Below are 72,089 nucleotides of genomic sequence, written 5' to 3'. Positions count from 1 at the left end.
AGTTCGGCTGGTCTCTGATCAGCGAATAAACCCGTGGACTGACCCTGGAGAGTAGAACTCTGCACTTCGCTACGGGGTCGGTCGCTTTAATCTCCTCTAGATACGCTTCGAAGCAGGCCAGCCAGAGTTCGAAAGCGTTTCCAGCATCAGGCATTTGCGGATCAAGGTCTAATTTGTCTGGTCTCAGAGCCTGTTCCATGTTTTAAAATGTACAGCGAATAAAATTGAAGCACCTTCAATTATTCCAAAAGACTGAGGTTTGGTAAAATACTGAAAGGCTTTTATTCGCTGTACAATACGACCTCCACAGTGAGTGTCTGCCCCCGGACTGAGGGGGCGGGGCAAGGCGAACACCTTTATACAGGACTCTGTGGGAGGAGCCACAGGGGCAGTCAGCAGAGGGGTGTGTCCAGACAGGTAACCGAGTTACAACATATATACATGGTTTACCACACACCCCATTATAGTTGCCAGACTGACTTCAGACTACACAGAAGCAGCTTCTGTGAGGAAAATCCAGTTACAGTTTACTCTGATTTGTTACCTTTCACTTGGCAGCAGTGATGTTCGGGTAGTATGTGCACCATACCTAGTTGTAACTGTTCACACGTATGCTGAGCAAAGGTCGGAGAAGCTCAGTCACCCACATCGATTTGGACTTGTTTGACTGAGGCTGGCCCCAATTTTTTTTTAATCTTAAGACAATCATTGTTTGCTGAGAAGCTGGGTCATCTTTAAATGTCATGCTTGTTCTTGCCCTCCTTGCTTGGATTGTGGATATATCTTTTAATCTTGTTACCTCTGCTGTTTGCACCATAGTGTTTCAATGCTGGAGAATGACTTTTAGTTTATTATGCTTGTAATGCATTTGAATTTAACCACTTACTGCATTTTATTAGCCAGGACAGCTCACAAAGCCTATGCACTCGGTTTGAGAACGGGGGGAGCCTAATCTGATTAACTAGAAAGTAAGAACAAATGCGCACCTAATCCAAGTGCATAATTCCCATGTGTCCATCAGCAAAAGTTAATGCACTTAGATCTCTAACTGGCAGATAAATCTCAGCTCTCTGGTCAAAGGAGTGTAATCAGTTTGACCTACATAACAGGAGACAATCCTCCAATAAATGGTGGAGAATTTCGAAAGGCTTAACCTTTTCTAGCTGGGATTGCAATTAGTCTTTTGTTGTATTTGTAACTGGGGTTTTCATTACTTCATGCTTAGGAAGCATCGCACATTTTCTAATTGTGCTAGGTTGTTTCATTTTAGTAAGGTTTTGATTGGTATCGAGTATATTTTTCTTAATTCAAATCATTTAAAAATTTTAGTTATTTATTTTCATGGTGGTAGTGCGACGGCATCACCAATAATAACTATGAAACAGCTAAGAACATTTAATAAAATAATGCTTTAAGCATCTCATAGAAACATAGAAATTCTACAGCACAATATAGGCTCTTCGGCCCACAATGCTGTGTCAAACATGTAGTTACTTTAGAAGTTACCTAGGGTTACCCATAACCCTCTGTTTTTCTAAGCTCCACGTACCTATCCAGGAATCTCTTAAAAGACCCTTTCGTATCTGCCTCCGCCACTGTTGCCGGCAGCCCATTCCACGCACTCACCACTCTCTGTGTAAAATATGTACCCCTGACATTCCCTCTGTACCTTAAAACTGTGCCCTCTCGCGTTAGCCATTTCAGCCCTGGAAAAAAGCCTCTGACTACCCACACGATCAATGCCTCTCATCATCTTATACACAATAGTTGCCATTGATTCAGAATCAGGCTTATTATCACTGACATGTCATGAATTTTTTTGTTTTTGAGGCAGCAGTGCAATACTTTAAAAATTCTTCATGTTACAATAAAAAAAGTTTTAAAAATTATTATTCCAAAAAGAGAACAAAATAATGTGGTTGTACTCCATGGACTGTTTAAAAATCCCATGGTGCTTAATAAATATCACTCTTACCTGTTAAGTGTCAATACTAGCCTGCGGGTTGAGTGTCATGGTGATACATCCTCGAGGGCTGGAAAGTTGTAGCAAGTGTCAATCTTACCTGTTCAATGAAAGCCGCTCCCCTGTGCTAGCCTGGGAATGGCTTGTCTAAAAAGCATTGCATCTCTTCCACAGGCTTCCACTTGGTGCCATAGTGCCACCTGATGATGTCACGACACCGTAGAGTATAACCTAGCATGCTGAAAGTACCCGGTCTTTTTGCTCTCTGGGCTACCGACAGACTGGGCCTCAACCGGTGCTGTGGGTACAATGGAGGTGTGCTGCAGTGGGAGAGGGCCTTAGCACACACTTCAGATTACTATTTATAACTGAATATTTAGTGTCTGTCTTGTCCTGTAAATAAAAAGTTAACTTATTTACCAGTAGTGAGTGTCTTCTATTCCAACATCACTGAATCCATAAACCTGATTTCACACAACAACTGGCACTGTGAGCAGGGTTTGGTGCTCGAACAGGAAATTAATATGTTTAAAGGCAAGAATAAGAGAGAAAACCCCACCCTCGCCAGCTGCGTGAGAGGTACCGAGTCCAGGGGTGAACCAACAGCAGTAATTGAGATTCTTGCCAATGTACTGGTAGGCTGTGGTACACCAGTAGACTGGTCAGACAAGTGAACTCCTGCAGTGTGAAAATGGGACACCATATCATGTTTGTTCTTAATGAGGTAGAGGAAGGGGAGCCAGAGGGGTGCGTTAAAGCTGCTGTCAGTCATCGGAAATCTACAGTGAGATAATCTCACATAAGGAGGAAGAGGCAGATGGCTTAAGAAATGGAGTGGAAGTGCTAAACCAGTAATGTATTACCATATATTACTATGGAGGAGGTTGCCCCATCAGTGCAGACACAAGCTACAAAGAGGATATGGGTACAGAGATGTCGGCTAGCAAAGGTGCAATAGTTTCAGCCTGTCCGGCGACCGGCCCCTGTTAAGTTCCGAGCCCTGATACTGCAGGAAGGTGACCCTAACACATTGATGGGAAATAGGGATATTTGGTTGGATAGTGAGGATGGGAAGGGAGCCTTGGGATCCCACTTCTAAGTGAATGCCTTTCCCCTTATGCAGCCGCACCTGTAGAGGCCAAGTTGGTGGCCACACTGTCCCAAATCTGGCAAGGGGACAACTGGCCTGTAGACTGCTCTGCCTCGGTGGAACAAGATGAGGAAGGGCAGTAGGCTGCGGAGGACAACACAGTGTGTCTCACTGAGATGCTACCATCAGAGAATTCTCCCCTAAGGAACTGGCGAAGTTGGGAGACTGATACAGGCAGGAGCCAGGGGAGCCTCTGCCCATGTGATTGCTGAGGATTCAGGTTGCAGAGGGGTGAGTGAGTGAGTTTATCCAACAGGGAGATGTCTGTCCTGGGGAGTGCCACTAACTTCCCAGGGGGGTAATGAATTGCTATGGGCAAAACGACAGTGATGGTTAAGGTGAGGTATCCCTCACTTCTTGAGTGGGCTTTGAAGCCTGGGATTAGAGCACAGTGGAGGAAGGTACCAGAGCCCTTCACCAGTGGGCTCTAATCACAGAGATCTATCACAACAGTAACAACCCACCAGAGGATCACAGGTAATCCTTAGCCAAGGTGGGGAATTGAGTTAAAGGGAGTGGTGTTGCTTATTGGGACCAGTGATGGGGGAACTGCAGACACCACCATCAGATTATTGGAAGGATTAGAGTGCATGGGGGAAGGTCCCTGCAGTCAGGTATGCAACAGCCTGGGGGACCCATAAGGAAGTGTTATTGGTGTGTGACGGGGTCCTGAATTACCCCTATGAACTGTGCTTTTGAAAAGGGAGAGAGAGCTATTTAACACCGACATCTTGTTTTTAAGAGAGAGAAAGGCGAAGACTGCTCGCAGCATGTTTACATTTCTACAAGGACACTGCCTGCTTGGAAGTCCTTACAGACAGAGAAGGGAGGAGCTATTTGAGTGACAGTTGGTATTCAGCACAGGGAGATAAATAGAAGGTCAGATGATAGACCTCAGACCCATGGTTTTGGACACTGAATGAGCTTTGTAGTGCCCACAGAAAAAGTGAGTTTTGGAGGATCGTTCAGGTGGATCGATCAGTGGCTCTCACAGTGTAAAAAGGGTGTGACCAGTGGGGAGTTGTTTATGTGTCCAACGCTCGCCTGGGTTGATAATTCCACCACAGAAGAACAGTCCCCTTTGTTGTGGTCTCTAAAAGATTTTGGAGGACAACGGGAAGATCAACGGCGTCAGCTCACCTGAAGACTCAAATGTCTCCCTCTCTCTCTCCATCACTACTCAACTCAGTACCATGAACTGAACTGAACATTACTCATCATCGTAAGACTATCTATTTACCCCTAGACTTGAACAAGCTTGATTTCATATATTTCCACACTTGCATATATATATATATATATATATATATTCATTGCTAACCTGTTTGATTTATCTGCATTTATATTACTGTATTGCGTAGTTACTAATAAATAATATTAGCTACTAGCAATACCAGACTCCAAAGTGTTTTCCATTTCTGCTGGTTCTTTAACCCGTCACGGGGTACATGACAGGTGTTGCCTAGAGCCGGGGTCCTGAAGCAGTTGGTAAATGGGTTTTCACTCTCACCCTTCATGCCATGTGGAGGCAGCACTGCCAGGGAATATGGGTCAGGAGGCCATTAAGGGAGAAGGGTCATTCTCCAAGCCTACCCCCAATAAGGGTCCTTCTGTTCTCCACAAGATTCCTCGCATTCCACTCACAGTTCCCAAAATCTCTTGTTGAAGGTTCTGCAAAAGCCACGAGCAGACTTTCAGTGGTAGCAGAGGTCAGACAGTGGACGGTGCACTCCCATTCCACTCATGTAGGGATGGGTTTAGGGCCTCTGGTGGATTTGCTCCATAGCCCTTTCTCAGCCGGGGGGCCTGAGACCCTGCGTACCCACTGCAGTACATTGGGGAAATGGAATGTACAGATATGGATGGCATTGGTGGACACTGGTGCCAAGCATACCAACCTTCTTGCTAATCCTGATAGGAGACGGAGTCCCAGGGCTACCATTGAGTTGTGAGGGGGCTCACATCTCCCTGCCCAGGAGGCTACCTTGCAGGTGGGCATTGGAACAGGACAGCCCAAAACCAAAAGCATGACTATCTTGGTGGCAGCATCTCCTGAGTGCATTCTTGGGGGTAGATCCCTGCAGACAAGTAGGGGTCACTTTAACTTTGGGTTGGCCTTTGCAAAGGTACAAGTGGGATTGACCAACTAAGAACCTTTAGTAATCTTGCCCAACACCCCCCCCCCCACCCACTGAGGTAGATAGGTAGACACAATCCTGGGAGGCACCAAGGAGACTGGGGATACTGGAGGCCCTGTTGCAGGAGGGGGTGTCATCCACTCTGAAACCTCCCCCTACAATAGCCCTGTGTGGTGGGTGCAGAAAGGGGATGGCACATGGTGCATGTCATTTGACTATAGCCAGTTGAATAACTGTTCTCACTTGCTCCTCACAACACCTGTCCCTGACGTAAAGACCCTTATAGAGGACGTAAGGTGCAGGAAGCATTGGTACACAGTAGTGAACCTGGTCAGTGACTTCTTCTCCAATGCCCTGAGACTGGAGTCACGGGACCAGTTTGCTTTTGCCTGGGAAGGTATACAGTACACCTTTTGCTGCCTCCCACAGGGGTACATCCCCAGTCCTTCCTTGCAGCATGGCATGATTGCCTGAAATCTGCAGGGGATGCAGTTAGACCCCATCGCCTCCATGTCCCAGTACATATAGTAGTTGACGTCCTGCTATAGGGATTCTCGCAAGAGGTAGTGAGGCAGGCCCTGGATAAGATGGTTATTTCTCTGCAGGAATGGGGTTGGCCCATCAACTCTGATAAGATACAGGGTCACAACCAGAATGTCAAATTCCTGGGCATACAATGGCTCCCTGATAATGGGAGACAGCTGAGGCCAAATGCAATATTTTGGGTCCCCACCTCCAAAGAGGAGACACAGCACCTTGTGGGTCAATAGACAATAGACAACAGGTGCAGGAGTAGGCCATTTGGCCCTTCAAGCCAGCACTGCCATTTACTGTGATCATGGCTGATCATCCACAATCAGTATTCAGTTCCTGCCTTATCCCCATAACCTTTGATTGCATTATCTTTAAGAGCTCTATCCATCTCTTTCTAGAAAGCATCCAGAGACTTGGCCTCCATAGCCTTCTGGGGCAGAGCGTTCCATATATCCACCATTCTTTGGGTGAAAAAGTTTTTCCTCAACTCTGTTCTAAATGGCCTACCCCTTATTCTTAAACTGTGGCCTCTGGTTCTGGACTCACCCATCAGCAGGAACATGCTTCCTGCCTCCAGCGTGTCCAATCCCTTAATAATCTTATATGTTTCAATACGATCCCCTCTCAGCCTTCTAAATTCCAGAGTATACAAGCCCAGTCACTCCAATCTTTCAACATATGACAGTCCTGCCATCCCGGGAATTAACCTTGTGAACCTACGCTGCACTCCCTCAATAGCAAGAATGTCCTTCTTCAAATTTGGAGACCAAAACTGCACACAATACTCCAGGTGTGGTCTCACCAGGGTCCTGTACAGCTGCAGAAGGACCTCTTTGCTCTTATACTCAATTCCCCTTGTTATGAAGGCCAGCATGCCATTAGCTATCTTCACTGCCTGCTGTACTTGCATGCTTACTTTCAGTGACTGATATACAAAAACACCTAGATCTCGTTGTACTTCCCCTTTTCCTAACTTGACTCCATTTAGATAATAATCTGCCTTCCTGTTCTTACCACCAAAGTGGATAACCTCACATTTATCCACATTAAACTGCATCTGCCATGCATCTGCCCACTCACCCAGCCTGTCCAAGTCACCCTGCATTCTCATAACATCCTCCTCACATTTCACACTGCCACACAGCTTTGTGTCATCGGCAAATTTGCTAGTGTTACTTTTAATTCCCTCATCTAAATCATTAATATATATTGTAAACAGATGTGATCCCAGCACTGAACCCTACGGTACCCCACTGGTCACCGCCTGCCATTCCGAAAGGGACTCGTTAATCGCTACTCTTTGTTTTCTGTCAGCCAGCCAATTTTCAATCCATGTCAGTACTCTGCCCCCAATACCATGTGCCCTAATTTTGCTCACTAATCTCCTATGTGGGACTTTATCAAAGGCTTTCTGAAAGTCCAGGTACACTATATCCACTGGCTCTCCATTGTCCATTTTTATAGTTACATCCTCAAAAAAATTCCAGAAGATTAGTCAAGCACAATTTCTCCTTCGTAAATCCATGTTGACTCAGACCGATCCTGTTACTGCTATCCAGATGTGTCGTAATTTCATCTTTTATAATTGACTCCAGCATCTTTCCCACCACCGATGTCAGGCCAACTAGTCTATAATTCCCTGTTTTCTCTCTTCCTCCCTTCTTGAAGAGAGGGATAACATTAGCTACCCTCCAATCCACAGGAACTGATCCTGAATCTATAGAACATTGGAAAACGATTACCAATGCGTCCACGATTTCCAAAGCCGCCTCCTTAAGTACCCTGGGATGCAGACCATCAGGTCCCGGGGACTTATCAGCCTTCAGACCCAACAGTCTATCCAACACCATTTCCTGCCTAATATAAATTTCCTTCAGTTCATCCATTACCCTAGGTCCTTTGACCACTATTATATCTGGTAGATTGTTTGTGTCTTCCCTAGTGAAGACAGATCCAAAGTACCTGTGCAACTTGTCTGCCATTTCCTTGTTCCCCGTAATAAATTCATCCGTTTCTGTCTTCAAGGGCCCAACTTTGGTCTTAACTAATTTTTTCCTTTTCACATACCTAAAGAAGCTTTAACTATCCTCCTTTATATTCTTGGCTAGTTTACCTTCGTACCTCATTTTTTCTCCACGTATTGCCTTTTTAGTTACCTTCTGTTGCTCTTTAAAAGTTGCCCAATCCTCCGGCTTCCCACTCATCGTTGCTATGTTATACTTCTTCTCTTTTATTTTTATACTGTCCATTACGTCCCTTGTCAGCCACGGCCTCCCCTTACTGGGGTTTTGGCATCAGAACATCTTCCACCTGATGGTGAGGCTGTGGGCACCCCCCCCAGAAAAAGGCTGCATTCCAATGAGATCCCAAGCAGCAGGTGGCCTTTGAAACCATCAGGTAGGCCATAGAGCAGGCCGTCCCCTCGGCCGTAGATGGAGTGGGGTGCCATCGGAGCTGCTGGGTTGCTGAGTGGAGCCCATGGAAGTAGATGAAGGGACATTGCATTCTTTTGGAGCTTTGGAGAAAACTCTTCTCAAGGTGGCAGCCCAATACATCCTCTTTGAAAGGCAGCCATTGGCCTGCTACTGGGCTCTCTTGTTCACAGAACATCAGACCACCTCTGAATTAGTTGTGCTGCAACCACACTTCCCTGTGATGACCTGACCACTGAACGGAAGCGGGAAGTCTGGTTTAGTGATGCTGGCGGAGCAGTAAACAGTGGTGGAAGGCTGCTGCTCTCTACCCTGTGGCAGGGAGGTTTGCTACCCACGCGGGGGAGGGATCTAACCATCTGGCTGAGATAGTGGATGTGATCCTGCCCACACCTCTTGGGACACAGAGGAGGCCATGCAGAACGCTGCTGTCAATTGGGTAGTGCGGGGAATGGTGACCACGGTGTTTTCCAAGGAGGACACAGCTGCCTGGCAATATGGACACAGCAGAAGATCGGGCATCTAGGTGGTGGGGGTGGGGGGGGGGAAGAAGCAAGAGATTGGGCAGAAGCTGGAGGGGTGGTGTTGACGTTTGAGCTGCTCTATCTGCCAGAAGATTAAGCCCAGGAGGTGGGCAGCAGGTCCCTTGGGGCACGGGGACAGCTCAGGTATGGCAAGTAGATTATGTGAGGCCTCTGTCACACAAAGCATGAAACGATATATGCTCACAATGGCGGATCTATACTCTGGGGTCCTGGCAGCGGTCTGTACAGCAGGAGGTCTGCGCCAGTTGCCATGCATGTAGGGGACCCTCTGGGAGATCGTCAGACAGTGGCTCATATTTTGCAGGAGTGGGCTGCAGAGTCCAGCATTTTGTGGGTGTTTCACATCCCACATTACCCGTGGGCGGCAGGGCTGATCAAGTGTATGAATAGGCTGTTGGAACAGCGTTAATATGTTGATTCCCATTTTGCACCATTCACGGGTGCTGAATGTGCTTTAGCAGATGGTGGACAACCTGAACTCCCAGTCAGTGGGCCCAGGAGTGTCCCTGATATCCTGGCATTCGGCAGTGTCAGATCTAACAAAGCTGCAGTTGGAGGAGGAATCAGGGAAGGTTTGCGTGCAGCACCCACAGGGCCCACCAGAGGGTGGGGGATATGTGTTGTGTGGCATTGCTGAGGGAAAAGCAGATAGTCTGTCTAAATACCTTGCATCCTACCAGTAGGGAGCGAATATGTGTCACCCTCATTACAGAACGGCAAACTGGTAGCTGCTGACGGAAGTGGCGATGATGGTGGTTGGTATGAGATCCTACAACCCATTCCTATAGATGGCATACGAGTATGCGAACCACACCTGGAGGAGTGTTGGATCTTTGTGAGGGCACAAGGGGGTGCCGCTGACACTGATCCCCTTTAATGAAGAGGAACAGGCCTGTCGGAGGAACTAGTCCAGCTTCTCAGGTTTTGGCATTCTGTTGTTTTGGGGGAGGTTGGGAGAGAGTAGTCCATTCCAACCAATCTCACCCCATGGAATAGAAATGGCCTTAAAGAGCTTGAGTCTCAGTAACCCCTGGTAGAGTAAGTGTTTTAAGGGCTGGTACTTCCCTACCTATGAATTGTCTAATCCTAAGGTCCCAACTTGGAGAGCATCCCCCCGCCAACTGGAAGGGAAGGAGAGTTGGTGCAGGCTGTATGATGAGCACAGGTCCAACTAGTCAGAATTTGAGTGGGAGCAGTTTCCTGGGACGACTGTGTTGACACCGAATGGTGCTATAAAGGTGGGCTGGAGAAGGGAGGCACCAGTCTTGTAATTGTTTAGCAGTGCTGCACCAGCATCTCTATCCGGCTGTCCGCTACTTTTGTTTTCTTCCAGACTGTTGCCATTTCACAGCGTTCATTGATGACAAACCCCTTGTGCATGCTATAGCCGAAATATCGAACCCTTGGTAACGTCACCCAGCCTGCATGTCCGAGTTCACAACCAATATACAAAATATCAAGGGGAAAAATAATACTGTAGCCGATTGCCTCTCCTGGCCATCCGTCAAGGCCGTACACATAGGGGTTAATGATACAGGTAGGCAGCTGACCAAGTTACACACCCGGAGGTGCAGGTTTATCAACAGCAGTCACAGGCCTGTGGCAGGCTGATGTTAAGTTCCGGGAAGCTGGGGTTTCTCTCCTGTGCGATGTCTCAACCGGTCTTCCCATCATGTCCGCAAACTGGAGAAGGTCTGTTTTCGACTGCATACATGGCCTCTCGCATCCAGGCTGGAAGGCCTCCCAGAAACTGGTTTCACAAAAGCTTGTTTGACTTGGCCTCAGAAAGGATGTGACTGATTGGACTGCAGCTTGTGTGGAGTGCCAGAAGGCAACAATTAACCATCATGTTCAGGTGCCATTGGCACCTTTTGGGGTCCCTGAGTGATGATTTGACTATGTCAATGTGGACCTTGTTGGTCCTCTTCACCCCCCTCCCCACCCCCACCACTGTTTCATGCATCTCCTTACTTTCGTGGACCGTACCACCAGGTGGCCAGAGGCTGTCCCAACAGCATCGACAATGGTCAGAGATATGGCTTAGGCGTTCATCGACACCTGGCCGTGGTCATTTTGGCACCACATCTGATATTTCCTCTGATCACGGTCCGCAATTCATTTCAGACCTCTGGGCTGCAATGACCCAGAGTCTTGGTGTTAGGATACATCACACCACAGTCCAATGGCCTATGTGAGGGGTTTCATCTCTCCTTAAAGGCTGCTCTGAAGTCTTCCCTGACCTAGAGTGTTGGCATGATCAGCTTCCATTAGTCCTGCTGGGTCTCAGAAATGCTCCAATGGAAGACCTGCAGTCACCTGCGGCTGAGTTGGTATACGGGCAGCCGTCTGAATGCCAGGTAATTTCATTCCTAATGTCATGACCACCTGGTCGACCTCTCAACAGCGTTCCACCCTCCTCAGTAAATTCATTTCCCTTTCACCTTCTCCTACCTCCCATCATGGCGGACAACTTTCTGTTGACCTTCATTCTGCCTCATATGTTTTTGCCCACCATGAAGCAAACCAACCCTTACGATGGCCAATTCTGCATTTTGGAACAGGGAGAAAAACATTTATTATAGATAAGAGGAGTAAACCAGAATGTATTTCAGTAGATTCCCTTAAACCATCCCACAAAAATTTGGAATATTCCCGTAGCATGCCGCTGGTGTCACAACATAACCAGAAGCGTGTCAACACACCTCTGGACGAGCCAGAGGCACCTGCAGTTCCTCCACCCATGGGACACTGAGCTCCAGACAGGCTAACAATGGTGGTTTTGGTGAATTATGCCTGTGTAGGGTAACGTAATTGGGGAAAATGCACATAATTCACAACTACCGACATTGAGTTGGAGTTTTATTTTAAGAGGCTGGTCTGCCATGATGATGTTATTACATAAAAGGTTTTTAGCGCACTTTTGTTGTGTAGGTTTTGGAGTTCAATAAAATGCGTTGCAGGTTTTGTTAAGCATAAAGGGCTTTACTTTCGTTTGCAGAACTCTACACTTTCACTCTGTAACTTTTGACGCCTTTCATAATCAGGAACCCATCAAGCTCCACTTTAAATACTGCATATCCAGTGACTTGGCCTCCACAGCCATCTGTGGCAATGAATTCCACAGAGTCACTATGCTCTGGTTAAAGAAATTCCTCCTCATCTCTGTTCTAATGCACTCTTATCTATAACGCAGTCTGACCAATGCCTTATAAAGCCTTGGTATTACATCCTTGCTTTTATATTCTTTTAACCATATAACCATATAACAATTACAGCAAGGAAACAGGCCATCTCGGCCCTTCTAGTCCGTGCTAAGCTCTTACTCTCACCTAGTCCCATCGACCTGCACTCAGCCCATAACCCTCCATTCCTTTCCGGTCCATATAGCTGTCCAATTTAACTTTAAATGACAACATCGAACCTACCTCAACCACTTCTGCTGGAAGCTCGTTCCACACAGCTACCACTCTCTGAGTAAAGAAGTTCCCCCTCATGATACCCCTAAACTTTTGCCCTTTAACTCTCAACTCATGTCCCTCTTGTTTGAATCTCCCCCACTCTCAATGGAAAAAGCCTATCCAAGTCAACTCTATCAATCCCCCTCATAATTTTAAATACCTCTATCAAGTCATCCCTCAACCTTCTATGTTCCAAAGAATAAAGACCCAACTTGTTCAACCTTTCTCTGTAACTTAGGTGATGAAAACCAGGTAACATTCTAGTAAATCTTCTCTGTACTCTCTATTTTGTTGACATCTTTCCGGTAATTCGGTGACCAGAACTGTACACAATACTCCAAATTTGGCCTCACTAATGCCTTGTACAATTTCAACATTACATCCCAACTCCTATACTCACTGCTCTGATTTATAAAGGCCAGCATACTAAAAGCTTTCTTCACCACCCTATCCATATGAGATTCCACCTTCAGGGAACTATGAACCATTATTCCTAGGTCCCTCTGTTCTACTGCATTCCTCAATGCCCTACCATTTACCATGTATGTCCTATTTTGATTAGTCCTACCAAAATGTAGCACCTCACATTTATCAGCATTAAACTCCGTCTGCCATCTTTCAGCCCACTCTTCTAACTGGCCTAAATCTCTCTGCAAGCTTTGAAAACCTACTTCATTATCCACAACTCCACCTAACTTAGTATCATCTGCATACTTACTCATCCAATTTACCACCCCATCATCCAGATCATTAATATATATGACAAATAACATTTGACCCAGTACAGATCTCTGAGGCTCAACACTAGCCACCGGCCTCCAATCTGACACACAGTTATCCACCACTACTCTCTGGCATCTCCCATCCAGCCACTGCTGAATCCATTTTACTACTTCAATATTAATACCTAAAGATTGAGCCTTCATAACCAACCGTCCATGTGGGACCTTGTCAAAGGTCTTGCTGAAGTCAATATAGACAACATCCACCGCTTTACCCTCGTTAACTTTCCTAGTAACCTCTACAAAAAATTCAATAAGATTTGTCAAACATGACCTTCCACGCACAAATCCATGTTGACTGTTCCTAATCATACCCTGTCTATCCAGATAATCATATATACCATCTCTAAGAATACGTTTCATCAATTTTCCCACGGCTGACGTCAAACTCACAGGCTGATAATTGCTAGGTTTACTCTTAGAACCCTTTTTAAACAATGGAAAAACATGAGCAATATGCCAATCCTCCAGCACCATCCCCATTTCTAATGACATTTGAAATATTTCTGTCAGAGCCCCTGCTATTTCCACACTAACTTCCCTCAATGTCCTAGGGAATATCCTATCAGGAACTTGAGACTTATCCACTTTTATATTCCTTAAAAGCTCCAGTACTTCCTCTTCTTTAATCAACATAGTTTCCATAACTTCCCTACCTGTTTCCATTATCTTACACAATTCAATATCCTTCTCCTTAGTGAACACCGAAGAAAAGAAATTGTTCAGAATCTCTCCCGTCTCTTTTGGTTCCACACATAGCTGTCCACTCTGATTCTCTAAGGGACCAATTTTATCCCTCACTATCCTTTTGCTATTAATATAACGGTCGAAACCCTTGGGATTTATTTTCACCTTACTTGCCAAAGCAACCTCATATCTTCTTTTAGCTTTTCTAATTTCTTTCTTAAGATTCTTTTTATATTCTTTATATTCCTTGAGCACCTCATTTACTCCATGCTGCCTATATTTATTGTAGATATCTCTCTTTTTCCGAACCAAGTTTCCAATATCCCTTGAAAACCATGGCTCTCTCAAACTTTTAACCTTTCCTTTCAACCTAACAGGAACATAAAAATTCTGTACTCTCAAAATTTCACCTTTAAATGACCTCCATTTCTCAATTACATTCTTCCCATAAAACAAATTGTCCCAATCCACTCCTTCTAAATCCTTTCGCATCTCCTCAAAGTTAACCTTTTTCCAATCAAAAATCTCAACCCTGGGTCCAGTCCTATCCTTCTTCTTAATTATATTGGAACTAATTACATTGTAATCACTGGACCCGAAGTACTCCCCAACACAAACCTCCGTCACCTGACCTGTCTCTTTCCCTAACAGGAGATCCAACACTGCCCCTTCTCCAGTTGGTTCCTCTATGTGTTGCTGCAAAAAACTATCCTGCACACATTTTACAAACTCCAAACCATCCAGCCCTTTTACAGTATGGGCTTCCCAGTCTATGTGTGGAAAATTAAAATCTCCCACAATCACAACATTGTGCTTACTACAAATATCTGCTATCTCCTTACAAATTTGCTACTCCAATTCTCGCTCCCCATTTGGTGGTCTATAATACACCCCCATAAATGTTAATACACCTTGTCCATTCCTCAATTCCACCCAAATAGCCTCCCTAGATGAGCCCTCTAATCTATCCTGCCAGAGCACCGCTGTAATATTTTCTCTGACAAGCAATGCAATACCTCCCCCTCTTGTCCCTCCAATTCTAAAGCAAAAGATTGTAAGCAAAAGAAAATCTACAGATGCTAGAAATCCAGCATTTTGGGTGTGGTGTTCGTATATTCTTGTCCTCTCTAAATGAATGCTAACATTGCAGTTGCCTTCCTTAATACCAACTCAACATGCAGGTTAACCTTTGAGGAATCCTCATTAGGACTCTCATGTCAATTTGCTGATTTTGCTCCCTGCTCAGAAAATAGTCTACGCTTTAACTCCTTCTACCAAAGTGCATGGCCATACACTTCCCCACGCTGTATTCCATCTGACACTTCTTTGCCCATTCTTCTAATCTAAGTCCTTCTGCAAACTCTCTGCCCCTCCTGCAATACTGGTATCATCTGCCTACTTGACCACAAGCCCATCGATTCAATCATCCAGATCAGTGACGTATAATGTGAATAAACGTGGGCCCAACATCAGCCCCTGAGGAACAGAACTAGTCACCGCAGTCAGCTTGAAAATGATGATAAGCAGCTTTTGGAACCACTGCTGTCCTTCTGGTGAAGTAACTGCCATGGTGTTGTTTGGTGGAGAGTTACAGGCGACGTGTTGGTAAAGGTACAGTAAAACATTTCCAGCTCAGGATAGTGCGTGAGCTGGACAGAAGCCTGTAGTTGGTGCTGTTTTGATTCCCTTATTCTTCTTGGTGGTCAGAGTTGTGGGTTTGTGAGGTGAGGACCTACAGTATACCATGTGTGCCAAGAGCAGAGGAGATGAACATTTAGGATGGTGGATGTGATGCCAAACAAATGGGCTTTTAGTCTTGGAAGATGTTGAGCTTCTTGAACCAGAGGGCAGCTGTGGTCCAGACTAGTATAAGGTGGTTTATGATATGGTTCCCTCACCCCATGTTTTAATTGTGATCCTAGACAAAAATATCAGCAAGCTATTTCACTGCAAAAGCATCATAACTAATTCAATACTTTTCTACCTATGATTATGGATTTTTCCAGCCTTGGTCAGTGATGCAAATTATAGCTATTCTCTCCTTTTTCTCATGCAAAAAAATTGAGATGAATAGTACTAAGGCACAGAATAATGAGGATTATCTGCCAGGTCTGTGGAGAACAGTCATACGCTGGGTGGTGTACTTAGCAGCTCTGAAAGGTTTGCCTTGTTTCCTCTGTGTTCCAGGTTTGTTCAACAAATGCATAAATGGACAGGGAGTGAAAAATATCACCAAGGAATACTAACAGCCTCAAATTTCACAAATATCTTTGCACTTGTGCTTTCTGTACATTTTGTGCAATTCACTCTTTTTAAAAATAATTCTGAGCTCCCTTCCTATGAGCTGCCCTCAGCCTACTGCTGAATAATGAATATATGGATAATGGGGAGAGGTTGCGGAGGTGGTGTGAGAATGACTACAAGCAATAATTTAGCTGAGTTCAGATGATGTCATAAACCCCAGGAGTAAAGATTGATCTTTAGCAACTGCCAGTGATTAGATAATAGCACTGAAATTGTTTGCTGGTGTCTGTCCTGTTTCTGTTTTCTGTGAGGCATGTACACTTTATAGGTCAGCTTTTGTGCTGGCAAAGACTGTCAATGCAAATGCCAAATGTTAGCATGGAGGCCAGCATCTATGTGCACTATGCCCTTGAAGTGCGATGCTGATTACACAGCATGATGAATTACTCTTGGTTTACAATAAAAAATGATCTGTGATTGATTACTGATAAAATACGGGAACTGCTACACGGGATAGATGCAAATGCACACATTAATTCTGATATAATAGTGAATAAATTCACCATTTATATGAATTGGATGTAACAGCTGTGGACAGACAGTGCTATGTGTTCTTTACTCAATCCAGATTTATGTTTTTACAATTGTACTTCCTTATGATTTCCAAATCTTTCCTGCAAGACACTAATGCAAACTGAGGCACAGTTTGCTAAGCGCCAGCCACCTTTCTGCATTTGTCCTTTATGTGGGAGCCTAGGCATCTTACTTCTGGCAGGGCAATTTGCCCATGGCTAATTGATAGCTAATGAACAATGGAAGAATGTGCTAAGGAACCCGATCTTACCTTCAACTAATGCCCCCGCAAATACTCTCTAGCATTAATCACCAGACAATAATCAGAATTTGGAACAAGGGCATTTTTTAAACAATATTTTTCCTAAGAACTTGCTTATTTGTCTTTTCAGGATCAGATTCCCTGAAGAGCAGTTGGGGAGTTCAAATCCATCTTAGCTTTACCAGAAACTGTTTATTAGGTAACTTGTAAAGGAAGGTTGCTGTGTTCGAGAGCTGACATTTCCTGGTAAAACTCCAGGTCCAGACATTACGTCTTGCTGAGAAAACATCATGGTTACTATTCTGTATACAAAGAATGACAAGAAATATGGTTTATCAGTAGAGAGAAAGGCTACAAAAGGAGGGAACAAAGAACTTTTTTCCCTTCTCACTTCTGCTGGTTTACAAAAATAATGTTGTTTTCGTGGTAGAAGGGATTCCATATATTTTAGTGAGCAGGTTGCAGAGATACAACTTGTATCACAAGAGAAGCAATGGTATTCAGCTTCTGGTTCAGAATACTTATTGATTTTGTCATTTCTAAATATTTCTTAGTAATATATAGAAACTCAAAAACATCCTATTTCAATTAGTTTTAAGCTGTAACATTAATGGCAAAGTCTTGGAATGGCCACATTTAAATTCCACATATTTAATACCAGCATGTAATTATTGCATTGTGGCTAATATAACCATCCTGATTATATTTACATGCCAATTGGATTGTATAACACCACTTTTTCAGCTGTTGTACCAATCAAAAATACATTCTAAGCAAAGCAGATTGTGTGAACCATCATTTCTGGGTGAAAGTATGCCAAGCTCAAAATTGACCTCGGGATAATGGTGAACCATGTGTACAGATGACATATTCCCTGCATCAGATGCACTCTGACTGATGTCAGTTGTTGTGTAATGAAAGAGTCAACCTCTACCAACATACACTGGAGCTCAAAGATTCTCACAGCAATACTTATTTCTGAAGATGCCATTAAGAGACACCTGAAGATCGGTTCCTTTAAAAGAGGCCTGGACAGATAGTGCCCAGTGCCTCTCTTCAGGCAACGATGAATACAGAAAATAAATAAACAAACAAACAAACAAATAAATAAATAAAGGTAAGTATATAACTAGTTAAATTAAAAATGGAAGTACAAAAACAGAAATAATAAAAAAGAACTGAGGTAATGCTCATGGGTTCAATGTCTATTTAGAAATTGAATGCTGAGTGTGTGCTTTTAGGCTTCTGTATCTCCTACCTGAAGGTAATAATGCAAAGAGGGCATGTCCTGGTGATGGGCATCCTTAGTAATGGACACTGCATTCCTGAGGCACCGATCCTTGAAGAGCTCTTGGATACTACAGAGTCTAGTACCCAACATGGTGCTGACTAATTTTACAACGTTCTGTAGCTTCTTTTGATCCTATAAAGTAGCACCACTGGCACCCCCACCATACCAGACTGTCATGCAACCTGTTAGAATGCTCTCCATGGTACACCTGTAGAAGTTTTCACGTGTTTTATGTGATAATCAAAAACTCCTTAAGCTCTTAATGATGTAAAGCTGCTGTCTTGCCTTCTTTATAGCTGCATCGATATGTTGGGATCAGGTTAGGTCCTCAAAGATATTGACACATGGGAACTTTCTCTCTCTCTCTCTCTCTCTCACTGAGGAATGGTTCATGTTCCTTTGTCTTACCCTCTCTGAAGTCTCAATCAGCTCTTTGGTCTTAGTGACATTGAGTGTAAGGTTGTTGCTGTGACATCATTCAACTAGCTGGTATATCTCACTCCTGTACACTCCCTCGTCTCCAACTGAAATTCTGCCAACAGTGGTTGTATCATCAGAAAATTTATAAATGCCATTACAGCTATGCCTGGCCACACAGGCATTGGTATAGAGAGTACAGAGCAGTGGGCTAAGCTCACATCCCTGAGATGCGTCAGTGTTAATCGTCATCGAGGAGGAGATTTTATTACGAATTCACACAGATTGCGGTCTTCTGGTTAGGCAGTCGAGGATCCAGTTACAGAGAGAGGTACAGAGGGGCAGGTTCTGTAGTTTATCAATCAGGACACCGTGAGAATGATGGCATTAAACGCTGAACTATAGACAATGAACAGCATCCTGACATATGTGTTTGTATTGTCTAAGTGATCTAAGGCCATGTGAAGAGCCATTATGATTGCGTCTGCCATTGACCTATTGTGACAATAAGCAAATTGCAATGGCTCCAGGTCCTTGCTGAGGCAGAAGTTCATTCTAGTCATGACCAACCTCTCAAAGCATTTCATCATTGCAGATGTGAGTGCTACTGGGCGATAGTCATTAAGGCAGCTCATTCTACTCTTTTTGGGCACTGGTATAATTGTTGCCCTTTTGAAGCAGGTGGGAACTTCTGACTGCAGCAGTGAGAGATTGAAAATGTCTTTGAATAGACCCACCAGTTGTTTAGCACAAGTTTTCAGAGCCTTACCAGGTACTCCATTGGGGCCTGCCACCTTGCGAGGGTTCACCCTCCTGAAAGACAACCTGACGTCAGCCGGAACAAGCAGTTCTCAGCAGTCCACTGTTGTGTATTTAATACTTCAGTAATATTTGAGGAATATTGTAAATATTTGATTAAGCATACTTTGTTTAAATAATTCATTATGGGTTATATGTATGAAGTACATGAATGGCATATGTCATCATGGCAACAAGTCACAAGTGGGCATCTTGCTTAAAGTAAAAACAAATTTAGGCTCGCATTTCCTGGCTCCCTTGTTTTCCTTTCAATCAATTTTTATGTTTCGGAGTTATAAAACATAAATATGGTGATGATGTATTTTCAAAACAAACCTGAGACAGTTGACAGTTGGCTACCTGTTGAAGTGCAGCAATATGTTCAAGATAAAAAAAAGTGCAGCAAAATGGTCGAGTAAAAAATAACAGCATGGCATGTGTCTCTTGAGAAGAGGTGACAGAGACAATCAAGTAAAAAAGGGAAGAAAATGGAAGAATTTACATGTTCATAAACAATGAGTACCAGGTGATAATAATCATAAAAAAGAGAGCTGTATCTGAAAGAGTGACATGTTTGATTGCATGAGAGATAACTGGATTTCATATACTGAGAAAATTGAGCAATATTTTGCAGCAAATAGCCAATGAGATGTGAGTGCCAATTTTGTTGAGTACATTTTATTTAAAGGGCTGCAGTTTGCCTAGAAGTTGACTGCTCAAACCATCCCAGTTGAGGTGAGATTTACTGATATTGTGAAAGTAATGCAGGAACATTTAGAAACAAAACCATTGTTGATTGCAGAACCATTTCATAAGCAGAATCAAAAAGAAGGGGATTCCATTTCAGAATATCAGACTGAATTGAAGAAGTTATCTGGGCATTATTAGTTCAAAGATGGGTTAATGATGTACTGAGTGATTGTTTAGTTTGTGGAGTCTTACAAGAAAGCATTAAAAATGTCTCCTAACTTGAAGCACAACTTACATTTAAAAGAGCAGCTGAAATAACTATATCAATGGAAATCACAGAGAGAGATGCAATTAAGTTGCAGTCAAGAATGAAAGTGAGTGTGAATAAAATTGCAATATCAAAACAGAAACTGGCCTGGTTGAACAAATTATGTTATTGTTGCGGGAAGGGCTCTCGTACACCAGACCAATGTAGGTTTAAAGGCAAAACTTGCAGAAAATGCAACAAAGTAGGACACATACAAAAAGCATGCTGAGCAGACACATGTAAATGGACTGCACAAGGAAGAGACTAAGTTAAAATGTCAAGTTAAATTTTCAAAAAGAACATTAATCTGCAAGCTGTTGGTGAAAAAAATGACAATGATGGGAGGGACGCAGGACTGGGTACCCTTGAGGTTTACTACCTGAAAACTAACAGCAGACAAACATTACGGCTTACACCAGAAGTAAACGGTAAATTCATTAAAATGGAATTGGACACTGGCTCAGCTGTTTCATTTATTCAACAAAATGAGTTTGAATGGCATTTCAAAAATACTGAACTGAAGCCTGCAGATATCCAACTAAGAACTTACGCTGGAGAAAAATAACCTATGTTGGAATGACATTCATAACAGTGAAATATAACCACCTTGCCACATTAGGCTAGAATGTGGTAAAAGCAGAAGGGCCGGCATTGTTGGGTCATGATTGGCTGAGACAACTACAACTTGGTTGAAGATCCACACATCATTTACATGCCACATCGCCTGCAATAAAGTTAATGACAACGAATTAAGCTATGTATGGGATGATGCTACAGCAGTGTTCAAGGATGGCATTGAAAAACTCAGACATATCAAGAATAAAACAGTGTTAAATGAAAATGCCACACCCAAGTTTTAGAAAGCCTGTCTGGTTCCTTATAATATCCGTGATAAGGTAGCCAGTGAGCTGGATAGTTTGGAGGCTGCAGGAGTTCTTTGCAAGATTGAGAGGAGCCCAAGGTAATGCCAGTAGCCAAGAAGAATGGGTCTATCAGGATTAACACAGTAGTGTAAGTAGATCTGCACAAGATGGAGGATATCTTTGCAAACCATTCTGAAGGAAACTTTTCAGCAGAGTGGTCTTAGCTGAGGTCCACCTACAGATGGAGAAAGAAGAAAAGTCCAAAGTGTTTCTCATCATAAACACTCACAAAGGGCTTTATCACTAAAATAGGCTTATTTCTGGAGTAACATCTGCTCCTCCACCAATGAGAAGCTCACTTATGGGGTAGACTTGCAGTACTTGAAGTTCTTATTGTCCAGAATTGTCTTGCAATCATAAAAAAAGTGTTTAAAGAAGACAAAAACACCTTTGGTTGGCCCCTGAGAGGTCATTGTTTGGAATGCACTACCATCATACTGGAAGTTGTCTGCAGTTGTACTGAATTTCGTCCTAAACTATTAGGAATTGAGCAGAGCAGGGTGTAGAACACTCTAATGTTGTTGCGTGCTTGTCTTTGACCAGTTTTCTGACTTTTGATGCTACTGCAATACACAATGTTTTGCCACACCAGAAGTAGTTCTAAGGTAATTGGAGGAAAGTATAGGGAGATGTCAGAGGTATTTTTTTTTAATGCAGAGTGATAGGTGTGCAGACCAAACTGTAGTGATGGTGGTGGAGACAGATACAATACAGGCAGTTAATCTTACGGAGGCACATGAAAAAAAGAAAAATGGAGAGCTATGTGGGAGAAAATGGTTAGATTGATTAAAGAGCTGGTTAAAAGGCCACCACAACATTGTGGACTGAAGGGCCTGTGCTGTTCTATACTGTTCTATGTTAGCACAGAGAACATAGAAATCTACAGCATATTCCAGGCCCTTCGGTCCACAATGTTATGCCAACCATATAGCCTATTCTAGAATTTCCCTACCGGATAACCCTCTATTTTTCTAAGTTCAGCGTACCTATCTAAGAGTCTCTTTAAAGACCCTATTGGATCCACCTCTACCACTGTCACTGGCAGTGCATTCTACGTACTCACCACTCTCTGTGTGAGAAACTTAACCTCTGACATCCCCCTTGTACCTACTTCCAAGCATCTTAAAACGATGCCCCCTCATGTTAGCCATTTGAGCCCCGAGAAAAAGCCTCTAGCTATCCACATGATAGTGTGAAGTGTGTAGTTGAAGTGTCTTGTAATGCACTTCAACACAGAAGAGAAAATACTGGCCTGCAGCTGAAGCTGAAAACTATCAGCCTAAATAGGAGTTCAGAGCTCAACTGAGAGTGGGTCATTGGCTGAGTGTTAAAAATGAGTAACTGAGAGAGAAATAGAAATTGATCCTTGTTCTGTAACTCACAGGAAAAGTTTGAAGAGCTGGAAGTCAAACTTGAGAAAAGACTTGGGCATCACTGTGGAAATCAAAGAGCAATATCAGAAGAAAGGGCAGTGAGCATATTAAAGTAACTGCTAATTTGTCGTACGATTAAAATGGACGCATCATTGGCAGCAGCAGAATATATCATAGAATGTAGAAAATAGAACATAGAAATTTGCAGCGCATTACAGGCCCTTTGGCCCACAATGTTGTGCTGACCATGTAACCTACTCTAGAAACTGCCTAGAATTTCCCTAGCGCCTAGCCCTCTAACCAAAAAAAAAGACAAAAAATTAACTAATTGCACCTACCCTTGGATCTCCTTATCCAGCTAGCATGGGTGCAATAAAGGACATTTTACAGTACATGTTGCATGTCAGAAATCAAAGTGGATTGATGTTCCTCCTAATTCTCTCATAAATAAATGGAATAAGCAATTAATTATTGAGGGGTCATGAAATGTTTGAAGAAAAATCACTCTTCCCCTCCAAGTTCCACTTTGGTTTTTCTCTACATGGGAGTAGTGCAGTGTTCACTTTTTTTGCCTAGGCATCAGAATGTTGGAATCTGGAGGGCCAGATCTACCAAATGGGTCAGGCTATAATTAACCTTGCCAAAGCAGAATCTAGGAGAGCAGCAACTCAGGGACTATTAATCTTCTGCTGTAGAGCAAGAGCTGGAGGGAATCCATATCAAAGATTAGCTTCCCAAAGAAGCTGCAATGGAACCGTATCAGAAAGCACCCTTGCTCTGATCCGAATACTGTGCTGAAAAAACACAAAAAACTGACGTGGAGGGTATAGGAATAGGACAGTGCTGTACCTGTCCTGTTTTAAAGTCATGATCATGGGCATCATTTGTATGCCACTGTTTAATTCTGAATTCTAATTTTCCTTGAATTGATTAGTTTTTAAAGACACTCAGAGGGATCTTAATAGTCAATCACATTACTCTGTGTGGATCACATATGGGCCAGAGCACATCAGACTGGCAAATACCTTTCTTTAATCACATTACTGAACTAAATGAATTGCTAAAACAATCCTAGTTTTATGGTTGCTATTAGTGTCACTAGCTTCTTGTCTGAGTTTTTCTTTGATTATTTGAATTTAAGTTCCTCAGCTGTCATCTCGGGATTTAAATTCATAAAATCCATCAAGCATCTGGAACTCAGGATGACAATTCAGTACTTTAAGTCTATGCTACAAAATCACTGACTTGAACCTGTTTTAGATGCAGCTGTGGTCTGTTTGGAATTCAGGCTGGACACAGCAACACTGGAGCAATGTGCAAGTGGTAGAAACCAAATACCTTAACACCCTCATCTCTTTGTAAGTTTGGGAAAAAGCAATGTCAATGTCATTTATACTAAACAATTCTTACATTAATTTTGGAATTATCTTAAGTTACGTCATTTCAGTCTTACAGTTTTTCCCTTATTGTAACCAATCGCACACAAGAAAGAATAGGATGTTTTGGCAGTTGACTGAAGAATTGGTGCAGAGGAACTCAGCAGGCCAGGCAGCATCTATGGAAAAGATATGGAACAATTGACATTTTGGGCCAAGACCCTTCGGTGGGACTGGAGAAAAAAAAAGCCGAGGAGTAGATTTTAAAAGGTAGGGGGAGGGGAGAGAGAAACACGAGGTGATAGGTGCAGCCTGAAGGGGGAGGGAATGAAGTAAAGAGCTGGGAAGTAAATTGGTAAAAGAGACAGAAGGCCATGGAAGAAAGAAAAGGGGGGAGGAGCACCAGAGGGAGGCGATGGGCAGGCAAGGAGATAAGCTGAGAGAGACAAAAGGGGACGGGAAATGGTGAAGAAGAGGGTGCATTATTGGAAGTTTGAGAAATTGATGTTCATGCCATCAGGTTGGAAGCTACCCAAACGGAATATAAGGTGTTGTTCCTCCAACCTAAGTGTGGCCTTATCATGACAGTGAAGGAGGCCATGGATAGACATATTGGAATGGGAATGGGAAGTGGAATTAAAACGCATGACCACCAGGAGATCCCACTTTTTCAGTTGGGACATAGGTGCTTGGTGAAGCAGTCTCCTAATCTACATTGGGTCACACCGATATACAGGAGGCCATACCAGGAACACCAGACACAGTATGTGACCCCAACAAACTCTCTGGTGAAGTGCCTCCTTGCCTGGAAGGACTGTTTAGGCCCCTGAATGGAAGTGAGGGAGGAAGTGCAGGGGCAGGTGTAGCACTTGTTCCGCTTGCAAGGATAAGTGGAGGAGGGAGATAGGGAGATGAGTAGGGAGGGCCAAACAGACAAGGGATTCGCATAGGGAGCGATCCCTGTAGAAAGCAGAAAGTGGAGGCGGAGGGGAGGGTAAGATGTGCTTAGTGGTGGGATCCTGTTGGAGATGGCGAAGTTTTGGAGAATTTTATGCTGAATACGGAGGCTGGTGGGGTGGTAGGTGAGGACAAGAGGAACCTATCCTTGCTAGAGTGGTGGAAAGATACATATGTTACCATCACAACCAAGCCTTTGCCATGGAGTCTATGCACATGCACAGGCTAGAGGCAGAACAAGTTTAGCAATCGTGCTCATAAGTATGCACATTCCAACTAGTTAGTGTTTCATTGTGGTGGTATTTAGCTCCCTTCCTCTCCTTTCAGTCTTGCCAAGACTTGGCCAAAAGCACACAACTGTTTATACTCCTTGCTTACCTTGTTCTTGTCCAGGAAAGAGGACCACTATCTAGACTGATGCTGGAAAGGAGCAGTATTCATTTCATATTTAGTTATTGCTTCAAGCTGCAGTGTTGACATTAACTTTCAACTTGAGAGTTTTAGTTAACAGCCTAGTTGGGCTGGAGTTTATTGTTTTTCTTTTCCTTCAAGTTCTTTAACAGTTCACACTAAAGCCAGTGAACTGTTGACCTGATTCAGTGCCTTTCTCTCTCGTCATCAGGGCTGTATCCACACTATTTGACAGCAAGTCATGATCACAGAAATGGGCCCAGCAGGGAGAGAACTGCTGACCTTGGCCCTGACATTCATTGGCCAGAGTGGAGAGAAGTTACTGGCAGTCCAATCAGTGTTGGGAGAAGTGACTGAACCAATATGACAGATACTGTATCTCAGTCTGACAAGCCCAGTCTCAGCTAGAGGAACAGATACCATCCCACACAGTGGCAGTTCAAAGTCTCACTCCAGACAACCAGAATCAGGTGGCATTGATCTCTGCTCTCACACTCACAGTCCAGAAACTTTCTGCTGTTGCCAGCATCAGGCGATAGCCATGATCATCCACACAGATGCAATTCAGCAAGCTTTGGCCACTTGAGTTCCACTCCCAGCACCTACCAGATCCTCCTTTTCTGCTGCACAATCAAACTCGGTCATTAGGGCCCTAACTTCCGCCTCCCTACCAGAACCGAGTATTCCTCCACCAGGCGGATCTTCCAGTGGTACCAACAGCTGCAGGAGTTTCATTACCCAATGTGAGCTGACTTTCCAATCCCAACCTGGTCAGCTTGGTGGTGATGCACATGGACTGGTGTCCATGGTGAACCACTTGGTCAGACCCCCACTCACCCTGCTCAATCTGTTAATGCCCAAACAACTTTACTTTCAACATCTCTGTTCAATATATGAGGGCTGCCAGCTCTTTATTTCACAATTCTCCTTTTTCCTTAGTGCCTTCACTAGGTGTCTTTAGCTGTACAAGAGCTGGCCCTCCTTCTTTGTGAGACAGTCAGCTTGTTGTTCCTTTGTAGTTGACCATAGCAGGTGATGAAACTTGTGCTTGGACAAGTTCTTTGATGCAGCTTATCTCTAGATGAAGCCGCTTCTCTGTAACTGACTTGAGGATTTGATGGCGTCAACCAAAGAGTAGTTGTCTGTGACACAAGTTATTTGTAGTCTGTTCTTCTTTGGGTCACTATGGAAAAGCTCAGGATAGAGTGTGGCTAGAAAAACAGCATTGTCAATGCCTTCAGACATTGCAAGGGTTTCCCCTGCCAGCGTACTCTTCGGATGCTTTTTGATTGCCGATAGAGAGGTGCTAGTCTTTGTTTCTATTCCCATTCTTACCAGGAATACGTCCTGCATGTCCAGCAGTTCTCAGACAGCTCTTAGAGAATAACCATTATGCCAAGCTGGAGAAGTGCAAGTTTCTCAAAGAGCAGGTGTTGTTTTAGGGCTATATACTAACCCCTTCCAGTGTTTATTTAAAGTTCAGGCAGTCACAGAGTGGCCCAAGCCATCTATGATCAAACAAGCAACACACATAAAAGTTGCTGGTGAACACAGCAGGCCAGGCAGCATCTCTAGGAGATTTGAAAGTGGGAGCGGGAGGGGGAGATCCGAAATGATAGGAGAAAGCAGGAGGGGGAGGGATGGAACCAAGAGCTGGACAGTTGATTAGCAAAAGGGATATGAGGGATATGTGTAAACTCATTCTTTTTCTCTCTCTCCTTTTTCTCCCTCTGTCCCCCTCACTATACCCCTTGCCCATCCTCTGTACTTTCCTCCCCTCCCACTTTTCTTTCTCCCTAGGCCTCCTGTCCCATGATCCTCTCATATCCCTTTTGCCAATCAACTGTCCAGCTCTTGGCTCCATCCCTCCCCCTCCTGTCTTCTCCTATCATTTTGGATCTCCCCCTCCCCCTCCCACTTTCAAATCTCTTACTAGCTCTTCTTTCAGTTAGTCCTGATGAAGGGTCTCGGCCTGAAGCATCGACCATATGTCTTCCTAGAGATGCTACCTGGCCTGCTGCGTTCACCAGCAACTTTTATGTGTGTTGCTTGGAATTCTAGCATCTGTAGAATTCCTCGTGTTTGCGTATGATCAAGCAAGTGCAGCACTTCATGGGATTTGCAAACATTTATCGCAGCTTCATCAGAATCTGCAGTTCTATCATGATCTCATAAATGCACTCACGAAGAAGACATCTGCAGAATTCCACTGGACAAACAGAGCAGACCAAGTGTTCTTGGAACTGAAGTGATGATGCGTCACTGTCCCGTGCTGCAACACCCAGACCCATCCTGGCCATTCATTGTCGAGGTGCATGCATCAGATGTCGGCTTTGGAGCCGTACTCTCCCAACACTCTTCTGCAGATAGCCAGATGCACTACTGTGCCTTTCTTTCCTATCACTTGACTCCAACCAAGAATAACTATGACGTCGGAAACTGAGAACTTTTGTTAAGGAGGCCCTGGATGAATGATGACACTGGCTGGAGGGGGAAGAGCACCCCTTTTTAGTATAGACAGATCACAAGAGGCTCTCCTATATTTGCGACACCAACACACTCAACTCCTGTTAAGCCCTTTGGGCTCTCTTCTTCACCTGGTTTAATTTCATCCTCACCAACCATGCCAGCAGCAAGAACATCTTGGCCAATGACCCCTACCAGCAGTTTGACATGTCAGAGGGCAATGTCAGTCCAGAGCCCAACCTACCTCAATCCTGTACTACTGCTCTCGTAACTTGGGGAATAGAGGCAGAGGTGAGGACCACCCAGCATTCGGATCCAAGTCTGGGTTGGGAAACTCCCAGCCGACTGTTTGTCCCCACTATGTTGTACCCCAAAGTGTTGGAATTGGGTTACTCCTCAAGAGACCATTTTGGTGGCCATCTATGTCCCAGGACATCCATGCCTTCTTCTTTGCCTGTCCCACCCACTTATGCTGAAACAAGACATCTTGCTATCGCCCAGCATGTCTTTTATATCTGCTGCCTGTGCCTCACTGCCCCTGGTCTCACTTCTTGGTGGATTTCATGCCCCCGTCTAATGGAAGCATTGCCATTCTGATCATTGTGGATTGATTCTCTAAGGCTGCCCACTTCATTGTTCTCCCATCAGCTCACAAGTGCCACCCTCATGGTTCAACGTGAAGTCATGTTGCATGGCTTCCTTCAGGATATTGCGTCTGATCGAGGATCACTGTTCACATCCCGTCTCTGGATGGCCCTCTGTTCTCTTTTGGGAGCCACAGCCTGCCTCTCATCCGTTTCCACCCCCATTCTAAGGGCCTGACTGAGAGAGTGAATCACGAGCTGGAGACAACTCTGCACTGCCTTGTCTATTCCAAACCCACATCCTGGACCCTTCAATTGGTTGGGCAGAGTTCACTACCTCCAGACGTCTGCCATTGACATTTCCTCCCTTGAATGCCAGAAGGAATTCCAGCCACTGCTCTTTCTTGACCAGGAGATTGATGTGGGAGTTCCTGCTGTTGAACAATTGGTCCAGCGCTCCAAGTACAGATGGAGATGGGCCAGGGCTTCCCTGCTGCACTCTCAGAAACAACATGCTAGGCAGTCTTTTCAGCTCCTCCAACAGGAAAGGCCTCTCAAGTCAGAGGAAGAAGCTTAGCTAATGTGTAGAGATCTTCCACTGAAAGTCAAGAGCTACAAGATGGCCTCACACTACATGGGACCATTTGTAGTGGAGAAGGCTATCAATAAGGTTTTGTTTGGAATGTCATCATCAGTGAAGATCCACCTGGTGTCCCATGTTTCCCAGCTCAAGCCGGTTACTACCTCCCCCTGGCTTCTGTCATCGCCATCCCCTCCCCTCTCCCCCCGTGGTGCATGGTTCCCTGGTCTATACTGTGTGTGCCGTGTGGTATCTCACCGAGTGTGCGGCAAGGTCCAGTACCTCGTGGCTTGGGAGGAGGATGGTCCTGAGGAACCTTCTCGAGATCTGGTTGATGACACCCTGGACAAATAGCTCACCTGGGACTTCCAACGGGCACAGGTCAGTGGTATATGTCTCTCTCTCTCTCTCGACGTTTGAGCCTGAGACCCTTCATCAGAACCCAATCTATTCCTTTGCACAGATGCTGCCTGACCTGCTGAGTTGTTCCAGCATTTTGGGTGTGTTACTTTGGATTTCCAGCATCTGCAGAATCTTTTGTGTTTATGATCTACTGCGATATAGATATCTATATGTGAAAATGGCCGCGATCAAACTCCTTCACTTACTTGTCCATTCTGGAACCTATATGAAGCCACTCTATAATTTTGTGTTTAACACTATTTCCCATTCAGTGACTGAAGAAGCATGGGAGTGCACCCACTTAATCACAAGAGACACTTTTGGAAAGTGAGGTCAAATGTCAGCAGCATTAGCTTGTGGAGTCAATCCTTTATATGTAATAAACAATCAGGAATTAAGTTTTGCTGCTGTTTGGAAGGAGCTTTGTCCTTCAAATATGTTCAGCATTATAAATGATTATGATAGGTAGTTAACACCATATTCTTTCTACCTTCCTGACAGCAAGAAATCTGCATTGTTCAGAATATCAGCTCTTTTATCTTTTTTTAATTACATCGTCTACAAAATTTAGTTTTGATCTAATGCACACAATTACTACTCAGACATTTTAAAAATTGTAGAAATGTGCATTTAAATCACATTCTTACATTCAGAATACATACATCTTCTGTACTCACAGAAGAGTAAAACAGGACATTGTGTAGGAAAGCATATTACAGGATACAAATCTATCATGTTTAACATCTATAAATGGAGATCTTTAATTAAGTTTCATTATAGGAAATTGTATTTGCTTTGTGTGAGACATTAGTACTCCTCTCATATAACAATAAGCACAGTATGTGGGAAGGTGAAGAAAATGTCAGCCGCCAGCTACTTTTCATGAGCTTCATTGCAAGCATATTTCACAAGATTTCAGATTGATTTTACTAACAACATTTATTTTTAAAGGGCAATTTTATTTTTATGAATACTTACAGGAAACATGAAAACAACATCAACAATTTCCCCCAGCAAGAGCACATGCTAAGTAAATAAAAAATCTTTTACATAAAATTGTCAAATATGCATAAAGATGTTTTCCAGTAGGAGAAAAAATGCCACTTTTTCTTCTATCTCTCAGAATCAAATTTAAGGAAATGTAAATCAAAATGTTGTATAAAAAGTGGTGTATAGTTTGATTTATTGAACTGAACGTGGAAAATACAGAGATGATTTTCCATAGTAAATCACATGTAAATTGGAATATTTAAATGAGTTCATACCAATTAGTGTAGTGTCAAATAATCTTTGATGTGTGGATTGATACTGCATCCACCCAACTCTAATTATGAAGGGCAGTATTTTATATATTTTAGACTTTGTTAAGTGATAAAGATGAATGCTGACTTCCTGACCATTTTGAAATGTGCACACATATTATAGATTTGTTAAATTTAATATTTGATTGATTACGAAAGTTAAAACAAAAGTGGAAAATAGTGGAATTTACCAATGAGTTTACAACTATATCTGAATGGTCGAAACAGGTGAATATATCATCTGTTGACTGCCAGTAGAAATTTGATTATTCCTAATAATAGCACAAAACGAAGCCTAACACAGTTAACCCATGTACAAGCGTTTGTATATTCATGTTGGTAGAGATAGAAAGCAATCAGTTCTGGGCATCTCTACAAAGCCACACTCTGCTACATGTGGGATCATGGAAGATCTGTAAAGAAAATCCGTAGGGCAGGTTGCTGGAGAGGAGAGGCTGGTGAGGAGTGAGTGGTGGTGAGGCTGGTTGGAGCATCAGGGTAGAGGGTGGACAGGGGTTGGAGTAGTGATATAATCATCCATGCTTTCCTGGCCAGATTTGATTTCCCTCAGTGGAGGTCAAGATCCATGTCCTATAGGTGTCAGACCTGCTCCTGCTGACACCTCCCAGCCTGTACCACCCACTCTCCACACAACTAATAGGATTCACCTACCACTCATCACCTGCAGCCTATTTTTACCCCAGTTCTCATCCACATACTTGTGCTTCATCCGACCAGCTGGCCTCAACCAGTTGCTCCTAGCTTTCACTCTCCCTGCCTAAAGTTACCTTGCTGCCTGTTTTGCTTAGTTTCTGTTCTCTCTTGTTTTGTGGCCCCTTGTGGCTTGTTATTTGGTGATCTATTATTAAAGTTATCATTCACAGCTAAATTGTCTCCACTGCTCTGCTTTTGTGTCAGGCATTCTCTTCATTTCCCAACAAGAAGGAAGTGAGTGCAGTGATCATTTCCCATAGTAAATTGATGTGCTCCATGAAAGAGCACAGGGACAATAAATTACCTCCCATAAGGCCATAAGATATAGGAGCAGAATTAGGCCATTTGTTGCATCAAGGCTGTTCTGCTATTTCATCATGGCTAATCCAAATTTCTTCTCAGCCCCACTCTCTTGCCTTCTCCCCATATCTCTTCATGCCCTGACCAATTAAGAATCTCTGCCTTAGATATACATAAAGACTTGGTCTCCACAGCTGCCCGAGGCAAAGAATTCCACAGATACATCACTCTCTGCCTAAAGAAATTTCTCCTCATCTCTGTTCTAAAAGGACGCCCCTATATTCTGAGGCTGTTCTCTCTGGTCTTAGACTCTCTCACCATAGCAAGCATCCTCTCTACATCCACTCTATTGACGTTTTTCAATATTCGATAGATTTCAATGAGGTTACCCCTAATTCTTCTGAATTCTAGTGAATATGGCCTGAGAGCCATCAAATGCTCTTCATGTGATAAGCCATTCAATCCTGGAATTATTTTTTTGTGGATCACCTTTGAACTCTCTCCAGTTTCAGCACATCCTTTGTAAAATAAGAAGCCCAAAGCTGCTCGAGTGAGGCTCAGCAGTACTTTATAAAGTCTCAAAATTACATCCTTGCTTTTATACTCTAGACCTCTTGAAATGAATGCTAATATTGAATTTGCCTTCCTCAGCACAGACTCAACCAGAAAATTAATCTTTAGGGAATTCTGCACAAGGACTGCAGGTCCCTTTGCACCTCAAGTTTTTTTTTTTTTGCATTTTCACTCCATTTAGAAAATAGTCAACCTTTTCATTTCTTCTACCAAAGTGCATGACCATACACTTCCCAACACTGTATTCCATCTGCCATTTCTTTGCCCATTCTCCCAATCTGTCTAAGTCCTTCTGTAGCCTCTCTAAATCCTCAAAACTACCAGTTCCTCCATCTATCTTCATATCATCTGCAGAATTTGCAACAAAGCCACCAATTCCATCATCCAAATCGTTGAAATACTTTAAAAGTATTGGTCCCAACACAGACCCCTGTGGAACACCAGGAGTCACTGGCAGCCAACCAGAAAAGGCTCTCTTTATTCCCACTCTTTGTCTCCTGCCAATCAGCCAGAGCTTTATCCATGCTAGAATCTTTCCTGTAATACTATGGGCTTGTAGTTTGTTATGTAGCCTCGTGTGTGGCACCTTGCTAAAGGACTTCTGAAAATCCATGTCCTGTTTGTTATTTCTTCAAATAATTCCAACAGATTTGTCAGGCAAGATTTCCCTTGAGGAAACAATGCCGACAATGGCCTGTTTTATCACATGCATCCAAGTACCCTGACAACTCATCCTGAATAATCGACTCCAACATCTACCCAACCACTGAGGTCAAACAAACTGGCCTATAGTTTCCTCTCTTCTGCCTCTCTCCCTTCTTGAAGAGTGGAGTGACATTTGCAATTTTTTCAATCTTCTGGAACCATTCCAGAAAATAGTGATTATTAAAAGATCATTATTAATGGCTCCACACCCTCTTCAGCCACTTCTTTCAGAACTCTGGGGATTACACCATCTGTCCAGGTGACATCTAACTTCAGACTCTTCAGTTTCCCAAGAACCTTCTCTCTCATAATGATACCTTTACACATTTCACCTGAAACTTCCACCATGCAGTTAGGGTCTTCCACCATGCTGTTAAGGATGCAAAATACTTATTCAGTTTGTCCACTATTTTCTTGTTTCTCATTACTACCTCTCCAGCATTGTTTTCCAGTGGTCCAATATCCATTCTCATCTCTCTTTTACACCTTATGTACCTGAAGAAACTTTTGGTATCCTCTTTAATATTATTTGCTAGCTTACTTTTGTATTCCATTTTTACCTTTTTAAACTTCTGTTCGTTTTTAAAGATTCCCAATCCTCTAACTTTCCACTATTTTTTGTTCTATTATATGCCCTCTCTTCAGATTTTATGTTAGTTTTGACTTCTCTTTTTAACCTTGGTTGTGCATCTTGCCTTTAGAATACTTCTTCCTCTTTGGGATGTGTCTATCTTGTGCTTTCTGAATTAAGACCATAAGACATAGGAACAGTATTAGGCCATTCAGCCCATTGAGTCTGCACCACCATTCCTTCATGGCTGATCCTGGATCCCACCCAACCCCATACAATGCCTTCTCGCAATATCCTTTGATGCCCTGACCAATCAGGAAACGATCAACTTTCACCTTGAATATATGCATGGACTTGGCCTCCACTGCGGTCTGTGGCACAGCATTCCACAGATTCACTACTCTGGCTAAAAAAAATTCTCCTTACCTCTGTTCTAAAAGGTTGCCCCTCAATTTTGATCTGTGACCTCTAGTTCTTGATAACCCCACCATTGGAAACATCCTCTCCACCCTATCTAGTCCTTGCAACATTCAGTAGGTTTCAATGAGATCCCCTCACATTCTTCTGAATTCCAGTGAGTACAAGCCCACAGCTGCCAAATACTCCTCATATATTAACCTTTTAATTCCTGCAATCATTCTCGTGAACCTCCTCTGGACTCTCTCCAATGACAACACATCTTTTTTGAGTTATGGGGTCAATAATCCAAGTACAGCCTGACTAGTGTCTTATAAATGCTCAGTATTACCTCCTTGCTTTTATATTCTATTCCCCTTGAAATAAATACCAACATTGCATTTGCTTTCTTTACCACAGACTCAACCTGTAAATTAACCTTCTGGGAGTCTTGCATGAGGACTCCTGAATCCCTCTGCACCTTTAATGTTTGAGTCTTCTCCTCATTTATATAATAATCTGCACTATTGTTCTTTTTACCAAAATGCAGTATCTTACATTTCCCAACATTGTATTCCATCTGCCACGTTTTTGTCCATCCTTCCAATTTGTATGTCCTGCTGCAATCACATTGTTTCCTCAGCACTACCTACCCTTCCACCTATCTTTGTATCATCTGCAAACTTTGCCACAAAGCTATCAATTCCATTATCTAAATCACTGACAATGTGAAAAGCAGCGGTGAAGATATTAACCCCTGAGGAACACCACTAGTCTCTGGCAGCCAACCAGAAAAGGCCTCTTTTATTCCTACTCACTGCCTCCTGCCTGTCAGCCACTCCATGCCAATATGTTTCCTGTAACGCCATAGGATTTTACGTTGTTAACCGGCCTCATATGCGGCACCTTATCAAATGCCTTTTGAAAATCCAAGTAAGTGACATCCACTGCCTCTCCTTTTTCCATCCTGCTGCTTACTTCCTTGAAGAACTCTAACAGATATGCCAGACAAGATTTCTCTTGACAGAAACCATGCTGACGTTGACTTATTTTATCAATAGTTTCCCAGCTCCAAGTACCTCCATACCTTATCCCTAATAATAGGCTCCAACACTTTCCCAACCACTGAGGTTAGATTAACTGGCCTATAATTTCCTTTTTTTTTACCTTCTTCTCTTCTTAAAAAGTGGAGTGACGTTTGCAATATTTCATTCCACTGGGACCATGCTAGAATCAGTTGATACTTGAAAGATCAAGAGCAATGCATCCAGTTCCAACCATTGCTGTTCTCCCATCATCCCTGCCAGTGTTCTTTTCCAATCAATTCTGGCCAATTCCTCTCTCATGCCTCCGCAATTCCCTTTATCACTGTAATACTGATACATGTGACTTTACTTTCTCCTTTTCAAATTTCAGGGTGAATTCGATCATATTATGATCACTAAGAGTTATTTAACCTTTGGCTCTGTAATCAGTTCTGGTTCATTGCACAACACCCAATCCAGAATAGCTGATCCCCTAGTGGGCTCAAGCATGAGCTGCTTTAAAATTCCATCTCATAAGCATCCTAGAAATTTCCCCTCATGGAACCTAGCACCAACCTGATTTTCCCAATCTACCTGAATATTGGAATCCCCCAGGACAATTGTAACATTGCCCTTTTGGCATGCATTTTCTATCTCCTGTTGTAATTTGTAGACCACATTCTTACTACTGTTGGGGTCTGTATAAAACTCCCATTAGGGTCTTTTTAGCCTTGCAGTTCCTTATCTCAATCCACAATGATTCTCCATCTTCCGGCCCTATTTCTAATGATTTGATTTCATTTTTTACCAACAGAGCAATGCTGCTCCCTCTGCCTTCCTGCCTGTCTTTTTAATAAAATGTGTAACCTTGGATATTAAGCTCCTACCTATAATCTTCTTTCAGCCATGATTCAGTGATGACTACAACATCATACATGCCAATCTGCAGCTGTGCTACAAGATTATCTACCTTATTCCATATACTACAAATATAACACCTTCAGTACTGTATTCACGGTTTTCAATTTTACCTTACAACTCATCCTGTTGATCGTAATTTTGCCCTATCAACAGCCTCTCCTCATGACACATTGCATCTTACAATGCACTTCCCAGGCACTTCAGTCTCTACTTAACTCATGCAACTGCAGCACCCACACCCCTGGAACCTTAACTCACACAGAAAGTTATCTATCATACTTCGATAGATATTTCTCCAGAGAGTATTGTGACGTGGCATTGTTACATTTCTCAATGCCTGTATCCTGATCACCAGTTTACAGAGCTGAATGCACACAGCTCATAAACACAGGCGCAAGAATCAATCTCTGACAACCACATCATTCCTGCGCTCAGGTTTTAAATGTTTCCATTGTCTCTCCTCGTACAGTTGCCTGGAAGAGGCATTTGTCATAACAAATTGGAGGAGGTCCACAGCACCTCTCCAGTGTGGTAAAAGGATTGCTCCTTCCCATCAGCATTGGGGTCACCATGCAGCTGAGGATATATCAGCCATAGAAATCTGTAACTATCTCCAGGACCTTGAACCTGCTTGCTTCCCTCATAGCAATGATTGCTCTTCCAACATAGATCTATGTGTCTGTTTGGCCCTCCTAAAAGTACCATCACAAGGTTCTTCTCTTGTCCTTCATAATTGTAGTCTCAGACAGAACACCTCACCCACTCCAGCAGCAATAGCACAGCAGCACCAAATGATAGAGATGAAGGAAAATAAAGGTATCAGGTGGTTTCCACTGACCTATGGTCGAAAGGCTATGCTAGAAGCAGGAAGGATATGGAGAGACATTTGGCTCTCATAGCTGTATATAGGCTGAGCAGAGGAATAGCCACAGAGAAATCAGACATCAGAACGTATTTCTATCCTGTTGCAAGGTTTCGTACAGAGCCAGAAGCTCCTTCTCAGGGTATGAACACCACCAATATCTAGTCCTGCTCCAACCACGTTGACATCATGCCCATGAAATTTTACCAACGTCTCTACTGTATTTCCTCAACAGGCTAAAGAAATTTGATATCCCTGTTGACACTTACCTATTTTTATCAATACCCCATAGAAAGCATCACAGCTTAGTATGGCATCTTCTCTACAAGAAACTGTAGAGTTGTGGACACCACTCAGCACTTCACAAAACCAGCCTTCCCTCCATGGATTCAACCTATACTTCTTGCTTCCTCAGTAGAGCAGCCAGCATAGTCAAAGACCCCACCCACCTGAGACATTCTCTGTTCTCTCCTCTTCCATCAGGCAGAAGATACAAAGGCCTGAAAGGACAGGCTGAAGGATAGCTTCTACTACTGTTTCAAGACTATTGAATAGTTCCATAGTAAAATAAAATAAATTCTTGACCTCATAATCTACCTTGTTATGATGTTGCACCTTATTGTTTGCCTCCACTGCAGCTTTTTGATCACTTTTACACCTCTTATGCATTATTGTTTTTCCTTATTCTAGCTCAATGTTGTGTAAGAACTTGATCTGTATGAACAGTATGCAAGAGGTACTTTTCATTGTAGGGTGTGATAATAATAAACCAATTCCAAGTCCTCATTTTATTTCGGCTGCGTAGCAAAAGATTCACTCACTGAAGTTCATGCATGAGCCAAGCAGAGAAATATTTATTGATTAGTCTCTTACCTGCAAGAAGGAGAGGGACCCAGTCTTCTTATAATGTGGTCCATATATTAATTTTTGTTGTTCAGAGAGTGGAATTTTATACACATTTAGAGATGTTAAAGTGAACTCACCAATGCCAAGATGTTTAATTACTATTTCTTGACCAACCCATGATGAGAATGCTTATAGCCAATCACTTCTAACAAGACCTTCCTTAAATGATTATCATCTTTTTTTCCAGACCCTTGCCTTTGATTAAGGTCCAGTAACCACATGACACGTGTGCCCTTTGTTTAGATGAGGCCTCGGTGGTGGCATCAGCAGCAGGAGCATCATCTTCAATTACCATGAGCTTCCAGAGTCCTTCTGTGTCTTCGAATTCATATTGCCGAGCCTGCTGGTTCAGCTGCAGAAAGCAAATCTGACAAAGAACATCAGGGCAGAAGTATCTGTATTAAAGTGATTTATAATATCATAAACAAGTTAAAATGGCTGCTACCCCTTTGCTGCACTGCTCCATTTCACTTTCCTGAAGCCTTGTTATTGCTTCATGAAGGCCAAAGAAAATTCACTGACTGGCAGCAGGGCTTATGGAGATTGGTCCTGTGGAGAATCTTCTTTGATGCTGTCTGCTGACTTGCTTCTCCTCTGTGATATGACCTGCCTGTTCCTCCTTCACTTTCTGCTGGAGAGCTTCACAGTAAGCCAAAGGTGGTGAAAACACCAGAATCATATCTTGAGAAATGGGTGCTGAGTTTACAAACAGAAGTCAGAAGCCAAGAAAGGAGGTGGAAATCTTATACTGTCAATATTCAGACCGCACTTATTTAAAGACAAATAAGTAATACAAGCTCTTGATTGGATATTTGATCACAGTAAATTTGTACATTCAGTGTGGATAGTTTTTCGTGATTTACATACTGATTCTCAGAGAGAAGCCTGAAGATTTCTATGCCGCTTCTGTCCAATTGTCTTAACTTATCAGACCTTTCTAATCCTGCAGTGTACACCAAGCTGCAAAGTGCAGCACCCATCAGCCTCCAGAGACTTCAGTGACGAAGAGGATAGGAAGTCCCGGGCTTGTGTGGCGGAGTAGCCTATGTGTGAATGACGCAGCTGTAACTTTGCACATAGAAGATCACAGATCACCCTTACCAATTTAGTTGGACATCTGAACACAGCCAAGTGGCACATAAGATTAACATTGCATAGAAACATACATACAGTAAGCACCACCACCAAAAGCTAGATTTGGCAGTGTAGCTGAGCTAGAAGGCCAAGCAGTACAAGCTCATTGAAATGTTTTCTTTAGGGTAAAATTGCTTTAGCAGTCAAAAGATTATATTTGTCTTTGTTGTAAGTCAGGACTGGGGCAGCACAAGAAAATATCAAAGCAGGCCAATGCAGATAATGGTATATTTTATCGGAAAAGGGACTTATGTAATAAGCTACAGGCAGAAAAGAGGTTCGAGGCACTTATTGCAAATTAACTTCTGTAGTAATGCAGAGGAGCGACAGGTCTGTCAGGTACAGGTGGCCGCAGGCCTTTCGAGAGCAACTGACCTTTGGAGGAATGTGTTTAATAATTAAGCATTGACTCAATGATTGAATCGAAAGTTGTTTTGATTTTATTGCGTACTGAACATTGTCAAAGGCTTCCAAAGTTCACGAGCATCAAATCATGCACATTTTAGCTTCAGATTGGTTAAGACATGATAGCCAAATTGCTGTACGTTGGTGGAATTTCCACAATGTGTGTAAGAGTGTGCTGCTTACCAAAATCAGAGAGAGCACGTGGATATCATTTTGAAGAATGCTGGGCATTCTCTCCTTCCTACAGGCTACATATTGATCAATACATATTTCTCGATAGGGCATAGGCACGTGAGTGATTCTGAGAAATCTGCCTTGCCCTCTCGACCTGTGCTGCAGTTCCTGTTCTGGCAGCAGTAGGCAAAGAGCACTAAGTGTGAGGTGTCAGTGGGCCTCAGTAGCAGTAGTGTGACCTTGCAGCAGCCTCCTCAATCACCAGGCAACCTTCAGGGAGTTCTGTTCTGCAGCAAGCTGCAGTAGTATGTGCCAAGTGGGTGAGTAACTCTTTAAATCACACAGCTGCAGTGAGTGGATCACTTGCAAAACATGTTATGCTGTGAGTAATTAATGTTTTTTTAAATCAGGAAAATGTGACCCAATTTCAGCCGGCAAAGCTCCAAAAAAGCATTGAGCGATAGCTATCATTGTTCACTGTGTGTCTGGCTCCTGTTGGCACATATCACAGATTGACCCTGCTTTTTTACTGTTCACTCACAGGACATTCACATTGAACCCATGTAGGGTCTACAAACACAGTGCTACAATATCTGATTTCCAGGTAACTAGCCTCCCCTTTCCTACGAGACCGATAGAACTCTTGTGTACTTCTAGCATTTATAGCTTCATTTTAGATTTCCAATATGGGTTTTTTCCTTTTTTCCTGTAATTGTGTTATGTCGTAGCTCAGTTCTCCACATGGGTCCACTCCTAACACATGCTGCAGTTGACAGAAGCCCAAAGGGACAAAATCAGAAATCAAGAAGGCTGTGGAATCATTGCTGCAGATGGATGTTCATTTTCTCAGTCAGATTCAAACAGTAATTAAGATTTGGATAGAAATTCATATTGGGAATCTTTCCTAATTTGATAATGGAAATTGCAGACTGTCTGTTGTAATATTCACTCCATTTGTGCTCCCCAGGCTAATTTCTACTTAAACATCTAGTTAATGTTTCCCTTCGCCTTTAGATGGAAGTCTATTAACAGGAGAGGAAATAATTGTTGTGTGTGAATATTACCTATTATTGTTAGTCTTTATATTTAGTACTTGTGTACAGAGGATAGTGACATGGAAACAGGCACTGAACATGCTTATGAAAGCACCTATCTCTCCTCATTGTTTGCATTTTTCAGGGAGGTGGCTGCTGGGTAAATATGCAATTGTTACCTGAAGTTGTATTTTTCATGTTGCTTTCAAATCTTCACAAAGAATTTGAGAAGCAGATGCAATAATGAATCCCAGTATTGTAAACCCCCATGGTTGTACTTCCTGCAGCGGAGGTGCAAATCGAAAGCTATTTTAATATTAACAGCTTCACAATAAATCAGGTTTTGCCACTTCTGGATTATCTTACTAAAACAGAAATGGTTCTCCTACAATGTTCAAATAATTGGTGTGATTCCATGTTTCCATGTGTCCACTGAGTGATGCTCTCACAAAGGCTATCAGCAGGAGGATAAAGACCATAGGGAATTAAATTCCTTCACATCATCTTCCAGCAACATCATACAGCAACAATGTCATCTAAAAGATAAAGCACTTTACGAATCTTTTTAATACAACAATCATTTACCTTGCTTGATGTTACCAAGTTTCTGGTGTATTTCTTTAATGCTTTTCTTCCCCCAAGTACAGAGTTGACAGCTAGGTCTCATCCTTCATTGAAAGCTGAAAACTCTTAGCAACTTGCTGACTTGAAAAGCAGTTGTTGGCAAACAAACACTAACAGGAAGGTGAGTAAAGGCATTTGGTATCTGTTAAATTACAGTACAAAAATGCAAGATTACACCAATATCACATGTAATTTTTAATGCTGGGTTGAGAATATACAATAGTACTAGATCAGTGTGAAAATACAAATTATTAATGGACATTTAATATTTAATAGATGGCAAATACTTGCACCATTAATTGTTAGCAGCCAAATTTCCTTTTTCAACATAATCTTTCTGGTGTATTTATTTTTCTTGAATTAAACAATTGGTATGGTAAGAACATCAAATAAAAATAATATATTCCAACCTGCAAAAATTATATATACTTTGTTCAACCTGCACCCAGAGCCTTCCATGTGCCTCCAATCCCCCCAGATGCTTTTATCACATTTAAAATGGCTGTTAAAGTATATAATAGGTTCCCAGCATCTGTTATGCTTCCCTTTTTTTGTCACTTATGTGAGTGACATGAACACTAAATTATCCACCATCAGAGAGCTTAGGCTGCAAAGGGAGTGCCGACCTTACAAATGGGGTCACCAGCAGTATCTTTAGAGGAAGCAATAGCATTTGAAATCTGCTGATCTGACTGGATTTGATGAAGGAAAGACCTCTAGGTATCCATTAAAACTAATTGTTTTCCAGTCAATTCAGTAGGGCCCAGCAGTGAAATTAGAATCAAATTTGGGGGTCCTAAATTTACTTTAAATCATCTTCAGTTGGCCTAATAATACAGACAATCTTAGTTATTGAAGTAATTAAACTGAGTGACTGACATAAACATGAAGGCTTTTAATAAGCTTTATTTTTTATGAAATGATGTAAACCTACAGTGAAACTATGGTACACGGAGCTTAGAAAAATAGAGGGCTATGGATTAACCCTAGGTAATTTCTAAGGTAAGGACATGTTCAGCACAGCTTTGTGGGCCAAAGGGCCTGTATTGTGCTGTAGGTTTTCTATGTTTCTACAGTCAATATTGTGCTAATAAACTAATTAGACCAATGACTGACACAAGAATTGTATTTCGCTTTAAATCTATCATTTTGTTGTATTGAATTTACATCAAGTCTGCATTATTGAAATTAAACTTTCAACATTACTAATAATGGCAGAATGGATGCTGCCTAACCTGCTGAGTTCCTCCAGCATTTTGTATGTGCTACTCCAGATTTCCAGCATCTGCTGAAACTCTTGTGTTTTCATCTCTTTAATCTTTTTTTAATTAACTAAGATTCTATTGAACTCCTTATTGGATTTATTAATGACAATTTACGATTTGAGGACTTGGATGGAAATTATCCAGAACTTGTGAGATTATCTCTGCATCTGTCCTATGAACCTCATTCATCATTTGAAAGATCTGTATCAATTCAATTCAAAACTTTTATCCTAACCGCTTCGATCTTTTTCTAGTATAATCATTTTGACATGCATGTATCTATATATCTTGTACAATATGGAGACAAAATCTGTGTACAGTATTTTTATGTGTGGCCTAGACATGTTTTTACATGCTTAATATAATTACTCCCTAACAATCATCAACTTGATGTCATCTGTATTTATTATATTATTCTTTAGCATTAACCATGTTTGAAATGGTACTTACTGAAACAGTCAAAGTAATTATTATAAATTATGACCATCAGCTTGAGGAGCAATCTCTCTGAACAATACTGTTCACCACTTGCTTGCTGAGGTACCTGCTTTGTTACCTACTGCTTGTTTTCTGCTTTGTAAATAGTTCACTTCACATTTTGATACTTATCTCCTGTCCACAAATTTGATGCCTTCTCAAAAGCCTTTTGAAAATGCAACTGTAATTCCTTATTCAGTCTTTAAATTTGCAATCAACCAAACACATTTCAAACTTGAAGATAAAGTTGCCTATTCAGTTTTTTGGTCCTGTTTAATATTGATTTTATTTGTAAGGGTTTTTTACATTTAATTCTAATTTGATTATAATTTCCGATGAAGTAAATTGGGGGATAGTGACATAGCAATTGTTAGAAAACAGTTATTATTTAATATTTCTGGAATCTATATGATTAAAATAGACAAGTATTACATATACATTCTGTGCTTATACACTTGACTGGGTACTATATTCTGTATCAAAATGAATTATGATTAAATGAACTACTGGTAAAAAAAACAATTATTCTTTTCAACCTTGCTTTTAACAATAACAGTCAGAAGGTTTCTTTCCTCCATATGGTTTCTCTGAATAAGACATGGAATCACATATAATTAGTGAGAAGATAAGCCTAAAAGCAACTTGTTAAGTCCCTGCAAGGGAGATCTTATGAATGAAAAGCAAATGTTACCTCTTTCAATACAAAGATTGTTTATACAAAGGTAGTGCAAGACATAAAACTATCAGTGGAGCATGCTACATCCTTAAGAAAACAGATTATCAAGTCATTTAATTGGTTTGTGAGTATGAGTGTTCACTGTGCCCGATTTGGTGTGCCATGGTTCCTGAGGAGATAATAGATTATGTGCTGCAGGACAGTGATTTCAAAAGAAGCAAGCAAGAACAGTTGGAGACATTGAATTGTGCATAATTTGACACTTGACAAGGGCCAATAAAAAGAAGTTAGGTTTAAATGGAGTGACCATTGTATGAGTGGGACAGTATTAGAGTGAAGTAGAGTGAAGAGTTCAGGCTTTGACTCATAGAGGCTTTGATGAGGAGAAGAAACTTTTTTGTTCAATTTTTCTTTCTTCTTTTTATTGCACAATTAGGGCAATGAGGATGCCAGGCAGGATAGTGGAATGCTCCTCTTACAGAATGTGGGAAGGCAGGGAGAGTTCCAGTATCCCTGATGACTACACCTGCAAGAAGTGCCTCCACCTGCAGTTTTTTCCAGACCATGTTAAGGAATTGGAGTTGGAACTGGATGAACTCCCGATTATCCAGGAGGCTGAGGGGTTGATTGACAGGACATACAGTGAGGTAGTTACACCCAAGGTATGGACATAGATAACTGAATGACTGTCAGGAGGGGGAAAGGGGATAGGCAGTCAGTTCAGAGTACCTCTATGGCTATTCCCCTCTATAACAGGTATACCACTTTGGGTGCTGTTGGGAAGGATGACCTAGTAGAGGAAAGCAACAGTAGTCAGGTCTTTGGCACTGAATCCAGAGCTGTAGCTTAGAGTGAAAGGCGGGGAGAAGAGGTGAGCAGTAGTGAGTTGGGATTCAATGGTTAGGGAACACACAGGAGGTTCCATGGGTGAGAATGGGATTTCCCAGTGGGATGTTACCTCCCAGTCAGGGATACCTTGTATTGAGTCTACAGCATTCTTAAGTGGGAGGGTAAGTAGCCAGAGGTTGTGGCCCAGATTGGTACCAATGACCTAGGTAGGCTGATGAGGTAAGGTGAATTCAGGTAGTCAGGTGCTAAGTTAAAGGACAGGACCACCAGGGTTGTGATCTCTGGATTAATACATGTGCCATCAGATTTTTGGATCATTTGCTTCTTTTCCAGGGAAGGAGGGACCTGTACAGAGCGAAAGTTTGCACCTGAAATGGAGGGGGTTTTAAACTAGAATTGCAGGGGGATGGGAGCTAGAGTGCCAGAACATAGTGGAGTAGCTGTGGGGAAAGTGTTTGCTCAGCCTACATACAAAGTCAGGGATCAAAACGTTGAGCATGGTGCAACTAACATTCTGAATTGTGTATATTTCAATGCAAGGAGAGGCTTAGGCCTTGTAGATGAGCTTAGCCCATTGATCCACATGTAGAATTATGACATTGTTGTCATTGTTAATGAGAGCTGGTTGCAGAAGGGGACGAACCAGCAGCTGAATGTCCTCTGGTTCCATTGTTTTAGATGTGATAGAGTTGGAGGGATTAAGGTGGGAGGAGGGCATTACTACACAGGGAAAATGTCATGGCTGTGCTTAGGCAGGATAGGCTGGAGACCTTGCCTATTGAGAATATATGGGTGGAACTGAGGAATAAGAAAAGGATGGCCACATTAATGGGGTTATATTATAGACCATCAAACTGTCAGCAGGATTTAGAGGAGTAAATTTGTAGCGAGGTCACAGACTGTTGCAAGGAACATAAGGTTGTGATAGTTGGTGATTTTAACTTCCCACTGTTGACATGGACTCCCATACTGAAAAAGGACTGGATGGAATAGAGTTTGACAGATGTTCAGGAAAATGTCCGTACATAGAGATCCCATCTAGAGCGAATGTGATACTGGATCTCGTAAACGGGAATGAGGTCCAGCACAGGTATTTAAAACACCCTTAGCAACAGGTGAGGTGACAGACAATTGGAGGATAGCTAATGTTGTTCCATTCTTTAAGAAAAGCTCTAAGAATAAGCCAGGAAATTAAGCCAGTGAGCCTGATATCGATAGTGTGAGAGTTAATGGAAGATATTCGAAGGGGCTGGAATATAAACTTTTAAATAGACAGGGACTGATTAGGGATAGTCAACATGACGATATATGGTAGGCCATTCTAACCAATCTTGTAGACTTTTTCAAGGAAGTTACCAGGAAAGTTGATGAAGGCAATGCAGTGTATGTTGTCTACATGGACTTTAGCAAGGCTTTTGAGTGTGTCCTGCATGGGAGGTTGATCAAAAAGATTCAGTTGTCTGGCATTCAGGATGAGGTATTAAATTGGATTAGACATTTGCTTCATGGGAGAAGCCAGAGAGAAAGTAGTTGGTTGTCTCTCGGACTGGAGGCCTGTGACTAATGGTGTGCCTCAAGGATTGGTGCTGAGTCTGTTGTTATTTGTCATCTATAACAATAGTCTGGATGATAACGTAGTAAATTGGATCAGCAAATTTGTGGATGACAACAAAATTGGGGGTGTAGTGAACAGCAAGGAAGGCTATCACGGTTTGCAGCAGGATCTGGTTCAGCTGGAAAAATGGGAAAAAGACCTGAGGACCCGAGGTACTGGGTTAGGTTGAATAGGTGAGGACTTTATTCTTTAGAGTGTAGGAGAATGAGAGGAGATTTGATAGAGGTATACACAATTATGAGGGGTATAGATAGAGTAAGTGTAAACAGGCTCTTTCCACTGAGGTTGGGTGAGACTAGAACTAACGGTCATGGGTTGAGTGTGAAAGGTGAAATGTTTAAGGAGCACATGAGGGGGAACTTCTTTGCTCACAGGATGCTGAGAGTGTGGAAGTGGTGGATGCAGGTTTGATTTCAACATTTCAGAGAAATATGCATAGGTAGATGGATGATAGGGTATGGAGGGCTATCATTCAGTTGTGAAGGTCAATAGGACTTGGCAAATTAATAGTTCAGCGTGAACGAGATGGGCTGAAGGGCTTGTTTCTATAGTGTAGTATCCTATGACTGTAAATTAATCTGCACTTCTTTTTACCTGAAAATAACTATTCTTCAATGGGTTCTGAAGCACTTTAGATTAGCTTGGAAATAGAAACATAGAAACATAGAAAACCTACAGCACAATACAGGCCCTGAACATGTCCTTATGTTAGAAATTACTTAGGGTTACCCATAGCCCTCTATTCTTCTGAGCTCCATGTTCCTGTCCAGGAGTCTCTTAAAAGACCCTGTTGTATCCGCCTCCAGCACTGTTGCCGGCAGCCCGTTCCACGCACTCACATCTCCTCTGTACCTACTTCCAAGCACCTTAAAACTGTGCCCTCTCGTGCTAGCCATTCCAGCCCTGGGAAAAAGCCTCTGATTATCCCCTTGATCAATGCCTCTCATCATCTTATACAAATGTTTCTTTTCCATTGCAGATTCATTCTGAGCCCTCTATTGATGGGGTGTTATGGGCTGCAGATTTCCAGTAAATTTGCAGCTTATCAGATGAAACTTTTATTATCAGTGAATTTCTTTCTGGCAACTCTTTTGGAAGTAAATAGTAATGTTGATCTTATTCTCGGGCATAATCCAGGCATCAGTTTTATCAGCAGGTGATAACTCTGTTCTGCCATTCATTCCTTCTATGTGAATTTTCAAACAGTAAAGACATCAGAGACAGCTGCATAAAATACACAATGGGTGATAACAACTGAATGAGGAATTACATATAACATTAAAGATAGTTTCTTAAATTAAAGAGAAATCTTTAGTGGAGTAATAAACAGAGCTAATATTTCAGAAGTTATGGTTAAATCAAGCTGTGTATCATTTTCTCTTTCTTCCTGCCTTGGGAAAATGAGTGAACTGTTGGATAGAATCCATTATGGGTTTATAATTCTTCCCTCTAGGTTTTCTAGTGTGTGCTATTATTTAAAACCAAACTGCAAAAGAGCAAATAGTGCCCCATTTAATATCCCTGTGATCAAATACCACCTGAACATGTACTGAATGGAAGGATTTTTCTTAATGTGTTTAATAGGATTAATTTAAAGTTGCAGCAGCTAATAAGCTCTGTTATAATTGGAATCCTGCCACTTGTTGAAAGCTTTGTGACCTGTTGATTCCATTCCAAACTGGAAAATGATGTTCTTTATTAACAATGTGGCTGAAACACGATCAGTTCTCTGGCTCGTTTGATTGATGCCATCTGTGGTGGTTGGGAAAAATTCAATGGCACAACAGCTTAATGCTGTGGCAACTTCTACAATAATGGAAAGCTCCACCTACAGTATGTTCTAAATGTTCTCTGCGGGTGATAAGGTGAGAGACAGCCTCCTTTGTGAACTAGTACATCAAAAAGCATTGTGAGTTTTAAAGCCAGGACCTGGACAATGATTGTGACAGCCTGGTTCCAGCAGGATGATATGATGCCTTGGTGTTTTGGAGGTGAGTGCTGCATTGAGTTCAGGAGCCCCACTCCGCAATGGCAAGCTTTGCTGCACTTACTGCAGATCAAAGAAAATGGAAGCAACTCTGGACCCACTTCTCAGCCGGCTGCGATTTCTACTTCTTCCTGCCTCTGTAGTCTCTATCAGTGGTACCCATCTCCAGCTTCAGGTTTCAATGATACAATAGTTTCCCTTGTAGCAGAGATTGGGCTGCCAGGAGGTCATGACCTATTGCCAGCTCACCTTACAGGATGTCCTTGGGAATATGGTTGTAATAATTTAATGAATCATTGGAAGTGTTGATGGCTTAATAATGAAAGTATACTGACAGGCTTAGCGTGCTCCAGATCCTCTCAGTAGGTAACCTTGAATTACTGAGATAACAAAGGTAGAAACCATTAAGCTTTTTCCCTTGACTTGCATGTATCGTCTCAGCCTTTCTACTGTAGAAAAAGTGTACAGAGGACACAGATTTTGAATTCTCATGGTTTGGTTTTCTCCATCATACTGCTCTAGGCCAGTGGTCCCCAACCTCCAGGCCGCGGACCGATACACTGCCACGAAGAATGCAGCCGTGCCGCGGTAGCCAGAACGAACCCAGCGCATCTTTAAGAACAAAGTTGAAATAAACAAGCTAATTAATTAGGTGCCGCCCGGCGCTTAAATGTTGGCCCAGATCAGAGGAGATTGCCGATTGCATCGCCTTTGATCTGGGCTGACATTTACGTGCCGGGCAGCACCTAATTAATTAGCTTGTTTATTTTGGCTTTTTTCTTAAAGATGTGCTGGGTGTGTCCTGGCTACCGCTGCACCACTGCATTCTTCGCGGTAATGTATCGGTCCGCGGCCCGGAGGCCCATACTCTTTAGGCCCATAGTCTCTTACACAGGCTGGCCATTATAGATGAAACTTTTGTAACGCACGTGTTGATTTCTGCATTAAGTGACAATTGGTGAGTGATTGTGGAGCTGAAGAGTGTGAAGCTGTCAATAAACTTGAACAGCATTTTATCCATAATAATTGATGAGGTTATAACTTATGTGTTTCTGATGCAGATGCGTATTACAAAATCTTTGCAAATTAAGACTTGAGGAGAATTCCAAGGATGTTTAGCCCCCAGATAGTGTTGACGACATAGTAATGAAAACATTCTGATGGATGGATGGTATGTGGCATTCTATGGTATTCCAGAATCTTGGATAATGAATGGTGCAACATAACAACCTTAATATTCTTCATTGGAATATATCTCAGGCTGCTGTCTGATCTGCCAAAGACTTACTGGACATTTAGTTTTACATCAGATTTTCAGTATCTGCATTATTTTGCAATCAGATATTGTTAACTTTGTTGTTGCTTTTCCTCTAGGAGTTCCCACCATGTTGTTCTGCACCCCAGTCCAACGGAAATTTCCATCTGTTTCTTTTACTTAATTAATTTAATTCATTTTCACAGAAAAAGTGGCTAAAGAATCTCCCTGCATCTGAATACTTCATTTACCTCTAATATTTTCCATTGATTGGTGATGATTGGTGAAATAAAAACTGGAATAGGTAAAAAGTTAGGTTTGAAAGAGTACAGATATCCTGGAAGGAAGTGACACTGTGGGGAGGAGCATAAAAATAGGGAGGTTGAGAAATGATAATTGGGTGCCAATGTTGATTCATGAGAGTTGAGAGAAACAGGGAATGGAGCTTCAAGTTAAGTTATGAGTGGCAGAGTTTTTGATGAATTCACTTTTATGTAACATTAGAACATTTGGCTATTCTATTCTTTAGCCTTATTTAACATAGAATAGTGCTGAACTCTACAGCATGATATTGTAATATCCTTTTAACATAATCTTAGATCAATCTAACACTCTTCTCCCACACAGCACTCCATTTCTCTTTCATCCATATGCCTATCTAGGAGTCTCTGAATTGCCTCTAATGTATCTGCCTCTACTACAGTATTACCCTTGACAGCACATTTCATGCACCCACCACCCGCTGTGTAAAAAAACTTTCCTTTGATTTTCCTCTATACTTTCCTCCAATCACCTTAAAGTTATGCTCCCTTGTGTTAGCATTCCATTAAATTAAAGAAGGCATCCTGCTATTTTGCCTTTTCTTTTAAATAGCTTAAATGAAAAGGATTGCCTTGAAAAAAACTGGTATTGGTCTTGAAACAGTGTTCGACTTTCACCTCCTGTGATGCTGGTCTTTGACTGCTGGACATGGATGGAATTGAAACTACTGCAGCTCACGAAAATCATGGGGACCAGATGGCTATAAGATTGCAACCAATCAATAGGTAGAATCTTACAGAAAACCCCTGATCTGCTCAACAACTTTAAATTATCTGGTTCTAACTGACTCATTTTCAAGATGGATATCTAGTCCCTTTTTTTTTTAAAAACGCAAACAACAGGAATTCTGCAGATGCTGGAAATTCAAGCAACACACACCAAAGTTGCAGTGAACGCAGCAGGGCCAGGCAGCATCTCTAGGAAGAGGTACAGTCGACGTTTCAGGCCGAGACCCATCGTCAGGACTAACTGAAGGAAGAGTTAGTAAGAGATTTGAAAGTTGGAGGGGGAGGGGGAGATCCAAAATGATAGGAGAAGATAGGAGGGGGAGGGATGGAGCCAAGAGCTGGACAGGTGATTGGCAAAGGGGATATGAGAGGATCATGGGACAGGAGGTCCGGGGAGACAGACGGGGGGGGGCGGGGAACCCATAGGATGGGCAAGGGGTATAGTCAGAGGGACAGAGGGAGAAAAAGGAGAGTGAGAGAAGGAATGTGTGTATAAAAATAAATAACAGATGGGGTACGAGGGGGAGGTAGGGCATTAGCGGAAGTTAGAGAAGTCAATGTTCATGCCATCAGGTTGGAGGCTACCCAGATGGAATATAAGGTGTTGTTCCTCCAACCTGAGTGTGGCTTCATCTTTACAGCAGAGGAGGCCGTGGATGGACATGTCAGAATGGGAATGGGATGTGGAATTAAAATGTGTGGCCACTGGGAGACCCTGCTTTCTCTGGCGGACAGAGCGTAGGTGTTCAGCAAAGCGGTTTCCCAGTCTGCGTCGGGTCTCGCCAAGATATAGAAGGCCACACCGGGAGCACCGGATGCAGTATATCACCCCAGCCGACTCACAGGTGAAGTGTCGTCTCACCTGGAAGGACAGTTTGAGGCCCTGAATGGTGGTAAGGGAGGAAGTGTGAGGGCATGTGTAGCACTTGTTCTGCTTACAAGGATAAATGAGGGAGGGAGATCAGTGGGGAGGGATGGGGGGGACAAATGGACAAGGGAGTCGAGTAGGGAGCGATCCCTGCAGAAAGCAGAGAGAAGGGGGGAGGGAAAGATGTGCTTAGTGGTGAGATCCCGTTGGAGGTGGCGGAAGTTACGGAGAATAATATGTTGGACCCGGAGGCTGGTGGGGTGGTAGGTGAGGACCAGGGGAACCCTATTCCTAGTGGGGTGGTGGGAGGATGGAGTGAGAGCAGATGTACGTGAAATGGGGGAGATGCGTTTGACAGCAGAGTTGATAGTGGAGGAAGGGAAGTCCCTTTCTTTAAAAAAGGAGGACATCTCCCTCGTCCTGGAATGAAAAGCCTCATCCTGAGAGCAGATGCGGCGGAGACGGACGAATTGCGAGAAGGGGATGGCATTTTTGCAAGAGACAGGGTGAGAAGAAGAATAGTCCAGATAGCTGTGAGAGTCAGTAGACATCAGTGGATAAGCTGTCTCCAGAGACAGAGACAGAAAGATCTAGAAAGGGGAGGGAGGTGTCGGAAATGGACCAGGTAAACTTGAGGGCAGGGTGAAAGTTGGAGGCAAAGTTAATAAAGTCAACGAGCTCAGCATGCGTGCAGGAAGCAGCGCCAATGCAGTCGTCGATGTAACGAAGGAAAAGTGGGGGACAGATACCAGAATAGGCACGGAACATAGATTGTTCCACAAAGCCAACAAAAAGGCAGGCATAGCTAAGACCCATACGGGTGCCCATAGCTACACCTTTAGTTTGGAGGAAGTGGGAGGAGCCAAAGGAGAAATTATTAAGAGTAAGGACTAATTCCGCTAGACGGAGCAGAGTGGTGGTAGAGGGGAACTGATTAGGTCTGGAATCCAAAAAGAAGCGGAGAACTTTGAGACCTTTCTGATGGGGGGTGTAAGTATATAGGGACTGGACATCCATGGTGAAAATAAAGCAGTGGGGGCCAGGGAACTTAAAATCATCGAAAAGTTTAAGAGTGTGAGAAGTGTCACGAACATAGGTAGGAAGGGATTGAACAAGGGGGGATAAAACCCTGTCGAGGTATGCAGAAACGAGTTCGGTGGGGCAGGAGCAAGCTGAGACAATAGGTCTGCCAGGACAGGCAAGTTTGTGGATCTTGGGTAGGTGGTAGAAACGGGAAGTGCGAGGTGTGGGAACTATAAGGTTGATAGCAGTGGATGGGAGATTCCCTGAGCGGATAAATTCGGTGATGGTGTGGGAGACAATGGCCTGGTGCTCCTTAGTGGGGTCACGATCGCGGGGTAAATAAGAGGAGGTATCCGCGAGTTGTCACTGTGCCTCGGCAAGGTAGAGGTCAGTTGGCCAGACTACAACAGCACCCCCCTTATTGGCGGGTTTAGTAATAATGTTAGGATTAGTGCAGAGGGAGTGGAGAGCAGAGCGTTCCGAAGGAGTGAGGTTGGAATGGGAACAAGGTGAGGTGAAGTCGAGACGGTTGATGTCCCGTCGGCAGTTAGCGATAAAGAGATCCAGAGCAGGCAGAAGACCAGAGCAGGGTGTCCATGAAGAAGAGGAGGGTTGAAGACGGGAGAAGAGGTCATCGGTGGGAGTGGAAGAGTCCTTGCTGAAGAAGTAGGCTCGGAGATGGAGACGGCGGAAGAAGAGTTCCGCATCGTGGTGAACACGGGACTCGCTGAGGTGTGGGCGAAGGGGGACAAAGGTGAGGCCCTTACTGAGGACAGAGCGTTCTGCCTCCGACAGTTGAAGGTCGGAGGGGATGGTAAAGACCCAGCACGGATGAGAGCTGGGATCAGAGGGGGGAGGCTGGGGGTGTCAATGGAGAGGGGAGGGTTGGGGTGAGAAGAAGATGGAGCCTCTGAGGATCCAGGAGCTGACGATGGGATCTGAAGGAGACGGGATTGCAGAGTATTGGTGGGGGAAGAGGAGACGGGAGTCACAATAGCAACACATAAAGACCCGGCCTGGAGTTCAAGGCTGGAGTCGCAGTTGGTGGTTGCGCAATCCACATAAAGACCCGGCCTGGAGTTCTTCTTCTTCCGCCGTCTCCATCTCCGAGCCTATTTCTTCGGCAAGGACTCTGCCACCCCCACCGATGACCCCTTCTCCCATCTCCAACCCTCCTCTTCTTCATGGACACCCCACTCTGGTCTTCTGCCTGCTCTGGATCTCTTTATCACTAACTGCCGACGGGACATCAACCATCTCGACTTCACCGCACCTTGTTCCCATTCCAACCTCACTCCTTCGGAACGCCCTGCTCCCCACTCCCTCCGCACTAATCCTAACATTATTAAACCTGCCGATAAGGGGGGTGCTGTTGTAGTCTGGCGTACTGACCTCTACCTTGCTGAGGCACAGCGACAACTCGCGGATATCTCCTCTTATTTACCCCTCGATCGTGTCCCCACTAAGGAGCACCAGGCCATTGTCGCCCACACCATCACCGACTTTATCCGCTCAAGGGATCTCCCATCCACTGCTACCAACCTTATAGTTCCCACACCTCGCACTTCCCGTTTCTACCACCTACCCAAGATCCACAAACCTGCCTGCCCTGGCAGACCTATTGTGTCAGCTTGCTCCTGCCCCACCGAACTCATTTCTGCATACCTCGACACTGTTTTATCACCCCTTGTTCAATCCCTTCCTACCTATGTTCGTGACACTTCTCACGCTCTTAAACTTTTCGATGATTTTAAGTTCCCTGGCCCCCACTGCTTTATTTTCACCATGGATGTCCAGTCCCTATATACTTCCACTCCCATCAGGAAGGTCTCAAAGTTCTCCGCTTCTTTTTGGATTCCAGACCTAATCAGTTCCCCTCTACCACCACTCTGCTCCGTCTAGCGGAATTAATCCTTACTCTTAATAATTTCTCTTTTGGCTCCTCCCACTTCCTCCAAACTAAAGGTGTAGCTATGGGCACCCATATGGGTCCTAGCTATGCCTGTCTTTTTGTTGGCTTTGTGGAACAATCTATGTTCCGTGCCTATTCTGGTATCTGTCCCCCACTTTTCCTTCGCTACATTGACGACTGCATTGGCGCTGCTTCCTGCACGCATGCTGAGCTCGTTGACTTTATTAACTTTGCCTCCAACTTTCACCCTGCCCTCAAGTTTACCTGGTCCATTTCCGACACCTCCCTTCCCTTTCTAGACCTTTCTGTCTCTGTCTCTGGAGACAGCTTATCCACTGATGTCTACTATAAGCCTACTGACTCTCACAGCTATCTGGACTATTCCTCTTTTCACCCTGTCTCTTGCAAAAATGCCATCCTCTTCTCGCAATTCGTCCGTCTCCGCCGCATCTGCTCTCAGGATGAGGCTTTTCATTCCAGGACAAGGGCGATGTCCTCCTTTTTTAAAGAAAGGGACTTCCCTTCCTCCACTATCAACTCTGCTCTCAAACGCATCTCCCCCATTTCACTTACATCTGCTCTCACTCCATCCTCCCGCGACCCCACTAGGAATAGGGTTCCCCCGGTCCTCACCTACGACCCCACCAGCCTCCAGGTCCAACATATTATTCTCCGTAACTTTCGCCACCGGGATCCCACCACTAAACACATCTTTCCCTCCCCACTCTCTCTGCTTTCCACAGAGATCGCTCCCTACGCGACTCCCTTGTCCATTTGTCCCCCCCATCCCTCCCCACTGATCTCCCTCCTGGCACTTATCCTTGTAAGCGGAACAAGTGCTACACATGCCCTTACACTTCCTCCCTTACCACCATTCAGGGCCTCAAACTGTCCTTCCAGGTGAGGCGACACTTCACCTGTGAGTCGACTGGGGTGATATACTGCGTCTGGTGCTCCCGATGTGGCCTTCTATATATTGGCGAGACCCGACGCAGACCTGGAGACCACTTTGCTGAACAGCTACGCTCCGTCTGCCAGAGAAAGCAGGATCTCCCAGTGGCCACACATTTTAATTCCACATCCCATTCCCATTCTGATATGTCTATCCACGGCCTCCTCTACTGTAAAGATGCAGCCACACTCAGGTTGGAGGAACAACACCTTATATTCCGTCTGGGTAGCCTCCAACCTGATGGCATGAACATTGACTTCTCTAACTTCCGCTAATGCCCCACCTCCCCCTCGTACCCCATCTGTTATTTATTTTTATACACACATTCTTTCTCTCACTCTCCTTTTTCTCCCTCTGTCCCTCTGTCCCTCTGACTATACCCCTTGCCCATCCTCTGGGTTCCCCCCCCCCAGTCTTTCTTCCCGGACCTCCTGTCCCATGATCCTCTCATATCCCCTTTGCCAATCACCTGTCCAGCTCTTGGCTCCATCCCTCCCCTTCCTATCTTCTCCTATCATTTTGTATCTCCCCCTCCCCCTCCCACTTTCAAATATATTACTAATTCTTCCTTCAGTTAGTCCTGACGAAGGGTCTCGGCATGAAACGTCGACTGTACCACTTCCTAGAGATGCTGCCTGGCCTGCTGCGTTCACCAGCAACTTTGATGTGTGTTGCTATCTAGTCCCTATACACTTCTATCCCCATCAAGATCTTAAAACTCTCTGCTTCTTTCTCAACAAAAGATCCAAGCAGATCTCCTCCACTACAACACTCATCCCTCTAGCAGAACTGGTTCTCATCCTCAACAATTTCTCCTTTGGCTCCTCTCGCATTCTCCAAACTCAAGGGGTAGACATGGGCAGTCACATGAGCCCCAGCTATGCCTGCCTTTTCATTGGCAATGTAGAACCGACCATATTGCAAGCCTTCCATGGAAATGGTCCCCAACTCTTTCTGCGCTACATTGTCAACTGAATTGTTGCTGCTTCATGAATCCATGCTGAACTCGTCAATTTCAGCAATTTTTCCTCCGATTTCCACTCTGCCCTTAAATTTAATTGGTCCATATCTGACACCTCCCTCCCCTTTTTCTATCTTTCTGTCTCCATCTCTGGAGACAATCTGTCTACTGACATCTTTTCTAAACCTACCAATTCCCATGGCTATCTTGGCTATACCTCTTCCCATCCTGCCTCCTACAGAAATGTTAATCCTTTTCTCAGTTCCTCTGTCTCCTCTGGATCTGTTCCCATGATGAGGTTTTCCTTTCTATAAGGTTAGAGATGTCCTCTCCCTTCAAAGAATGAGGTTTTCCTTCCTCCATCATCAATGCTGCCCTCATCCACATCTCCTCCATTTCCCTGACATCTGCGCTCACCCCATCTTCCCGCCACCTTAGCAGGGAGAGAATTCATCTTGCCTTCACCTACCACTGCATGAGCCTCTGCTTTCACCTCGTCATTCTCCGCATCGTTCACCATCTTCAAAAGGATCCTACCACCAAACACATCTTTACCTCCCCCCCCACTGTGATTCCCTTGTCCATATGTCCCTCCCCACTAATCTCCCTGCTGCCACATAGCCTTGCAAGCAACCACAATGCTACATCTACCTCCATTCAGGGCCCCAAACACTTCACCTACGAACATGTTGGAGTCATCTACTGCATCCAGTGATCCCGATGCGGCCTCCTCTACACTTGTGAAACCTGACATAAATTGGGTGACTGCTTTGCTGAGCGTCTCCACACCAGTTGCAAAGAGCGGAATTTCCTGATGGCCAAGCGTTTTAATTTCTATCCCTAATCCTTTTCTGACATGTCAGTCCATGGCTTCCACTTTTGCCACAATGAGGCCACGCTCAGGGTTGAGGAGCAACACCTCATATTTTGCCTGGCATGAACGTTGATTTCTCCTTCCAGTTTAAAAAAAATGCCCTCCCCCTTCCTTCTTCTTCTATTCCCCACTCTGGCCTCTTACTCGCCTCACCTACCTATCATCTCCCCCTGGTGCCCCTTCTTCTTTCCTTTCTCCCATGATACACGATCAGATTCCTTCTTCTCTAGCACTTTGTCTTACCCACCAACTTGGCTTCACCTTTCATCTTTTACCTAGTCTTCCTTTCCCTCTCCCCACCATTTCATTCTGGCATCTTGCCCCTTCCTTCCCTGTCCTGAAGAATGGTTTCAGCCTGAAACGCTGACCATTTATTAATTTCCATAGATGCTGCCTGACCTGCAGAATTTGTGCAGCATTTTGTGTGTCTTAGAGAAAACATTCCCATCTGTCAAGGGGAATGTATCAGTTATTGAAATGCAGGAATTACCTTCCTCTTTTACATAGGCAAACTAAAACTGCAGGAACTCCAGCTGAGTTTCTTTCTATTTACATGTGATTTAGGCTGTAAAGAATTCCACAAATATATAGTGCACAAGTACTTTTGAGCCTGACTTGTCAGTTGAGTGCACTACAGATTTAGTCAGGATACATAATGAGGAACACTTGCCTGATTTTATATGTTTTTAAAAATGATAAAGGTTCACCAACAAAAGTTCTTTGAATTCATTTTCAAAATAGATAACGTCCTAGCATAAAATGAAAGGAATTCAAAGGTTCAAAGGTTCATTTATTATCAAAGTGTCCAACTCTGGAATTCTTCAATTCTCCAGTAAGACAAGAAACCAAGAAAGAAAAGAAAGACAGCACGATCATCAACCCCAGCTCCCCACAACAAAGACAAACAAAAATGCAATAGCATATCAATCTCCAAATCCCTCCTCCTACACAAATACTGAGCAAAATAGATCAGAAACATCGACATCCCACCCCCCCCAACATTTTTCGCCGACTAAAGCAACGATGGAGATTGAAGCATCAGCGCAAGCTAAAGGGTGAGCCCAGGCTGCTTGCCTTTTGATCAGCTGCTTTGTACCGGAGAGGGGAGAGCCTGCCGCTGCTCCTAGGGAGTGTTGCCCAGGTTTTTTCTGCATTTTGGATGTGTATTTGGACTACAGACTTTCTCTCAGTCTTTTTTTTGTGCAGGAAGGGGAATGTTGTGGGGGGGGTGGTGGTGGTGGGGTATGTCAATGTTTCTGATCCATTTTGCTCAGTATTTGTGTAGGAGGAGGGATTTAGGGGTTGATATGCCTGTTGCATTTTTGTTTGTCTTGGAAAATGGAAGGTATAATCGGTGAAACAGAGCCAAATATCGGGTTGCACCACATCCTGCAGCCTGCCGACGACTCACACACACTGCCTCTGTTTCACAGAATCCTCTCGGAGATTGCAGAGCAATGGAATTTAAAAGAATATAAAAATACAAATAGGAAACACTGGAAATGTTCAGTAGGCCAGGCAGAATCTACGGAGAGAGAAATAGATTAATTACTCACCAGCATTAAGAATCAGATAAAAAATCCCTTTAAGTTTATGGGTACAGATTCTGCTTTGAATGCTATCTTGGTGTAAAGAGCATCCAACGCTAACAGAACTTTTAGAAGTATTTTAAAAAATTTCGCCTCTCAGATTTCAACTCAGGTCCATTTTCATATCTCAGAACATAAAACTTGTCCCTTATCATTACATTCAAGCAGCAGTTTAGAACTTCTTTCTTTCAACATTATGATTGTTAGGTCTTTGACTTTCATTGGACAAATTATTTGAAATGCATTCCCTTTTAAAGAATGCAGGTTTTAGCAAGACATTCAGTTAATCACCTTTGTTGTAGAGATTCATGTGAAATAGTGAGTTTCTTGACAAATTAAGGAAGATTAGACGTTTTTGAACTGTGCTTATACATATTGTCATACCCAAATGAGCCAGATTAATTTTAAGAAATTGCTCCATACAAATTATATTCAAATCTCTCAATAATAATTAATTAGATCAGGGAGATGCCCAGAATTGTGATCCATTCCCCTTTGCACATTTTTTGACAATGTCAGCACACTACAAGATGATTACTAGAATACAATGTATCAATAAGGGATGTCCAGAAGATCTGACTATTCCATCAGTCAACGAATATGTATCAGGATTCAAGCACGGCAAGAAATTATGAAGACAAATGGTATGTTGGCCTTTATTGCAAAAGGATTTGAGCACAAGAACAAGCGTGTCTTACTGCAATTACACGGGGCTGTGCTGAGGCCACTCCTGGAAGATTGTGTTCAGTTCTGATCTACAGAGTCACAGAGCAACACAACATGAGAAAGGACCTTTTGGTCCAATTTGTCCCTGTCTGTCAAGGTACACATAGTTACGTTTTGTAACTCCAAAAACTAATCGAAACAAAGAACATGGGTGTCAGGAAATGTGTCTACTTCATGAGGCGCACACTAGTGATATGGCGCTGTAATGATGCATATCATTCCTGTACTTCTTACATATAACTCGTAATGAATTATGCAAACATTTCCAGTCAAAATGGCGCTTACGTACAACGCTCCTTTTGTCGACATCTTCTGGATAGGTCATGGAACCATCTTTTTCACTTCTTTTAACTCTTTTACATTTGTTTCCCATTTTGAAAGTGATTCTGGAACTGTTGGAGGCTGTGTTTTGCTGTTTGGAGATCACTTGTGTGCTTTAGTACTCTGCAGTCTCCGAGGTTCAAGGAGGCAGAGGCAACGTGAGTGAACCTTGTGCTAACAAGCCTGCAGGATGGCACGTGTGCCGATGCTTGACACCATTTCACTGATTAATGTGACGAGGGTGACTGAAACGTCAAGGAGAGAGTGGAAGTTGGGAGATCGTTTGGGTGTTCCAGTGCTCTGCAGTCTCTGAGAGGATTCCGGGAGGCCGAGGCAGCGTGCATGAACCTCATAGTGGGCAGGGCACAAGCCGATATCTGGCTCCATTTCACTGATTAAAGCTTCCATTGTTCGCCGACTAAAGCAATGAGGGTGATTGAAGTATCAAAGCAAGTGTGGAGGTTGAGCACTGGCTGCCTCTCTTTTGATTGCTCTGCTATGTTACCAGAAAGGGGAGTGCCTGCCCTGTGGGGAATGTTGCTCAGGGTTTTTTTTCTGCGTTTTGGATGTTGATTTGGAGTATAAAATCTTTATTTCAGTCTTATGATTTTTATATTCTGTGTATTTTTGCTCCATCTTCTCTTTTGTTTTTGTGCGTGGGAGAGGGGTCGATGAGCCTGATCCATTTTGTTTGTTTTTTCTGTGCCGGAAGTGGGATTTGGGGATTGATGTGCCTGTCCCATTTTTGTTCGTTTCTTTATGGGGAGGTGGTATTTGGGGGTTGATAATCATGCTGCTTTTCTTTCCTTTCTTAGTTTCATGGCTTCCTGGAGAATTGAAGAATTTCAGTTGTGTACTTTAATAATAAAATGAACCTTTGAACTTTTGAACAAATTTAGAATGCTTGATGAAACAATATATTAACAATATTACTCAAATATTGGTGGCACGAGACTATGGATCTGTGTCTGGAAAGTCTTGCTTCAGTCTGTCATGGTGAGGCGACACTGGAGTGTCCTTTCCAGGGTGCAGGCCCAGGCAAGGTTGTATGGAAGACCGGCAGTTGCCCATGCAGCAAGTCTCCACTCAACACAACACCAATGTTGTCCAAGGGAAGGGCAAGGGCCGATACAGTTTGGCACCAGTGTCATCGCAGGAGTTGCCAGAATGAGGTTGAAGGCAACATCGGACTGCCTTAGGGACTCCAGCTCCGGATTTGTCCTCAGGGATTACTACTGAAGCTTTTCTCATGAGTGGGTATGGCTGCAAGGCAGCGGAGGTTTGAAATCAGAGTTTTCCCTCTCTTAGATGGACTGCCTTCCCAGGCTGAGGAGCTCCATCTACCCGAAGCAGTGGTTTTTAAGGTGCCAGGACCCACCTTCGCCCCTTCTCCTGTCAGTAGAAACAGTTCCGCCGGGCTTAGAGGCTAAGCCACGTGAGAAGGCCAGGAGTTGGACTTGGTTGTCAGAGGCTATTTGAGGCACATGCCAAGAAGAGCACTTTTAGGTAGTGGGAGCTTGTCCCCACTACCACTCCTTGGCTTGACAACCTTGCAACCCATTACTCAAACATTACTGAAATATTAAATACACAACACTCCTCCCTGCTTAGCTATCAACTCCAGCTCAAACACAAAGAAGAAAAAATCTGCAGATGCTGGAAATCCGAGCAACACACACAAAATGCTGGAGGAACTCAGCACACCAGGCAGCATCTATGGAAAAAAGTTCAGTCGACGCTTCAAGCTGTGGGAGAAAGAAAAGAGGGGAGGAGCAACAGAGGGAGGCAATGGTCAGGCAAGTAGATAAGGTGAGAGAGGAAAAAGAGGATGGGGAATGGTGAAGCAGAGGTGGGGCATTACCGGAAGTTTGAGAAATCGATGTTCATGCCATCAGGCTGAAGGCTAACCAGACAGAATATAAGGAATATAACTCCAGATCGATATAGAATGTATTTCAACTCAAATATGCGAAGTATTGCTCTCTGGTATGCATGTAAAAAATTTGTAAAGCAAAGATGCTTTCAAAAATAATGAAATGAAAGGTTTCTAAATATAAAAAAACTTGCCATGAAGGGCAGTAAACAGAAAATATATATTCACACATGGTATAATATATAATACAACTACTATATAAACATCATGGTAAATTTTAAATTGTCCTGTTCAGACCTAAATATCTAATCGTCGTGGAGGATTTCTTAATATTGTGGGATAATGTCTTTTCTGACAATTGATGTGGTGGGGTGGGTGTTTGGTGTACTCTGCTTGGCAGGAGAGACTTGTGGCTGTGAAACAATTTCTGCTTCTGGGGACTTCTCTGTGGTGTTTGTAGGTTCACTCTGGGACTGCAGGAAGTGGTTCTGACAACTCTGGACACCTTTCTTCTCCAACATTTGACTTTACTTTCCTCAATTGATCAATGTGTTGTCTCTCTATGACATCATCTCCACAGTGTAGGAGAGTGTTCCAGTTCTGTCCTTAATCTTCCCAAGTACCCACTTTAGATTAGCTCTGTAATGTCTCACCAAGACTGCTTGTCCAGGGGTGAAACATAGAAACTCCTTGTATGAGGAGCCCTCAGTTCACCTCAGCTGTTTGTCCTGCATACTCCTTCTGAGATTGGGTTTGTACAGATCCAATTGTGAATGCAAGGAATGACTCAGGAACAACATAGCTGGTAAGTTGTTGGTTATTGAGTTTTCTGCATTGTGATATGCAAGGAGGAAATTGCCAAGCTTCTGATTTAGTGTCAGAGTCATGTGTTCCATTGGCATTGCTGGCAATGTTTTCTTTAGACTCTGGGCAGACCTTTCCACCAAGCCATTTGTAGCTGGGTAGTATGGTGCAGACGTACTCTGTCCTATTCCATCCATTTTCAGGAATGACTGAAACTGTTCTGCAACAAACTCTGGTCCATTGTCATTGACTACGTGTTCTGAAACACCAGTCCTTGAGAAAAGGCTTCTCAACACGTCAGCTGAGTGCAAAGCTGTAGTGAAAGTTATTGGGAGCACTTTTGGCCACATCGTAGCTGCCTCTACTGCTACCAAGAAATCAGTGTGTAATTTCACTCTGCAGCGGTAAGGGAATGTGATGCAAAGGCTCTGGGACATTTATTTCCATTACTCAGTATGTGACATGATTGCAACAATATCATTAGACAAGGCATCACAAGCAAGCTTCACTGGGTATTGTGGATCATAATGTGTGAGTACAGTGTCTGACATTTCTATTTCCTTTGCCTTTTCGAAAACCACCTCACTGTGGTGTGTCCATTGTAATTTCTTCCCAATCTATAGTAATGCATTCAAGAGGTGGAGCACAGTAGCATGTTTGGCAGGAACATGTTAGAGTAATAGACAAATTCTAAAAAGGACCACAACTGTGACACATCCTTTGGCCTTGGGGCATCCACCACCGCTTGAATATTGTCAGCATACTTGTGTAGTTCTTGTGTATCAATACTGTGACCACAGTAAATAATGCTTGGTTAAAATAATTCACACCTGTTGCATTGTGCTCTGAGCCCATAATCTTCAAATGTTTTGAACACTATCTTGAGATTTTGGAGATGTTCTTTGTCATCTTCACCAGTGGTAATAATGTCATCCTGGTAACACTGAGTGCCAGGGCACCCTTGTAGCACATGGTCCATAGCTTATTGCCAGATTGCAGGTGCGGATGCTATTCCAAAAATAAGCCTATTATATTGATAAAGCTCTGAGTGAGTGTTTAAGGTGAGAAACACTTTGGGCTCTTTTCCTATGTCCATCTGTAGGAAGGCCGCAGCAAAGTCTGCTTTGCAGAAGTGCTTCCTTTCAGAAAGGTTTGCCAATGACACTACATTAGTTGGCCTAATCTCAAACAATAACGACATGGCCTACAGGGAAGAAGTCATCACCCTGACACAGAGGTGTAAGGAAAACAACCTCTCCCTCAATGTCGCCAAACCAAAGGAGCTGGTTGTGGATTACAGGAGGAATGAAGACAGGCTAACTCCTATTGACAACAATAGATCTGGGGTTGAGACGGTAAACAGTTTTAAGTTCCTTGGCATCCACATCACCGAGGACCCCACGTGGTCTGTACATACCAGCTGTGTGGTGAAACAGCGCCTCTTTCACCACAGATGGTTGAGGAAGTTTGGTATGGGCCCCCAAATCCTATGAACTTTCTATTGAGAGCATCCTGACTGGCTGCATCACTTCCTGGTATGGGAATTGTACCTCCCTTAATCGCAGGACACTGCAGAGAGTGGTGCGGACAGCCCAGCACATCTGCAGTTGTGAACTTCCCATGATTCAGGACAATTATGAAGATAAGTGTGAAAAAAGGGGCCAAAGGATCATTGGGGACCCGAGTCACCCCAACCACAATCTATTCCAGCTGGTACCATCCAGGAAATGGTACTGAAGCATGAAAGCCAGGACCAACAGGTTCTGGGACAGCTTCTTCCATCGGGTTATCAGACTGATTAAATCACGGTGATTTGAACGTATCTCTATGTTACATTGACTGTTCTATTTATTATAAATTATTATAAATTACTATGATTGCACATTGCACATTTAGATGGCGTTGTAATGTAAAGATTTTTACTCATGTATGTGAAGGATGTAAGAAATAAAGTCGATTCAATTCAATTCTAAAGGTATCTTCTTTTCTAGGCAGAGGGCTTTCAGTACTTTCAGTACTGGGTTGATGGTGACCTTACAATCACCATGGATCTTCACACTGGTGTGACCCATGAGCTCCACACAACCTTGAAAAGAATTCCTTCAGCCTCTATGTCAACTAGCTCATTGGCTATCTTATCACAGGTGATAAAAGGAACCAGATGGGTTTTGCAAAACTTGGATGTGGCATTTTCATTTAACACTATTTTACCCTTGATATGTTTGAGTTTTCAATGAAATCCTTGAACATTTCTGTGCTATCAAAGAGTATGTTTCTTAATTTGCTTTCAATTGACTCTATTTCAGGGATGTAGCGTGAAAATGGTGGATGGATCTCCAATCAAGTTACAATTGTCTCAGCTCATCACAGACCCATGAAGGTGGCCCTCCTGTTTTTACCACATACAAGCGCAATATAGCTTGTTGGTGGTTGTATTTCACTGTTATGAATGTCATTCCCACATGAGTTATCTTTTGCCCAGTATACAGTTAGTTCAAAAATTGAAGTAAATTTATTATCAAAGTACATATATGTCACCATACACTACCCTGAATTTATTTTTCTTGAGGAGTTCTTTTTTCTTAGTTGGATACCTGCAGTCTTCTGTTCAGTATCTTTAACATACCATTGAAACTTATTTTGTGGAATGATTGAAACAGCCAAGCCCATTAGATTTCACATTGTAAATTTCAAGGCTACTCAGTCCTTTGTCACTCTCATCATTATCAGACTTGTCATCAACAACATACAAATTAGTGGTCTTCTTGAAACTGCAACTTGACTTTTTATCTTTTTCTCTTCCCTCTGCAGTCCATTTGTTTTAATCTGTCTGGCATGCTCTTCGTATGTGTCCTACTTTGTAGCAGATTCTGCACATTTCTCCTTTAAGCATGCATTGGTCTAGTGTATGTGGCTCCCTGCCACAACAGTAACACAATTTGTTCAGCCAGACAGGCTGATTTCTGTTTAGACATTGCAATTTTGTTCACTCTCACTTTCATTCCTGACTGCAACTCAATTGTGTCACTGGCTACTGTTTTCATTGATACAGCAATTTCAACTGCTCTTTTGCTATGCTCATTATCTATGAACCCATGAATGTCGTCCATTTTCTGCCTTTGTTTAACATGATCATCTCTCTCCCCCTTTCGTAGAAACACATGCTGTGCTTTTTTTTCACTCCATTGTCTCACTCCCCCTTTGCGAAGAAAAACACGCTGCACTTCAACTGTAGGGGGTCATCTTAAAACTTAATTCTCATCACTGCTACATTTTGTAACTCCAAAAATGAATCAAAAGAAAAACATGGGAGCAGAGAAACGGGTCTACTTAGTTTTACTTTAGTGAGGCATGCACCTATGACATGGTGCCGTAATGTTGTATGCCATTTACATACTTCTAGTATATAACCCATGATGAATTATGTAAACAAAAAAATGCTTAATGAAAGAATAGATTTACAATATTACTTACATATTGTAGAAATATTAAATATGCAACATCCAGCTGATCTCATCCTGTTTGCCCACATTTGGCCCAAATTCCTCTAATCCTTTCTTATCATGCATTTATTCAAATGTCTTTTAAATGTAGCTATTGTACCAGCCACAATTATTTTTTTGGTAGTTTGTTCCATATACACAACATCTTATAACTTTTTCCTCTCTCACCTTAAACCTATGCCCTCTGGTTTTTGGTTCCTTTACCCTGGGATAAAGACCATGTGCATTCACTCTATCTATGCCTCTCCCGATTTTATACACCTCTATAAAATCACCTCTCAATTTCCTACATTCAAAGAATGAAACCCTACCCTGACCGGCTACCTCCCGTAACTCAGGCCCTAATGCTCTTAAACCTTATCTGAGGAAGCATGTTCTTGCATTTGGTGGAGTGCAACAAAGATTTTCTAGACTGATTCCTGGGAAGAAATGACTGATGACTGAATGCAAATTGGATTGGTTAGGCCTTAATTAAAAGGCATAGAGAAAAATGAGTAGGGATCTCATTGAAACCTGGAAAATTCTAATAGTTCTGGACAGACTAGGGAGGATGTTGCTGGTGGCTGGAGAGTATAAAACCATAGACAAGTCTAAGGATATGGGCTTTGTTATTTAGAGCCAAGATCAGAAGAAATTTCTTCATTCAGAGGGTAGCAAATTTCACTGGAATTTTCTGCCACAGAAAGCAGTGCAGGCCAAGTCATGGAACATGATCTAAAAGGAAGTAGATACATATCTAAATGATTAATGTATCTGGGGTTTTAGAGGGAAGGCTGGACTAAGATATTGAAATGGATGAATATGTTGACTGGAAGAGCAGGCCCAAAGAGCTAAAAGGCCAACTCCCGTTACTACTTTTTATTTCTATGTTTTAGGTCACTTCTAATAATTTTCTTCCACAGACACAATTTGGAAAATAAAAGCAAGCCAAGTATATTTTCACCAATCTAAGAAGTTTCTTCAACAAAAATAGGTTGGTGCACATATTCGAACTGTCTCCTCCATTACTATCAAATGAACAGTATCTTTATCCTGTTGATAATAAGGGAAAATTATTATCCCCTCATTCCTTATTATCCTAGGATAATAAGGGATGAGAGGCATTGATCGTGTGGCTAACATCAGAGGGCACAGTTTTAAGGTGCTTGGAAGTAGGTACGGAGGAGATGTTCGGGGCAGGTTTTTTTATGCAGAGAGTGCTGAGTGCGCGGAATGGGCTGCTGGTGACGGTGGTGGAGGCGGATACGATAGGGTCTTTTAAGAGACTCCTGGATAGGTACATGGAGCTTAGAACAATAGAGGGCTATGGGTAATCCTAGGTAATTTCTAAAATAAGTACATCTGGCACAGCATTATGGGCTGAAGGGCCTGCACTGTGCTGTAGGTTTTCTATGTTTCTATGTTTTCTATGAAAATGCAGTCTATCACAATGAATACTGAAGTGAAAATTCCCAAGTCTTGGAAGAGGAAGTTGAGTCACAAATAGGATGTGAAAATGACAAAAGAACATCTTTATTAAGGCAGAAGCCAAGAGAGCTTTTGCTTTAGGAAAGTAGTTAGATTTCCAAAAGAAAGTTGAAAATTTATTCAAGTTTATCATAGTAAGTTGTGGGAATGGAAGCACAGTGTTAAGTTACTGAGCTAGCATACTGGGGAATATAATTGGAAGAAATCTTAAGCTAAATAAATAAATATAATATTTACATAGTATCAGCAGTGTTAGCTGGGCAACTACAAGATCATTGTTATAATTCATCCAATTCAATGTTTCCTCCAGAGACATTTTGGCATCCTTACCCTGGTTTATGTGTCTCCAGTACAGTGATTCTTATCTGTCTCATTGATTCAGTGCAATTAGAAGTAGGAAATAAACTTCAACCCATATAATATCGTCCATATTTTATGAATTAATAAAGCAAAAGCTTAGTTTTGGAATATATTATGTACCCTTTCTATTTTGTGTAATTGTAGGAAGATGAATTATGACAATTACAAAAAGTGAACTTAAACATAAATTCAACTTATTAACTTCATATCAATCTTCATATTGGACATCAAAGCCAGGTAGCAAACAGATCCATTTTATACTGATCATTAGCTTATATTTTGAAAAGCAGCTAACAAAGTATCGAGGTTCTTTCAATGCCAGCATTTTAACTTAGATCCACTCTATTTCTTTAAACAGGAACTTTAGTATGGTACAAACACGGGAAAATCTGCAGAAGCTTGTAGTTCAAGCAATACACAGGATGCTGGAAGAACTCAGCAGGCCAGGCAGCATCTTCAGAAAAAAGTAAAACAGTCAACGTTTCAGGCCATGATTCTTCATCAGTCCTGAAATGTCGACTGTTTACTCTTTTCCACAGATGCTGCCTAGCTTGCTGAGTTCCAGCAGCATTTTGTATGCCTAGCTTTGATATAGTTTTGACAACACAGTTCTATTAAGGTATTGATATTTGGGCAGCATGGTAATGTAGCAGTTAGCGCATTGCTTTGCAGTGCCACTGACTGAGGTTCCATTCCTGACACTGGCTGTAAGGAGCTTATATGTTTCCCACATGACTGCATGGATTTCCTCTGGGTGCTCAGGTTTCCTCCCACATTCCAATGACATGACATGCACGTTAGTAGGTTAATTGGTCACAAGGGTGTAATTGGTCGGCGTGGGCATGTTGGTCCGGACTGGCCTGTTTCTGTGTTGTATCTCCAAACTAAATTAAATACTATTGTAACAAAAGAAGCTACAAAACCCTTGAATAAAAGTAAGCATTTTATGGAACTACCTTATTTTCAATTAGAATCAGAATCAGGTTTAATATCACTGGCAAACATCATGAAGTGTGATGTTACGTGGTATCAGTACATGTAATACATCATAATAAAATCTATAAATTACAGTAAGAAACATAGATATTAAAACGTTAAACTCAATAGTAATGCAAACAGAGAAACAGAGACAGAGAATTTATTGGAAATATGGATTATGGTGCATGGGTGCAGAGGTCGATAGGATAGTAGAAACAGAAAATGAAGTGATGTACAATGTTAACCATTGTGGGCAGAAAACAGAGGAAGCAATTTAGTTTTGTTTAGCTGAAGTGGCCCTTTCTCTGAAAGAACATCGAATGATCTCAGGCTAGGTAACATATATATCAGTTTACTTAACCTTTGATAAACCTCCATTTTTTATTCACTATTAATGTACACACAAAGTTGTCTTCGTACTAAACAGAAATACATTTCAAACGGAGCTATGGGAAGAATGAGAAAATTGAAAAAGATACAAATATCCTGTCCAGATCACAAGGGGATGCTATTGCTACATTCATGGGTCATGTTATTTAACAAGCAGAGAGGTCAGAATGAGAATGCTTAGGCCATGAAATTCCTATCCATATCACACATTGTTTCTACACTATTTGTTTCAAATTTCTTGAGTGCATATTTTCAGCGTTACCTCGTGCTAAATTTGGCACTGGCATGTGCATTGGAAGTTGAGAGATTGTGATATCTGTTCTTGTCTAACATTAACCTTGTTGTTAAGGATACAGAGTGAGCTAACAGAGAACCCCCTCCTCTCACCACCTCAGACAATCAATGTGTGCTATTTAAAAAGATTATTACAGATATGTTTATCAATGATTACAAGGATAAGTGTAACTTGGACCTTCAGTGTGAGATGGAAATTGAAGAGAAGCACAAAACAGAGCTACATGCTAGAAAAGAGAGGAAAGGGACAGTAAAAAAAGTACTCTTGTCAAGAAGGAATATGCACAAAGTGCTTCCCAGAGAGAATTTCACTTGCATTAACTTGAGACAGGAGCAATTCCTAAGGTGATTTCTTCATTGAAAAGGTCTTCAAAGAAACCACTTGAAAGCTGTAACTTCACCACAGGCCTACCTGTTACTTCTGCTTTGAATTCTTACCGTCTAGCTTTTTCTCCCCAGAAAGGTTACAGAAACTCTGTACACAAAGAGAACTAGGTGTATTACCTCCTTGAAGAGACAGAAACAGGAAAATAAGAACACTAGAGTAGCTAACATCCCAATGGTGTAAGTAACCATTGACAACTTCAGACTTCCACATCTAAATCCTGAGATATACTAGAATTGAAATGACTCCATTAATGTCCAGCTGCTGCTTGGCTTTGTCCAGAAAGGGATAATGGTGAATGCCTGATAACAAGAGAGTTTTCCTTTGAATCAGCAGTCTATTGACCCTACTTCAGATGAAATCTTGGGTCCTTGGGCCAAGTGAAGTTTCCTGAGCTCCAGGTCATCTGGATGGCCAGCACAACCATCTGAATTCTGCACACAGGGGATAATTATATGTGAATGCAGTACAGTAGCCTTCAGTGACTTAGAATGCCAATATCCTCGGGCTCTGCTTCCATTGAAAGTGCAGCCCAGAGCCCCACATTGGATTTACCCACAGAGAGGAAGCAATAAATAATAAGGAGGAGGATGAACTGGAGAAAGATAAGGAAGGAAGGAGGAAATGTTTGGAGGCCCCTTCCAGCCAAGCAGGTAGGGAGCAGCTGACAAATTTGCATTTTCAAGCAATAGCTTTTCTCCAATCTTTAGAAAATAATGTTGTTCATGACATGTAATATGACATGGACAACATGTAGGCTTTACAGAGGAATGGAACGTAGCATTCTTAATACAGATCATCTCATCTTGAGATAGTGAATCTCCCCAGACATTTAAAATGGTGTTATTGTATGTGCTTATATGAATCAATAATTTAAAGAGAGCATACACTGATATTATCAGGACAGATAAGTACATATGACGTGAGCACTACAGCCCTAGTAGCTTCAGTGAGATCCATGGAACACTGTTTACTTGTGGTGGAGAAGTTTGCTGATGACCAGAGAAGAACATCGGTAGCTCTGAGTTGACAAGTCATGGTATTGGACTACACAGACTTACCACAAGCTACAGCATCAAAGTCTCGTATGCATGTTCCATGGAACTACTGTAGTATCTCTGGAATAGCACCTTCACTGTGTTGTGGATCAGATGCCCGGTGTAGCAGGATACTCTCGGACTTGCTTTGAACACAGAAGCAAGCTGGCAGCAGAGTACTTACCATTTCATTGTGTAGTTGTCTTCCCTTTGCTCCCTCATCAAGATCTTCAATAGGAAAACTTATGCAACTTTGCCTTCTGAAAAATGTGGCAGTAGGACTACCCTCTCCCCCTATCCTGGAAAAAGACCATGAATGTCCCATGATCTGCCATGAACAGATCTTTCAGCTCACCACTATATAAAGTATTGAGATTTGATGTGGTGACTGCATGCCTCCTCCATTACTACCATTCTCTGCACCTGATATTGTCTGGTTAGATCAGAGTTCTTGATTATCGGAATGGAGATAGACACAATGGCAGGGTTTATAATGATGCTGGTGTTTTAGAATTAAACATTGCAGTACAATGACAGTGGTGTCTGCCATGGCTGAACAGCTGGCAATATGTAGAAGTAAGAAGGTTTTAGCATTGAAATTAAAAGAAAGATACTTGAAAGAGAGTTATGAGCTCTGATAGATAGCAACCGTTGATAGGTCAGCAGTGATGTTATGGAACATTGAGCAATGTGATTTATCAGTGGCACAGTGGCTGCAAGGTGTGGTTTGATGTATTCACTGACATTGACTGCACCCCTGAGATAATTAATACTCCTATGGCACACTGATCATGTCCTTGGTTTGATTATTCCTGTTGCAACTTCATTCTGCTGTCATTCAGCTCTTTGTCTGGACTATTGTGGGTAGATAACAGATTAGATCTGTCCTCAACCATATTTAGACACAGCTTCCAGAAAATCACAAACACAAAGTCATTGTTCCATTGCTGAATGCAACAACAAAGGACCTCTTTCAAAAGGTACTCAGTCAGCATTGGGTAGCTAGAAATGAAGCAGGTAATTCATGCAATTAGGCCCAGGAGGTACTCTAATGTTAACTGTAAGATAGCACTGCTTCCTGTGCAAATTTGTTTGCCCCTGCATTTGACTATAAAAATGCCAGTTAGCTGTAAATCACAATCCCATTGCTTGACTTCCAGCACAAATCAAATTTGTCAATGTTATTCATCATCATAAATAGCAATGCCACAGTATCTTAAAAGGTACTAAAGACAAGCCAGAATTAGTAGCATAGTGTGAGTGAAATAACACATTACAACTCTAATCCTCAGTTCTATTTTTTATTTTATGCTGAAGTAAGGGAAACAACATAAATGTCATATCTAAATTTTGTTCACAAGGATAAAATGCATAAATATTAATAACAGATCAAGGTGGATAAACATAGAAACATAGAAAATAGGTGCAGGAGTAGGCCATTCGGCCCTTCAAGCCTGCACCACCATTCAGTACGATCATGGCTGATCATCCAACTCAGAACCCTGTACCTGCCTTCTCTCCATACCCCTGATCCCTTTAGCCACAAGGGCCATATCTAACTCTCTCTTAAATATAGCCAATGAACTGGCCTCAGCTGTTTCCTGTGGCAGA

General features: G+C 42.7%; 1 long non-coding RNA gene across 1 annotated transcript; it reads left to right on the top strand.

Annotated features, from left to right (window-relative positions):
* The first annotated feature begins 39,593 nt into the window (after positions 1-39,593).
* On the top strand, positions 39,594-67,813 carry LOC140202199 (uncharacterized). The gene is made up of 3 exons (XR_011887034.1): positions 39,594-39,650; positions 64,056-64,208; positions 64,371-67,813. It is a non-coding gene; the product is annotated as an uncharacterized lncRNA (long non-coding RNA).
* The last annotated feature ends 4,276 nt before the right edge of the window (positions 67,814-72,089 follow it).

The sequence above is a fragment of the Mobula birostris genome, chromosome 8 (genome assembly GCF_030028105.1).
Source record: "Mobula birostris isolate sMobBir1 chromosome 8, sMobBir1.hap1, whole genome shotgun sequence".
In the NCBI taxonomy this organism is placed as follows: Eukaryota; Metazoa; Chordata; class Chondrichthyes; order Myliobatiformes; family Myliobatidae; genus Mobula; species Mobula birostris.
This window is presented reverse-complemented; position numbering and strand designations above follow the sequence as displayed.